Source organism: Onychostoma macrolepis, chromosome 03 (genome assembly GCF_012432095.1).
Source record: "Onychostoma macrolepis isolate SWU-2019 chromosome 03, ASM1243209v1, whole genome shotgun sequence".
Lineage (NCBI taxonomy): Eukaryota > Metazoa > Chordata > Actinopteri > Cypriniformes > Cyprinidae > Onychostoma > Onychostoma macrolepis.
In genome coordinates, this window is record NC_081157.1 from 8,432,409 (window position 1) to 8,504,497 (window position 72,089).

At 38.2% G+C, this 72,089-nt stretch overlaps 2 protein-coding genes across 3 annotated transcripts; one reads left to right on the forward strand and one right to left on the reverse strand.

Moving 5' to 3' along the window:
• Window positions 1-1,628: 1,628 nt before the first annotated feature.
• LOC131537573 (uncharacterized) lies at window positions 1,629-26,092 on the reverse strand. Of its 2 annotated transcripts, XM_058771133.1 has the most exons (10): window positions 25,413-26,092; window positions 21,135-21,240; window positions 8,929-9,103; window positions 8,182-8,217; window positions 7,746-8,016; window positions 6,061-6,206; window positions 3,427-3,706; window positions 3,185-3,324; window positions 2,731-2,804; window positions 1,629-2,655 (listed from the first exon to the last, which is right to left on the reverse strand). In XM_058771133.1, the coding sequence occupies exons 3-9, from the start codon at window positions 8,969-8,971 to the stop codon at window positions 2,767-2,769; spliced, it is 954 nt and encodes a 317-aa protein (XP_058627116.1). In that variant the 5' UTR covers window positions 8,972-9,103; window positions 21,135-21,240; window positions 25,413-26,092; the 3' UTR covers window positions 1,629-2,655; window positions 2,731-2,766. The 2 variants fall into 2 exon arrangements, with proteins under 2 accessions (XP_058627116.1, XP_058627117.1); XM_058771134.1 differs by lacking the exon at window positions 25,413-26,092 and having other exon boundaries at window positions 21,135-21,624.
• A 1,786-nt stretch (window positions 26,093-27,878) lies between these two features.
• Window positions 27,879-28,982, forward strand: LOC131537603 (uncharacterized). The gene is made up of 3 exons (XM_058771178.1): window positions 27,879-28,116; window positions 28,212-28,380; window positions 28,456-28,982. Exons 2-3 carry the CDS (start codon window positions 28,273-28,275, stop codon window positions 28,957-28,959), a joined length of 612 nt encoding a protein of 203 aa, XP_058627161.1. The 5' UTR covers window positions 27,879-28,116; window positions 28,212-28,272; the 3' UTR covers window positions 28,960-28,982.
• Window positions 28,983-72,089: the final 43,107 nt, after the last annotated feature.

Consider the following 72,089-nt stretch of genomic DNA (forward strand, 5'->3'; position numbering starts at 1 on the left):
TATGTTTAACTTTATATATTTATTTTGAACTTTACCGTAGAACAGCGCTGACTTTGTAGCATAAGTTTGACTGAATTGTTTGCTTTTGTCTTTATTTCCTCTTATATAAGCCTCTTATACTTTGTACTTATACTTTTATAATGGTTATGTTGTTCATTAAAACTGACATTTAACAAAAAGAGGCAGAGTTGTGCTTATTGGCGCGCTTTATCTTCGATCGCTACTTTCCGGCATACACCACACCTATCAAGTAAGGGTACTATTGGCAGTGGAAACACAAGCCTGATCAGGGTTACCCGTACCGGATCATACTGTACTGAACTGTACTGTACCGTACCGCTCAGTGGAAATGAGCCATATGATACACTGTTTTACGTTTTGGTATTTACTTACTTGTTTCTGAAGTGTTCAAATTTAGCAAGGTTTTGAATTCTCATCTCATGTGTTGATTTGAGGTTAAAAGTTAGGAAAACAAGATTAAGAAGCTTAGTACCAGAGACAAAGAACAATTCTGAGACTCAGAAGGTGGTATAAATCTATAAATCGTTTCTACAGAGGGGATTTCAAATATCTATTTGTATCACTTCATATATCAGAAAATACTGTCAACAGGTGTTACGACCTGAGTTTCTTGTATTTGTGGTGTGTGTGTTTTTGTCTCCTCCTCCTTTTGCTCTGTCTGATTTCTAATAGGATGTCCACTGATCGGGTGTACGATCGCCATTGGTCGTTTGGACGAGGCGTGGTTTTTTAAAGGACGCCGCCGGCATTCAATGGGGAGCTCATTGTTGGTTCGGTCGTGTGTGGGTTGAGAGCTCCTGGACCCCTCCTCCGGCCGATGTTCTTCAAGTGTAGATCAAATTCGTTCATTCTTAACATTGTATTCTAAGAACGTGGAGCAAAAGGGGTGTCCTGCCGTTTTGGTTTTGGCTATTTGGTTTGGGTCCTGTTTTGTGTTAGGTAGTTAGGGAAGTAAGATGTATTTTACTTTCCATATTTGAGGTTATTTAGTTTATTATCTTTTCTTTCTAGATTGGTTTTGTTTGTTATTTTGGCCTTTGGGACACCTTGAAGAGATGCTCTAAATTCCACTTGATTGTATTAAATAAATCTAATTATTTTCTTTGACCTAACATCGTGTATTTGTCTGATTATCGACCGGAGGATATCGTGCTTGGGGATTCCATAACCACAACCCTGTTTTATTATGCCCTGCTTAGAGTTTATCTTTACTACCCCTAGACGCGGGGCGTAACAACAGGAAAGAAAAAAAAATTCACCTTGTTTTTAGAAATAAAATCTGTGTGAATGACATGAACAAACTCCTCTGTAAAACCCTTCAGAAAACAGATGAAAATAAAGCTGTAAAGTGTAAGCGCTGTTGAAGTAGAGAAACAAACTCACAGCCTTTAAAGATGTGTACTGAATAGAAATTTACAGACACAGTGCAGTAAAATAAAAAGTTAAATGCACTGTAAAAAAAGAAAAGAAAAAAAAAGCAAATAAATTAATAATAATAATAATAATAATATGGTAGCAACATTTTAGGTTCTACAGATTTAACTTCAATTTACATAACCCCCATTTCATTAACTGATATAATGTTAATATACCAACCTCCTGAAGTTCTGAAATCTGTTTTGTACCTTTGTAATACACTGATAACCACCAAAAAGAAAGTGACATGATGAACAAAAGCTCATCACAAGCAGCTCTTCCATAAGCTGAGAAAGAAAATATTAGTATATAAGGTGCACAATGTCATTCGCACAAATATTAAAGCTGGTTTTAATAGTAAAACAAACTGTTCAACCACCCAAACCGGAATGCATGCAGATAATTATACTTGTAAATGTTAAAACACTTATTTTTTTCAATCTTGTCTAGTTGAATCTCATATCACTTAAAATTTTGTGAAATTGGTAAATTATGAGTTAAAGTAATGGATAAAACCTGTTGACTGATCATATATTTTACAGTGTACCATGTAATATTTTATCATTAATATTAAAACTGTTCTTAAACTTGCTTGTTTGTCATAGCATCAGTAAAGATGCTGCTGATGACATCTAGTGGTCAGAAATATTATCATTCCAAACAACGTTATATGTGACCCTGGACCACAAAACCAGTCTTAAGTGTCAATTTTTCGAAATGAAGATTTATGCTGAATAAATAAACTTTCCATTGATGTATGGTTTGTTAGAATAGGACAATATTTAGCTGAGATACAACTATTTGAAAATCTGGAATCTGAGTGTGCAAAAAAATCTAAATGCTGAGAAAAATCGCCTTTAAAGTTGTCCAAATGAAGGTCTTAGCAATGCATATTACTAATCAAACATTAAGTTTTGATACATTTACTGTAAGAAATTTACAAAATATCTTCATGGAACTTGATCTTTACTTAATATCCTAAATAACATTGCCCCCACATTGTCAAGTACTTGCACTTTATACAATACAAATGGCTTCAAAGCAGCAATCAGGAATCAGTAGTTTCAATTTTCACATACAACTTTGTGATCAAGATTGAGGAATGGAGAAAATTCCAGCATGTAAATAAAGAACATCAAAGCTGATCTGAAGAGACTTTATCATCATCATCATCATCATCTCTTTCTTCATGTCAGAAATCACTCGTTCCGCCAGAAGCTGAAATGAGCAGATATCTCAAAACTGCTATCAATGTGATTTGATTTCAGATTTCTGTGTGTTTCCTTCTCTCACCTGTGACAGGAGCTGGAGGTTCAGACAGACTCAAACTTAAGGTTCATCTTCACAAGAGTCTTGGAATAAAGGACCTAAAAGGGCACATGAGTGTGAACATACAGAGAAGAGAAAAGCAAATACTAAATGCAAATAATAAAACAAAATGCATCGAGTCTACAATATCTGCAGCAGTTTGTTGCAAATTCTTGTCACTTAAGATTAAACAGATGCAGTGAGAGGTTGTGTAGTGATCCTCAAAAACAATGAACAAAGCTACACAAAGTAACACAAACAAAAATACCTAGATGACATTAAATACAGGTTCACCTGCAATAGTGAAACACAAATGTATTTTATGCAGTAAATTATTGAAAGCTGAGCGCATGCAACTGTTGAAGTTTCACATGTTCAAAAACCATAAACATCCAAATTTCAACTATTGTGAAGGCGTTAATAGTTTCCCAAAACACACCTTCTCCATAGACCTCCACCTCACACAGAGTGAGATCCTTTGAATCTCCAGGAATGATCAGATTCACGTATTGTCCCTCCATATCGTTACATGTGTAGGTGGAGGAAACACCAGCTGGAATGCTAGAAACCACAGTGCAGCTAAAGAGAGACGGAGAAAACCTCATTTAGACTTCTAGCCTTTCTTCATATGTGATTTCAGGGTTTATTTATGGATTTTAAGCCACTGAAAGAGGATCTCACATGGGATTGTTGTTGCCGTCGTTCTCCAAAGAGTTTCCGATGCGAATCTCCACTCCGTTTATATTCTCTGCACAGCAGTCTAGTCTGTTTGTGATGACGACTCTACTTACGCTGTAAATATAACGCAGATCCACCCTCCACCATGGGTTAGTCTGCATATCGGTTGAAGAACATGCTGACCGTGAATTTGTGACACCAGGATTGAAATCAATGGCCTGTTGAGCAGACCAGCTGTCATAGGTTGACGACTGTGTGACGGTTCTTCCTGTTGCCAAATTACCTGCAAGATAGTGTCAAGAAATGGTTTTAGTCAGCTTATTTTATTCACTTTAAATATTTTTGAGGAAGTTTTCTTAGGAATGCATTTCTATCAGATCTGTAAGAACTGGTTGAGTCCTGACAAAGTCGTTTTTAAGGAATATTTTGGCGGCTGTATCTGTAGCGCCTCCGAGCAGATATTCCCCACCAGGGGTGTCATGCACTCATTATTTTTTGAGGGGGCCATGAGTGAAGGGGGAGGCCTTGTCATGTGACACACAACAGCATAACGATGTATAACTAATGTAGGCTTATTGGTTTTATTTATTTATTTTATTGTATTCAAAATATTTCCAAATGTGTAAACTTATATCATGAAATTCTCAAATATGCGTAAGTTAATGCATTTTGCCCATTTATACATCATGTTAGCTGATCTACCTGTATAAAGGGCAAAGTAGCCTAATGTTAGTGTAATCTATTAACTACGCATAAAACCCATCTTTTTAAAGGTGCACTAAGTAATAATTGAAAAACGCTTTTGACCACAGTGTCAGACCGAGTCCCAAAACACACTTGTAGCCAATCAGCAGTAAGGGGGGGCGTGTCTTGTAATGACAGAGATAAGAGAGTGCACAGCATGGATATTAGCAAATCGACAATAGATAGAGAGAGATGGCAGATAAAAAAAAAGGAAAATATCAGAGGAATAAAACATTAAAAAGAAGGGTTATGATCAGGCAAGAGGAAAGACCCGCATAAATATCGGAGCAGAACTCAAGGAGCGGGAAGGGCTCGAATCGGACGCAGAGGTTGCGTTGTTTTTTCTTCTTAAAAGATGAGTAACATTGATTTTGCTTCGTTTTACATAACTTATCCTTGTTGGTTTTTGTTTGAATATGACTATAATGTATGGTGGAAGAGCACGTCGACCTCGGCGCAGTAATATCATCACTGCAAAGTGCTCTTCCGCCATACATTAGTCATAATTTTTATCCGCTTAGAAAATCGCCACGTTTTATTTTGTGTCACCGTACTTACTCGTGTAACTACTCATGTAACCGTCTTTAAATAGGGAAAACATGGAAGTGATTCATCCCTGTTTGGATCCCAAGGAATTAATGGTGCTAAGCTAAACGCTAGCATACTGGCGCCGTGCTACAGCAATTAAGTGCACGCACTGAGACGGGAGCGGTACGTATCAACTCGTCTAAATTGAGGGAAGAAAATATTGGAATATTGAAAAACGGTGGCATTTTCCTTTAAGGGTGAGGTGCTGTTGGGGTATGGGTGTGTTTGTTTGGTGCTTTCAAATATTAACATTGTTTAGCAAAAATCGCTAAGTGCACCTTTAAGTACCAGATAGGGGTGTCATGTCATAAAATATGTTTAATACGACTTACTGTGCAATTAACATGAATTTAATTTTTTAAAAACATTGTAAGTTACTAATAATAACAATTTCATTTTACAGAAAAAGAGCAAAGAACATTATCATTGATTCAGTCTAGCCAGAGCACTCTCAAAAACTCCCAATATAATCACTGCAACGGTCTACACTGAAATTAATGTCTTTTTTACATCTGCACTTTGTTGTTTCTGATGAGAGAATTCACCAGAGAGCAGAATTCAGTCAGCGAGCCCACACACTGAACAAAAGCGATGGCTCATCTGGACACCTCTGATTGGTCCTTGCATTCATAAGCTCAAAAGAAACTTGTGATTGGTTATAATGCACAGCGCTGTAAAAACGCATCTGTCTCTGACACAGCGCCTGCCAAAGCACGAAAGCAGATTAGAATTTAGCAGCTGGCGATGTGACATATTCACGCTGTTGTGATTGTATCAAATATATTAAAAAAAATGATTCTGCTATTTTTGACTTTTGGAAGCTGCATTCAAAATCGATTTTCTAAGCGGATAAAAATGATGACTATAATGTATGGCGGAAGAGCACTTCGACCTCGGCGCAGTTACTGCTGCGACGTGCTCTTCAAACTTGTGATTGATTATAATGCACAATGCTGTAAAAATGCATCTGTCTCTGACTCAGTGCCTGCCAAAGCGCGAATCCAGATTTGAATTTAGCAGCTGGCGATGTGACATGTTCTATTCACGCTGTTGTGATTTTTGGAAGCTGCATTCAAAATCCTCTTGGCTCAAAATCCAGTTGGAATAGGCATGAAGCCTCTGTCCCGCACAATTAAAATCGTGTTCCAGGAGGACCGATACTACACTGTGATGTTGTGCCCTGGAACGTTAATCCGTCCCTAGTCTTCTGTTCAAATAGCCTTATAAAAGCTTTTATTTCAGGCCGGTCCAGTCAGATTCGCCTGGAAAGGGATTAGACCAGGTTGTTAAGTAGCACTGAATTACCTGGAAAAATCACATAGACTGCCACTTCACAGAAAGTAAGAGTCTTTGAAGTTCCACGAATATTCAGAGTCACATAGCGTCCCTCCATCCCACGACACGAGTAGCTTTCGGTTGCTCCTGCTGCAATAGAAGAAACTACAGCACATCTGGAGAAAAATGAAAAAGTGAGTTCCTGTGATTTTGTTGTTCATTATTAGTATGACTTGTATTTTCTTCTCTTATTGCTGAATGTATTTAAGATGATTAACTCTTTCTTTTATAACACAATGTATATTTTATAATTGGATACTTCCTCCAACTTACAGTGCCGTGAAAAGGTTTTTGCCCCCTTCCTGTTTTTTTGCATATTTGTCACACTTAAAAGACTCAGATCATCAAACATATTTTAATATTACACAAAGATAAAGCAAGTAAATACAAAATGAAGTTTTTAAATGATGATTTCATTTATTAAGGGAAAAAAAGCTTTGCGTTCTCCCGCAAAACGTTTGAATTCTTTCGCAAAACCAGTTGAGTCCGGACAAACTCTTCCTGTTTACTTTGCAGCTTGCAGTGGTTCATACAGCTCCGTATGTTCCCAATGAAGCGGTTCATAGAGTTTTTGGAATTTGGACTCAAGTATAAAGAAAACTAGTTATTGCTTAGTTCAAGGTACGGTTTTGGGACATTTCTAAAATGCTTAATGTTTTAAAAAAGTGATATTGGAGGACTAAATTCGATAATAATAAATGATAAAATTATTAGGCTTCTATTAACCTTATTAAAAATATTAGGATACTGTTAATAAAACTTTTCTATGGGGAGAAAACGCTTATTGTGCACAGGCTACATATTTTTAATACACGATAGCATATTTGGTCTTTTTTAAAATCATCTTCATTAAGCCACGTTAAGCGTTTTATGAATCACTGCGTTCAAATTCTGGGCTATTCTGCCTTTTTAAATAGTAATATTATTAATAAGGTTATTAATATTAGCCTAATAATTTTATCAGTATTTATTATTAGAGTTTGGTCCTCCAATGTCACTCTTTTAAAACATTAAGCCCACACCTTGGACTAAGCACTGACTGTATTTCTTTATACTCGAGTCCAAGTTCAAAATAAAACTATGAACTGCTTCATTGTGAACATACGGAGCTGTGTGAACCAAACAGATAGAGTTTGTCTGAACTGAGGGAACGCAAATATCTTTGCGTGAGAATGCAAAGTTTCTCGAGGGAATGCAAAAGTTTTGTGAGAGAACGCAAAACATTCAAAAAAAAAAAGTTTCCTATTCCTCCCACCCCAAATGTTTTCCACTCACCCTGAATCTTTTCCACCGCCATGTCCCTTTAAGGGCTCCATACAAATGCGCACTTTACCAAATCTGTTTGGCCAATATTCTATTATTACAGTTTTAAATGAAATTGCTTTTGAGAAAATGGATGTGTGGCTTGAGAGGGTGAGAAAAGTGTCAATTGCGTGAGTTGGCGAGAGTGAGCAGTTGGAATCAGTAAGACAAATCCTTCACTGAACTGAATCGACATCCCATTCACTTACCACTGCAAATCCCACTATTAACAGTCTAAACACCTGTGAATAGTCAGTATATGAAGCACACACACACACACACACATACATATGTATGTATGACAATACCAACTCCCCAAAATCTGCATATAAGAATATATCAGAGAGACTCACACTGGGTTACTGAAAACATCTGAAGAATCGTTTCCAATCCGAATCTCTGCTCCGTCTATCCAGTTTTCACAACAGATGAGTCTGTTAGTGATGCTCACTCTGTTCACACTGTACGTCTTCTTCAGATCCAGCTTCCACCACGGGTTACTTTGTTCGTCTGTACAAGTACAGCCATACCTCGACCCATCCAGAGCGTTTTGGGCACGCCAGTCACGATCAAAGCCGTAAAATGTTGTCGATTGATCGGCTGTTCCCCAACTTGCTACGTTCACTGGAATACATTCAAGAGAAAACCTTACAATTCTTTATTACAATTATGTATAGCCCTTCTTGACTATTTAAGTTCATTGGTTTTCGTCATGTGTCTGAAAATCTTTCACAGCAGCACAAACTCCCTAACAAAAGATGTAGTAGTGTTTAATTCACAAAATCTCACCTTCTCTTTCTGCTTTCGTCTGAACTGAGAAAAAGCCTTGAAATGAGAAACACAGAACAATGCTCATTATTTAGCAACTCAAATGGATTGTTCTTATGAGCATAAGCCTATACACCTATAAAAAAAATGTTTTTCTTACTTAGATTTTTAGTCGTTTCCAGCCAAAATATCTAAAAATTCTTAAATCAAGAAGAATTTTCTAGACAAGTAAAAATTATAGTCTCGTTTTCAGAAAAAACATGTCAAAATTAAGTGAGTTTTTGCTTGAAACAAGCAAAATAATCTGCCAATGGAGTAAGAAAAATAATCTTATGTCAAACAGAAAACAAGATTATTTTTCTTGATTATATCACTTAATTTTGACATGTTTTTTCTGAAAACGAGACTATAATTTTTACTTGTCAGAAAATCCTTCTTGATTTAAGAATTTTTTTATATTTTGGCTGGAAATAAAACAAAAAATCTAAGTAAGAAAAGCATTTTTTGCAGTGTATTTTGTTGGATTTTTTTTTATTATTATTTTTTAATATATTTTCTATTTGGGTAAAATTGAGTATAATCTCTAAAATCATGTATTAGAGTCTTATATAATTTAGCTTCTCAGGTAAAATTATTTTGTTTAAGGGTGTTTAGATAACATGAACCAACAACAACACATTCAATTATAATTTAGGATCTTCTGAAAGATGAAGCTGAAAACAGACTGTAGGTCATTAAGATACGAGACAGATTGTATGTTTTACTTACCCAGTAAAGACAACAGACTCTTGTAGAAAACTCTCATGTTCATTTCAGGCGATTCGTGATTCTTTCTGCTTTTGTTTGAGGAGGTTTGAATGAGCGTTGTTCCTGGGAGAAATATATTAGTTCAAGTTACGTCAGAATCACATGATCCTAGTTTTCCTCCCACTTTCCTTTCGGTCTGGAGTTTACACACACACACACACACACACACACACACACACACACAAATAAATAAAAATAATTATTATTTTCTTAAACATTTTAGCAACAAAACGAGTGAACACCTTTTCACTGAAAATACTGATAATTTGTAACTTCAGTTTAGTGATTTATGATATCAAAATGTCAATGCTATTAAAATTGTACATTCTCTTTGGCGGACACTTTTATGTAATGCAAGTCAAAGAATGAATTTCATGTTGACCCTTCTAAAAAAAAAAAAACAATAGAAGCCCAATAGAAACCATCACAGAAATTCCAATGGTTTCCATTAAAATACCATTATAAACCATTAGCTTTTTCCAGTAAAACCATTACAAAATTCCTCTTTGTAGTGTGATTTGGGCATTTTTCCAACAGGATTTAACATCCCACCAATAGAGTCCATCACATACCAGTAGACACCATTATAGTTTCCATTAAAACCAATACAATTCCCATTAAAACCATTACATTTTCTATTGTGTTTTGGGCAGGGTTCTATTGCTTTTGTTTCAGCAGGACATGCTTACATTGAATATTAGGTGTTAACAACAATAGCAAAATCCACCAAACTGGATTAGTTTGTCTCCTCTCCTGAAAGAAAATTGAGGGACAATCTTCCTGAACTACATTAAGATTTGCATTCACTTTTGTATTCAAATTCAGTGGCAGCTAATTTGACTTAAACTCTCATTATTCCATGTCGTTCCAATGTATGACCTGTATGAAGCACCTAGGATGAGTTTTTGAGGTGAATGGGAACTGAAGCTGTCAAGCTCCAAAAAAAATAAATAAATAAATAAAATCATAAGGGTGCCACAGAAGTGGTTTATGAGAGTTTTCCTAATCTTTATCTGGAATAGGCCTATTGCATGTTGTTTCCATTTTGTGTGTTGCACCAGCCATTTTTAAATGTGTCTTTTCTTACAGACTTCTCAAGATCAACAGACATTTGCATTTTGTTGTTTTGTGCATGGAGGCTGCCTGTCAGAGCTACCTGAAAACACACAATCACCGTCCTCCATCTGGTCCGACATCAGGAGATGATGTGTTTCTAGATGATGCAAAACTATCTTTAAAATGTGAATATTCACATTAGGAGTTCATATAGCAATGCAGTAAATTTTTGCCACTCTTTGTGAAATGTTTTGCCACCAAGACTTGGAGAAACTTGTTCATGCCTTTATCACCAGCAGGGTGGATTATTGTAATGGTCTCCAAAGAAGACCATTAGACAGCTGCAGCTCATCCAGAACGCTGCTGCCAGGATTCTGACTAGAACCAGAAAATCTGAGCATATCACACCAGTCCTCAGGTCCTTACACTGGCTTCCAGTTACATTTAGGATTGATTTTAAAGTACTTTTACTCGTTTATAAATCACTCAGTGGCCTAGGACCTAAATACATTGCAGATATGCTCACTGAATATAAACCTAACAGACCACTCAGATCATTAGGATCGAGTCAGTTAGAAATACCAAGGGTTCACACAAAACAAGGAGAGTCCGCTTTTAGCTATTATGCCGCCCGCAGCTGGAACCAGCTTCCAGAAGAGGCCCGTATTCACAAAACATCTTAAGGCTAAAAGTAGCTCATAACTTGCCGATTTAGGAGAAAATCTTAAAAATAATGGGCGTGTCAATCCTGAATGTAGGACTCCTAAATTTTTGCTCTAAGAGTATTTCACAATGCATTTTAGCGCTAAAACTAGCTCCTAAATCTGTGCAACGTTAGGAGTAGTGAAGAGGACTCCTAAGTCACTAAGACCAACTCACAACTATCCTAAAATGGCTGTTGCCGGCAATCTGCCTCAGAATATAAACATTTGAGAAACGTTTGACAATAATGAGCTTTTAAAAAGGTATCAGCTTTAGGGTTTGGAGGTTATCCTAACTCCAAATTTTCCTTTGATTATATCCTTTTCATTAACCAGTTGGGCAAAAATAAACAGCTGTTCTTGCGTCCAGTTTGGTTTTCTATTACGTTTGCATGTCTTACTATCAGCCATGATTACTACTACTCTACTCTGTTAATTAAAAAGCTGTTTATATGCATATCCGCTATGAGAAGCATACATGCAAGAGGCTGACATTTAGCTGAACATATACTTGTTTAATTAGTGCACTTAGCCTGCGTTTTTTTCATCTTTATTTGAATGTGGCAATTAACTTTTTTTTAAACCTTTATTTGAATATGGCAACATAATATTGCGCTCTACAATATTTCTAGGAATCAATCTCTGACAGTGTATTTTATGTATAATCATTTTCTATTCTTAACTGTTCTAAATTCATTTTAAATCAATTTTTATACAATTTCCTTGTTTTTATTGTGATTATTATTTTTTTAATGACTATTTCACTTCCTTTTATGTAAAGCACTTTTGTGTATGAAATGTGCTATTTAAATAAACTTGCCTTGTCTTGCCTTTGCCATTTGCATCTGCATCTACTGCTGTTCACTTCTTAGAATGTCACTTGTTTTTCTTATTCACAGAAAGTTTTCTTTGAGTCATTTGCTTAAAGCATGTTCCAAAAACCATGAATGTAAATGTAAATGTTCCCAAAGTGCTTATTCAGGAGAGCACGAACATATTCATGACAAATCTTAGTGTTAAGAGTTGCTCCTAGTAACAAAATTCTAAAAAAATTCTTCTAAAAAAAAAGTTTCCTCTTAAAATTAAAGAAAAGATCCTAGTAAAGAAAAAAGTGATTCAGAAAGCATCTTAACCCTTAAAAGATGTCTTAAGGTCCAAAAGTAGTACGGACGAGGACTTTTAAGAGGCTTAAGAGTTTCTTTAGCTGTGGAGAAAATGGACGAAACATGAAGAGGGAGAAGAAATGTGTTGCACACAATGCATGACAGACGCTAGACATTAGATCGTACAGGGATCATGTTTGTGACCGATCTTATTAGAGACACGCTAACATCTCCGACACCGCACAGAAATGCCATAGTGCCAGAAATGGAAGTAAATCACTACATTAACATATTTAGCAACTGGAAAAATGCAACCATGCAGCAGTGATGATTTGGGTCTTTCACAACCTTCTATAAGCAAAGTGATCACACAAACAATTACAGCACTTTCAGAACCTTGTGTTGCTGTTCATTTCAAATACGTTAAGTATGACAGCATGGTAAATAAAAAAATAAAGACTAATATATATATATATATATATATATATATATATATATATATATATACATACACACACACATATACAATGTGTGTGTGTGTGTGTGAGAGAGAGAGAGAGAGAGAGAGAGTACGGTAAAACAGGAAAAATTACACCTGTAATTTCAAAGTGAAGGATTATAATAGAACATACTCTTAAAAGTGCTCTTTTATTTCCTTCTTGGACAACCAACCAATCACAGCCTTCAAAAGACTGTGTCATAGCTAGCAATGGAGTCAGCTCCGCCTCCTCACTAAGATAAAAGTTTTTGTTTTTTCCACACTCAGAGTTGCTCTCAGATTGGTCCTGAATCACTTTTAAGCAAAGACACTTAGTTAGATTTTTTTAAGCTAAATTAGGATTCTTAGAATCTTTAAGAATACGGGCCCAGTTCTTTTTCTCCACAGCCCAGGTAAGATGCTTCTGACGTTGTCTCTGGTTCAGAAGTGGCTTGGAAGCCCTTTTCCTGAAGATGTCTGAGCGTGGTGACTCTTGATGCACTGACTCCAGCTTCAGTTCTCTCCTTGTGAATCTAAAATATATGAAAGTTGCACTTTTTGAAATAAGTTGATGTGTAATAATGAACTTTTTCACAACATTCTAATTTATTGAGATGCACCTGCAATTTTCCTGTGACTCCCAAGGTATTCTCTCTTGTTCTCTCTGTAATTAATTTGGGTATTGTTTAGAGATGTGATATTGGTTGATATGCCCATAATCAAACTGATACAATATGTGGTAAAATTAGTTTTTCACAGACTAAAAATAACAAATCTATTTGCGCTCTATTTTTAAAGGAGGTTACTACTAAGCCTTGCTCTTTTGCTTATTGGTCTAAATTTGTTAGAAATCCTGAGTGGGAAAGTGTTTGGTTAATACCTCGTAAGTGTTTTGTTACAAACAAGGTAAAAAAAAAAAAACCTTGAATTGAATTGAATTAAAATACATTTCTTTCAAAATTATTCAAAGAGCTCGATGGCTGAGTCTGGAACCATTGCAGACATCCAGGTTTCTGTGAGACAAATAACGCAGCAATCCCTTGTTTCTCGTTGGTATGAGATGCGTGCACGCAGTTCACAGAGTTTGTTATCCAGTGACTGAACGTTAGCCAGCAAAATGGTTGGGAGAGGAGGTCGAAAGGCAAGGCTTCTCAGTCTGACGAGAACGCCAGCTCTTTTCCCTCTTTTTCGGCTACGTTTCTTTCGTCGTGGTCGTGCGTTCCAGACAAAGGGCTCTGATGCGGTGTCTGTGAACAATCCGTTCAGTGCATTGCGCGACGGAAGAACCGATGTTTAAAAGCGTGTCTCTATCATAGACAGTTATACTAACGACATCTAACACGTAAAAACAACAACAACAAAAAAACAAACATACGAAAACAAGTTTTCTCGGAGCTCGCAACACGGCTGCCATCCCCGGCGCCATCTTGTCACCATCTTGTCACAGTAGTATTGTTGCTGCCGCCGGCGCCATGTCCTGGAGAAGCTGTGTTTCATTGTTAAAGCGAAACTACTTTGTTTGGGCTTCCAAAAGAGGACACAACTGGAAATCAGTGGTTAAGTTTTATTTACAACACTGTTCCAGAACAGTTCAACCCATATATTAGAGTGTGTGCAGCGCATTTTACGGAGGACTGTTTCCTGAACCTGGGAGTAGCCTGCCAGCTGCTCAAAGACTGTTTCTATAAAGTGGGGCAATTCCACCTTTGCAAGGACAGTCTGGACAGTTAGAGTAGTGCTTGTTGTTTGTCATTTCTCCGATCACAAATGCAGACATGGTGTAGGAGCCATTTATATTCACCTTTTAGATAGATTAATTTAGCTATTACTTATTTTAGCCACTTGGGGGAGTATTGCACTGGGGTGGCACGTCACTGGGAGTTAGGTATATTTACAGGTGTGGCAATTAGTTAGGGAAAGGTGTGGATGGTGGGGAACACACGGTTCTTACCATAGCTGTGAGCATCCACTCCACCGACAGCACAACAGCACTTTATTAATTAGCACTGGGTGAAGTACCATTTTATGTAAAATACCTTTTCTACCTTTATAATAAACGGGAACACCACCCAAAGAGAGCTAATGCCTGGACTTAGGATCTTTTTGCTATGCGTTGAGAACACCATGCCGAGGCTTATAGGATAGCCTCCACACATGGTAATGTTTAAAAAGACAGTAAAAGTCATTATAATCAGTAATTGTGTCCCCACTGGATGCAACAAATGCCTTGTTTATAATGGGTTTCATTGTTTTTGTGTCGTCGCACCAGGACACGGCATCACAATACGGTGAGGGTCGTAACATTTCCATCACACGCTTGAGGTATTCGGCCAATCACAATGCACTGGATTGCTGGCCAATCAGAGCACACCGCGCTTCTCAGAACGATGAGCTTTGTAAAAATCGACATGTTTCAGAAAGGCGGAGCATAGAGGAGCAACAATAATGTACAGTATGTGGAAAATGTTTTTTTTAACCTTAAACCACATAAACACATTACATTACACCAAATAAACTAAATAATGTTCTTTTTAACAACATCACATGACCCCTTTAATATACAGTAAATAAATCAGTAAATCCACTGCTCTTTTGTCTCCTCTGAGGCTGGGACTCTAAATAGTGTTCTGTGCTCATCTGTGGAACCAACAGAACAATTAGCATGCTTTGCTCAAACCCTAACCCTAACCCAAATTAGTCAGTTAATAATCAAGACTGAGTCATAAGCTATGTACAGTATGTGCCTTTCAGCAAAGAAAGCTCCAGGGTTACATTTTCTGTAAATCTGATTTGATTAAGGCATCTGGTACATTACTATTTCCAACAATAAATGATGTGCCTAAATACATAAACATTGTCCTATAAAAAGTAACATTATCCTTATTGCTGCATAATTTCTCTCTTAATATAGGCTTAAACTCTGAATTTATGATTTTCCCCTTTTTATTTTGTGCCTTTCAAGTACTTGACTTGATGCACACTTTGTTGAGATCTCTAAACTAGATTTTAGAGGAGACACAGTCTTTAGACTTGGAGAAATATCTGAGCACAGTGTGATGTTGTTGAGATCTCTTCTAAAGCTTTAAAGGAGACCATTGTGAGCGTGTTATAGTTTTTGTCTCAGGAGACAAGTTTGAGAAGCAGGAGACTCGAGCAAAAATCTCCATTTGATCTCAAAGTAACCTCATTTCTGTCTAGGAGAAATATTTGAAATGTTAAAGAGATCTCACTTTTGATTGTTCTTTCCTATGGTTATGTACAACAGACCTGCACTAAATTCCCTGTGGAAATCATAATCAGCTGAAGATTGTACACGCATGCATCACCACCCACCCAAGATACAGACTGTAAAGGCATTTATGCCGTCACGTTACATTTTTACAACCGTTCAGGATCCTTGTGTGTTTTAAAATAAAAGTACCCAAATATCTATCAAACAGGATATATTTGTAAAGCTGTATAAAATACTTTTCAGAGAAGTATTATTCTGATTCAAACCAAAATATATGTAGTTTTGCCTATGAAGTAAACCTATTTTTGCAGTGTAAACACAATTGTTTGATATCAGCACATCACTGACAGAACATTTAAAAAATGCAAATCTTACTTTTTCCTTCAAATAAAATGGTTATGAATGGTCAGTAACACTTTATTTTAAGGTACAGTTCTCACTATTAACTAGTTGTTTATTAGCATGCATATTGGCTGTGTGTGTATTACTTATAAATCACATATTAATGCCTTATTCTTTATACTATATTTTAGATGCCTTTTAGTCATTATACCATCTATATTGATAAGTCATAAAAGAGCTAAGTGCACATCATTGGTAACTGTAAGTGTGAAAACATTTTGTGAGAACATGAATTTTTGCGGTTTAGACCACAATTTAAAGTGGAATTATCATGCACCAAGAAATCCTCGCTGTCGTTAAAACATTAAAACGTAGTATGCTACGTTTACCACAATGATATACATGTGTAATGACATGGCATTCTCACAGTGAAAGCTTAGCACATGCACACATCAGGACACATGTGTAGGATTTCCAATATGCTTCATTTGATTGTGGGCTTGAACACAAGTACTAAAAAGCTTCATGTTTGTCCTGCACAGTAAATTTGGTCATAAATGTGACTTTGTAGAGCAGGGGTTCCATCTTTGGTTGCCAACTTCAGAAAAGGAAAATGTCACGGGGTACACAGACCAGAGAGAGATGAATAACGTTCCAAACAGGCTTTATTTAATACAACAGCATCGGTCAGGCAACAGGTGATCAGATAAACATAGCAGATGGAGCAGGAGGAAGATCAGACAGGTGAAGAGCCACACACACACACCCGTTTACAGGACTGAGATAAGGAACCGGATGCTGGAGATCGGAGATAGGAGACTTGGGAGTGCAAACAAACAACGGGTAAGTAGACTTCAGGTGAGTAACAATCCAATTTATATCTTAATTTATATTAATCTCTCTCAAATGGACCATTGACACTCCTAATTGAGATTGTAGATAGAGTGTCAATGGTCCATTTGAGAGATAGGTGGCGAGTCTGCGATCCAACCTTTTTTTTTTTTTAAGTCTAAGCTTTGCATGTGTGGTAAACATCAGTTGAGATGGCATTCCAAGGACCAGTTTATGGCAGGGCCCCTCTCTAACTACTGTGTGGAGGGAGACGAGCCCCACTGTGATTGGATCTTGGCGGAGGAACATGAACAAATGTTCAGAAACATCAGATGCATGTGATTGTCATGCGCATCTCGTCAGTAAGGATCTCCATCACGTGCTTTCAGGTGGAGCGGCATTTAATACACAGGGCCGTAGATCACTGACAAGCTGCACAATATCACGTTAATAATTGCAGATGAATCGCATTCGATTATAAACGCGATATCGCGTAGCTTGTCAGTGTAAGTGTTTTTATTAATGCTATTAATGTTTTTGTTAATACAGCGTATAGCACTAGTCAACTAAATTAATGTAACATGGCAAAGATGAATGCACTGGAAGTTGAATGTTCCCCAAAGACACTCCTTGCTCTGAGCTGACACAGAACAGCATACGTTGTTTAAGGTGACGCGGAGGAGACAAATTTAAGCCAACTGCAGCTATTGCCTTGGAAAGATTCTTTTTGAGGAGGTCAAGGTGTGACCATCGGCTATTTTTTTGTGCTTAAATGCATTGAAAATGGAGTTCATTTTTTTGGTCCCTCTGAACTTGGTGACAGCTGGGTACATGGAACCCTTTTGGCTAACATCAGGTAAAGAACTTGAGTGTGTTTTGTGAAAGTGCATAAAAATTTGACACACAGATAAATGAAGTTTGATTGTCAAAATGAGCTTTTTTCAATTGAGAATGATTTCTTTTGCCTTTTTTACCTTGGAAAGATTTGGAAAAGGTTATTAAACCATTTACAGATGGTTGAAAATTCTGCTGTAAGACTGTTAATAGGCACTCGAAAATATGATCGTATTACCCTGGTATTAAGATGGTCACCAGTTTCTTTTAGGATTAATTTTAAGATTTTATTATTTGTTTTTAAGTCTTTACATGGTACAGCCTCTCTGTGTATTCCAGGCCTGATTCAGAAGCAGAAGAGATTGTGATGATCTCAGTCACAGAATTTCTTGTTCTGAGGACGAATCTGAAATCTAGAGGTGACGGTGCTTTTGGATCACTGTACCACAACATATTAGACAGTCATCAACTTGCAGTGAATTTAAAAACGTATTTTTAACGTTAGTGTTTGATCATTCGTGAGTGTTGAGGTATTGTTGACAGGTGTTGGTGTGTAGAGTTCGAAGATGTTTTAAGATTTTTATTACTCTTCACAGTTTTAAGGGTTAAGTATCTGAGAGATGATGTCTTGTATATCTTTTAACTGTAGTTATTTGTGTTTGTTATATTTTTAACTGTTTTATAGTTTGAACAGCACTACAGTTGAATCAACAACAGTTCATCATCAACAATTATTTGTCAAATAAGTAAAGGCAGAAACCGATACTGGAGAACAGTAAGCTCTTTAATGTACAAAAAAGAGAGAATGCAAGACAGTCTCTGACTCTAACAGTGAAGAAGAAACTGTCATGAATCCGGTCCATGGACTTCCATTCACTCGCCACCAGAGGTCACTCCTCCATCATATTGACTCACACATTGCACAGACTGTCACATTACCCCGGACTACATTTCCCAGCAGCCATTTCACTAATCGCACGCTCACACCTGAGACTGATCACAGCTGATTCCCATTACACGCCTTACTTAAGCCATGGACTTCCTCAATCAGAGTGCCGAGTATTGTTTTGCGTTTAGCAACCCCCTGGTGTTAGCTGCCTTACCGAGCCATTCTGTGTTTCTGTTCAGTTCCTGTATTGTTCTGCGTTCATTATTCTCCTAGTTTTAGTTGCGATATGGAACCCGTTTCTTGTTTTCTAGTCTGTGTTTTTACCCTTGTCTCGTCGTTCGGACTCTGTTTGTACCTTATCTGGGCTATCGCTCATGTTCCTGGATTTTTGAATCCATTCAGCCGATCTCCGGATCTGGCGATAGCACTTTTAGCATAGCTTAGCATAGATCATTGAATCCTATTAGACCAGTAGCATCGTGTTCAAAAATTACCAAAGAGTTTCGATAGTTTTCCTATTTAAAACTTGACTCTTCTGTAGTTATATCGTGTACTAAGACCGGCAGAAAATGAAAAGTTGCGATTTTTCTAGTCCGATTTTGCTAGGAACTATACTCCCAGTCCGGCGTAATAATCAAGGAACTTTGCTGCCGTCACATGGACTACTTTCAGGCGCTGCGTAATATCACTGCGCCTGCTGCCGCAGCAAAGTTCCTTGATTATTACGCCGGAATGAGAGTATAGTTCCTAATCATATCGGCCTAGAAAATCACAACTTTTCATTTTCGCCGGTCTTAGTACACGATATAACTACAGAAGAGTCAAGTTTTAAATAGGAAAACTATCGAGACTCTTTGGTCATTTTTGAACGCGATGCTACGGGTCTAATAGGATTCAATGATCTATGCTAAGCTATGCTAAAAGTGCTATCGCCAGATCCGGAGATCGGCTGAATGGATTCAAAAACGGTAAAACTCAACTTATTAACTCTGGGGGAGTTGGAGAATGAGCCTATTTCCAAAAAAAGTGGAGTGTTCCTTTAATAAAGCTTGCAAATGGATCCTCATGTTCGGCCCGTTACAGAAACAATACAGTAATCTATACGACACACTTCAACAAAAACACAATATTCCAGCTATATTTTATATATAAAGTTCACTTAGTGCACCTCTAATATACTCTGATCATGCACTTAACATCAGATCTTTTTAGGGATAGTTTACCAAAAAAAAAAAAAAAAAAAGTCTGATCATCAGACATCATACATGTTTGGATCTGCATGTGGGTGTGTAAATGATGACAAAATTATCCCTTTGATAATACAATTATTATTTTTTTATATGTATGGGAAATGTATATGCATAGGGAAAATCTGCTAACAAGCATAAATATCATTACAGCATTAAACTACTTAACATTATACATGTATTAGTCTATGGGGTCAATATATAAACGATGTCATGCAGCACTGATCCATGACTGCAGTAATGCAAACCTTAGCTCCACTAGATTATGACCAGTCATAACCCTCCTCTCCATCATATGATAAATTACTGCTACTACACAAAGTCAGCAGGAGAAACACAAAAATACCTCTTTTTTTTTTTTTTTGCTAATAAAATTCTTTTTGCTAATTGTTTTTACAAATAAATAAATCTAAATTTTCTAGAAAGTAAGTGTACTTGCAATGAAAAAAATTGACATTGACACATTATAGTGCAGTGTTTTTCAGCTCATTTATCAGCAGGTTAAACTGTGCTGCAGGTGTTCAGTGAATGAGATGCAGGCTCTTGAGCTGAAATACAGCACACTACAGTACAGCAGCTGTTCTGTGGATTCACTACAGAGTGTTCGTCCTGGTTGTGATTCAATCTCTGACGTCTACGACAGCAGCGAACCGACTTCATTAAATCACCAACATCAGGCCTCATGAACAAGTACAGCACACAGTGGATTCACAAACACAATCAATTGTGCAAAATAGTAAGATTTTATAAATATTAAATTGTTAGGAAAACGATTGTAATGTTACAGGGATAGTTCACCCAATAATGAAAATTGTGTCATCATTTACACACCCTCATGTCGTTTCAAACCTGAATTTTTTTCATCTTCAGAACACAAATTATATTAACACAAGATATTAAAATATTAATGAAATCTGAGGGATTTCTGTCCCTCCACTGACAGTCAATGCAACTAGCACTTAGATAACTAGATCAGGCACAACTACCCGAGTACACTAAAAATGTTTTCTAGTTTATTTTTCACAGTGTTTTTCACTTCCTCGGTCAAATAGGAAACCTGCAAACACTAAGAGAAGCACAAATGCTCTGACTTTCCTAATTCTCTTGCTGCTTTGCGAACTCAGATGTTTTCCTTAGGAAACAAATCTGTGACGTTATTCCATTCAGTGCTGATAATAAAACTGAAATTGTGCACACTTTTAATTAATTAGTTTGATTAACCACAAACAATCAGTGATACCAGAGGCTGAAATACAAATATAGTTAACACCACATGAACTCATACATGAGATAACATGATCTGCAGTCATAATGACAATTACAAGACAGATGATGATTTTTATGAGCTGATAAACTTACTATTGAACACAACCCCTTAAATGAGAAGTGGCTCAGACAAGGACCTGAAGGAAAACCCCCAAAAATGACATTAAACAATATACACATGATCTTACCTGTGTCTTGAAGATGTTCATCAGTAGATGATGGTGTCTGTGAGCTGATGGTTGTTCTTTTATAGTCTGAATTCACTCCGGAAACAGCGGAGAATGGAGAGTGATTCTGTCAGATAATGAGCAAATGAACAAAGATTCATTAACATAATGAATGCTTAATGCACATGCATCCGCAACTTTAAAATGTAAAACCATTAAATGACATTGTAGGACCTCATTGAACGGACACACACATAAACTATTGAATCAACTCATTCGAAGAAGAATCTAAAGGGTCTGCCTTCAGCCATCTGCAGTCGTAAACTTAATTAATGATCAACATAGCGCCCAAGGGTCTCGGTCTTTCCTGTCCTGCACTGCTATCTTCTCACGAGATCCATAAAAACAATGATAGATTTGAGGAGAAAGGACCGCTCCTTGTCTGGAATGACTTAAGCTACAAAGGATGATTTACAGGAATGATCTCCAGGCATGAAAAACATCTAAGACGGTGATAACTTTAACTGCAGCAACAGATGGCTTGTGATACCCACGACCATTTACACATAAACTAATAGATAGATTAGTAGATAAGTGTATTGAATATACTCATGGTTACAATAATTGCAGAACATTGGTGTGAATGAAAAAGTGGTATTCGGTATCATACTCGGGTGATAACACTTTATAGAAGATATTAGCAGAACTTGCAGAGATATTCCCCACGTGGAAGATTAAGTAGTATGTTCATTTATGCACAAAGAGGAACTGTACGGGGCGTGGACCTGCCCTGCAGGGACAATTTGATTGGAAGATCACATCGAGGGATGGACCAAATAAGCCCGCTTAAAAACTGGTGACACAAAGAATTCGGCGCTTGCTCTTTGGCTCTTTTGCCTAGTTGACCGCACTACAACTTGCGCTCACACACTGTACCATCAAGCAAGCGAGACTCCAGAACTCAAACACCTTGTCAGACTTTGTGACTCTGTCTTTGCACAAGGAAACTCTCAGAGGAATGTCAAGAAAGCAACATCCACGGTCAAGGCAACCAACCAATCACCGCAGGGGGTTTTCCTGAAAGGACGTCATCCAACGACCAATCAGCAACCAATTGCAGCACCGGGATTCCCTGAGACAAGCCATCAAGAAATCCCTCTGTCGGCTCAGCTGTCATCCAAAACGCAATGTAGCAAATTTGCTCTAAGTGAGATGAACATAATTAATCATAACGGGTTGATATCAATTATATATCCATCTTCAGGAATTAGCTGTAGTATTAATAGTACAATAAAATGATTAGTTCGTCCGCAGTACGGACCGTCTATTGACTCTAAGGAAAATTATTTCTCTGGCCACGACAAATAATTTCCTTACTAAAACATTGCTCCCCGACCATGTAACAAGACCGGACGTTAAAGTGACTTCGTTCTGAGAGCAGCAGACACAGACAACCAAGTGTGAATACATATGGATGTTTATTAAACTACACTACAGGGGAACATGTATGTCTGTGTCATCGAACTAGACATACACACATTAAACATGGATGCCAACGCAAGGAAGGCATGGAGAGAGAGAGAAAGCGCTCGCGCGCAAGAGAGTAGAGTGTAATGGCAGGATTTTAACATCAGCTAACTACAACCTGTTAAGAACCATCAGATAATCACATCACCTTAATTAAAAGGGGTCGAAGCCTAGAAGCGCATCTAAATAGTTAACAAGCGGTTACTTGCTTGGGTTTTGTGGGTGCATGACAGTGAGTTAATAAAGACGCTACACATTAGATCGTGCAGGGATCATGTTTGTGACCAATCTTATTAGAGACACGCTAACATCTCCGACACCGCACAGAAATGCCATAGTGCCAGAAATGGAAGTAAATCACTACATTAACATATTTAGCAACTGGAAAAATGCAACCATGCAGCAGTGATGATTTGGGTCTTTCACAACCTTCTATAAGCAAAGTGATCACACAATTACAGCACTTTCAGAACCTTGTGTTGCTGTTCATTTCAAATACGTTAAGTATGACAGCATGGTAAATAAAAAAATAAAGACTAATATATATATATATACTAGTGGTGGGCCGTTATCGGCGTTAACGTGCTGCGTTAACGTGCTGCGTTAACGTGAGACTCTTATCGGGCGATAAAAAAAATATCGCCATTAATCTATTCTCAAAGTTGGGTTGGGAGCTGGGTCTATACTACGCAAGCTATGATGACTTTCACCTTGATATTTTAGCGCGGATGTATACCTAGCCGAATTGCACTGTAGTGGGCGAGAACGAGTCTTCGAACCTGTGTGTATGCGTGCTAACATGGATGCAGCTATGAAGCCGCCGGGTTTGCTTCAGGAAAAATTTATTTTTAAGAAGCTTCCCAATGAAGATCGGCAAGTCATTTCTGTTTCTACGTTACATGGTCGCGCTCTCTGTATCGCGCACAGCGGAGTTCCGCCCCGGTTCGCACACACACACACACACAAACGTAAGCGCACACACAAGTGAGCACACTCCCACTCCTATTTGTAAATATTAAGCCGCAAAACGTCTATTTAAATATGACTTCTGTGTGTCTCTGTGTTAATGTATGGCGCAGACGCACGGGTTTGTTCACTACTCATACAGAAGACCGCTGCATCGCTTGCGGCGATATTAACATCTGTCGTCTCACTAAGGACATAAATACTTCATGAGCATTCGAGTTTCATTTGAGAAAAACTATCCTCACGGCAACCCGTCAAAATAAAAGTTCGGTTTCACTTGAAGATATTGGGCAGAACCTAATAGGCTACTACTACTAAAACTATTAAAACCTTATCTTTAAGGAATAATCATACAATGTCTTCGATGTTATTATCAATATTAAATTCTTGATGACTGCTAGTTGTTTACTACTAGTAGTAAACTTATTCTGATCTACTTGGCAGAATTCAAATGAGCCATTTTAATCTAGATTAATCTAGATTAATTCCAAGATTACAGTGAGATTAATCTAGATTAAAAAAATTAATCTATGCCCACCACTAATATATACACACACACATGCATATATAATGTGTGTGTGTGTGTGTGTGTGTGTGAGAGAGAGAGAACGGTAAAACAGGAAAAATTACGCCTGTAATTTCAAAGTGAAGGATTATAATAGAACATACTCTTAAAAGTGCTTTTATTTCCTTCTTGGACAACCAACCAATCACAGCCTTCAAAAGACTGTGTCAAAGCTAGCAACGGGGTCAGCCCCGCCTCCTCACTAAGATAAAAGTTTTTGTCTTTTGTCTTCAGCAGTTGTCTAATACTCAAAACCTGTTAATAGCAAGTCTTGTCTAGAACCCAAAAATACCCAAAACTCTTATTAACGGCCTTCTATCAGCCAAGAAGTTGACTGAGGAAAAAGCCAGTAAAGAGCAGAAGCAGGAGACAAAGTGATGATAAAAAGGAGCAGAGTTTATTAAATAGTCTTAGTTGCATATGTTTCAATGCTCAGACTTCGTCTGACCAGCACAAATTCAACAAGTACTGTTACAACAAACTGTGTAACGGTGGCAGGCCCCCAAATTCTTATTTTGTGTTGGTAAAATTTAAATCCCTTTAAAATTTCTTTTTTCGGGCGCCAGACAAGACAAAATTTGTCAAGTCAAAATATTTATATATTTTAGTTTTTTTTTTTTTGTTCCCAGATAGACTCACGAATGAGCACAAACAAAGCCCCCGATACACAACAGCACAACCAAAACTTTGGATTTAAATAACACGCTTACAAAATAGAGCTTGCTTTTCTCAAATCAAAAGAATGTGTTGTATTTTGTTAAATAACAAATTACAATATTTAATTTCCCAGCATTTAAACACTTTGGGGAAAAAGAAGAAGAAGAAAAGAAAAACAATAAATGGAAATGAGTAAATAACAGTATTGCTCTTTGTACAGTTCAAGCTTTAAATAAAAAAAAACTCAATCCCAAAAGAGGGAGAAAAAATAAATAAATAAAGAGCAAAAAAACCTCAGAATTGATAAGAGTCTAGAGTCTCAGTCCATACAAGTTCACCATAAACAATAAACCAGCATTAAGCCCGCTGGATGAGTGCATGAAGGTGTGTGAGTCGGGTGAACTTGAATGCGTGTGTGTGTGTATGTGTGCGCGTGTGGTCGGTGGTGTTCAGGTGAATCAGCTTGCGTTAGGGGCGACCAGCCAGCTGCTGCATAAACAACGCCGTGAAAAAAAAAAAAAGTGTTAGAATTTGAAAGTTCGATGTGACTCCACGGAAGGAAGAAGTTTAAAATCTTAAAGTACCTGCAGCAGGCAAACTTGTCTCGTCCAGAAATATGTTGCGACCGGTGTTACGAGATTTTTGGTTTCTGAGATATTCGGTTTCCGTGGGTGGAGCATACATGAATATTAATGAGATATTACCAGACATGCGCGGCTGATTGTGAAACTGAGAATCTCAGTTCCGCTCTATCTCAGAATGTTTGAGGATTATTTCATAAAGTTAACCTTAACAGACCGATGTCTAAACTATGAAATTATGTCTAAAATAAATTTGTTTAACTTCTTATTGCACTTTTAAAAGTTTTTATTGGTATGATCGTTTTTCTTGTGCAGTCATCCATGACTAAATTACAATTACTTCATGTGGATACGTGGATATTTTTTTTCACAATCGATCAAAATGGGCAAGTATTGTTTTAATGTCATACTTACTTGCGAATGTCCGCTGAATGTCCAATGTAGTGTGGTTAGCAAAGTAACTGAATGCAGAAGTCCGAATGTGCCCATATAAAACCAACCTTACCCAAATGTTTAACTGTGTCAAAGAGTAGGCTATGAGGATCCCAAAGTTATGCAGGTTGGGACTATTCCACATTGTCCAACATTCACCATCTCTTGTTGTGTTTGTCATACACTGTAGAAAAATGCAATTAATGTTTGTAATTTTTTTTTGTTTGTTTGTTTTTTTCCATGTTACCAGATAAATTATAAGTGAAACCAACAATTCCACATCATCTGAATGATGTGAGCTAATCTTCAGTTACTTCTTATAGAAGGTTTAAAACTGGTCCCTTTGGCAATGACTGATATGATGTCTTTAAAAATATCAGTGGCCTAATAAATTTGTTGTAACCTACACTTGTGTTATTCTGTGTCATCTGTTCTTTGACCATGTGTTGCACTGTGTATACAAAATTTTTCTAGATCATAAACTTTGTATGTGTCAATAAGGTGTCAATTATGGTCACTTTTAACTACTTAAAATCTTGAAAATGGGAATTTAAAACTGGGTCTGTTAAACATTTACCACATGCACTTATTGGATTGGATCATGACCTTTATTACCCTTTAGGGGATATTGGTATAAAGTGTGATCACTTTAATATCATTATTCAGCTCAGGTTGCGTTTCCCAAAAGCATCGTAGCTTAAGTACATCGTACACCCATTGAAACCAATGGAGCTACGATCAACTTAGGCTTACAGTGCTTTTGGGAAACGCAGCCCAGTTCAGTTCAAGTTTTGTCTTCTCATCTGATATTTTCTGTACACTTTGGTCATATTTTCTGATTACTACTTGTCTTTTTGCTGAGCAAGCAAAAGGGAACAAGGGCTGGAACACCAACCTCATCAGATAACAGATTTCCACACCCACTAGTTAATCAATTTGCTATTCTTAAATTATTAGGATGTGAAGTTTGTCAAAATCACATGATCACATAAATAACAATTTTGTTACCTCACTCTGAAATGCAAATAGGCTATTCATCATTAGAAGCCAAAAACAGTAGTGGACAATTATCTAATAAACTACTGTCAGAAGTGAAATCATCCAGTATCCAATGGGCTGAGGAGATCTATTAAATACCTGTTAGGATTGTCACAACAAATTGTATATAAGTACCCAATTCAATAGCTTTGTAAGGGTGAGGTTAGAGATGGATGCGACTGCTTACAAAGAACTTTTTGATTTCAAAAACTCTGGAAAATTACCAGAGGGCATTTCTAGGAATGCCAAAATAGTTTTCCGCAGGAAAGCTAAAAACTTCATAATACAAAGTGAGTATGCATATTTTACATCTCAATTAATTGGTGTTTATAGTGTAATGACCAACCTGCCTTTTTAGATGAAGTTTTACATTATGTAAGGCGGAAAGAGGGAGGTTCTCTGGCCAAAGTAATCCACACTAAAGAGAAGGCCAAAGAAATCTTTATGGAACTGCACAATAGTGCAATAGGGGCTCACTGTGGCATCCATAAAACCTTGGATGCTGTGAGCAAAAGGTTTTATTGGCCAGGCATGTCTGTGGACATTAAAAAATGGGTGAGTGCAATATCATGTGTATGTACACTTCTACTTGTGTAGTAGCCTACAAATCAAGTGAAGTTTGAAGATACTTTTCAGATAACACACTGTGCAGCTTGCCAGCAAAAACAACGTTCCCTAAAGAACCAAACTCAATATACCCCTATTGAGGTAAGTTATGTTTGTGTGATAACAGTTTGGTTTGTTGCAATGGACTTGAACATGTGAATGTTTTTCAGGTGGCAGATCCATGGGAGATTGTGGGTATGGACTTGGTGGGAAAGCTCACACCAACAAAAGATGGCTACCAGTACATTTGCGTTATGGTAGACTATTTTACCAAGTGGTGTGAGGCTTTCCCACTAAAGTCTAAAAGGGCAGAGGAGGTCACAGAGTGTGTAATTAAACTTTTCTATACATTTGGTGCCCCTAAAAGGATACTAACAGATCAAGGCACTGAATTTGTAAACCAGGTTAGTTTTTTTTATTTTTTATTCTATTTTAGTTCTTATGATTTTCTTGAAAGTTCCTTTTTAAAAAAATATTAAATTCCTGCTCACTAAAAATAAAACTTCTGTCTGGTGTATGTACAGATCAATCTAGAGGTGTGTCAAACACTGGGCATCAGCAGGAGCTTATGTGCACCATACCATCCGCAAACGAATGGTCTGGTAGAGAGGCTTAATGGCACAATTCAGAGGTTAGATTTTGTTTTTTGTTTTCAGTTATAACACACTTGGAAATTGATTTACAGGACCCTAATGTTTCTCTTCTCGTTTTATTCTCCCTCTACAGAACTTTGAGCAAGCTGGTGGAAAGGAAGCCAAGCTTGTGGGCAGATTATTTGGAGGCCACGATGTTTGGCTTGCGAACCAAAAAACAGCTGACCACCAAATTTTCGCCATATTTTTTACTTTTTGGACGCGAGGCTAGGTATCTATGCGAGGTACCAGACAAATTTGAGGTCAGTACATTATTTAACCTTGTTTGTTTTCTGCAATTACTTTGTAAATGTAATATGTTCAATTTTTATTCATAGATCAATGACAGTGTTGAGGAACTGATAGCAGAGGAGTGCATTTCAGAAAGTGTAAAACGACAGGACCGAATATACCAGGTTGTCAAGGACAATATGGCGCAGGTTCATGCTAAAGTTAAAAGAAAGCTACAAGGAAAGTCCAGGGTCCTGCAGGTTGGAGACAGAGTGTTGCGGCAAAACATAAGGAGTCAGCAACGAAAGGGAGGCAAGCTTGACCCGGATTATGTTGGCCCATACACGGTTCTAAATGTGGATGACAAAAGCATTGATCTCACTGATGACAATGGAAAAATCTATCCCAAAGTGAACCTTGACCACTTGGTGCACTTCAAAGAAGAACCGCCAGCAAAAATTCCCAAAGTCACACGTCACAACATCCTTACCTGCCACTATGCCTTCAGTTCCTGTTCTAACGCCAGTCACTGTCAAGTGCCCACCTTTTCAAACCCATCTTGTATTCACCCATCCTGTTACTTTGCCAGTTACACAATTTACCCTGCATAATTTGCCCATCACACTACCTATTGTCACATCACGGTCTCATACCATTTCCCAGCCTGCCTCCTCCCTGCCTGGTGCCTCAAAGCCTGCTGCCTCCTCCCTGCCTGCAGCCTCCTCCCTGCCTGGTGCCTCCTCCCTGCCTGGTGCCTCAAAGCCTGCTGCCTGCTGCCTCCTCCCTGCCTGGTGCCTCAAAGCCTGCTGCCTCCTCCCTGCCTGCAGCCTCCTCCCTGCCTGGTGCCTCAAAGCCTGCTGCCTCCTCCCTGCCTGGTGCCTCAAAGCCTGCTGCCTCCTCCCTGCCTGGTGCCTCCCTGCCTGGTGCCTCAAAGCCTGCTGCCTCCTGCCTGGTGCCTCAAAGCCTGCTGCCTCCTCCCTGCCTGGTGCCTCAAAGCCTGCTGCCTCCTCCCTGCCTGCAGCCTCCTCCCTGCCTGGTGCCTCAAAGCCTGCTGCCTCCTCCCTGCCTGGTGCCTCAAAGCCTGCTGCATCCCAACTTACTTGTATGTAGCCTCCTTTTAATTTTCAAAATTAATTTAAATTAAAAATGAAGCATTGCCTCTTTGTGTTTGGTTAGTGTTAGAAGACATCTGGGCAGGTAAAATTGGAGGACGAATCTGGAGCAAAATAGGTCCATACAAACTCTTTTCTATGGATCTCGAGCGCCTCAGGCCAGGAGAGGAGCTTGAAAGTGAGGTTGGTTGCTTCCATTTGAGCATCATAATACTGACATTAACACAAAATGTGATAAAATGTGGATCTTTACCTATTTTTCTGTTGCAGGTTATCAATGCATACCTTGCTTGTCTTGCAAAAAGATATACAGGGCATGCATTTGTCATTGATTCCTTTGAAATGACAAAAATGTGGAATGGCAAGGCCTGTTTAATGAAAAGGGTAAAACTGTATACAAATCGTGAGAAAATTAATACCATAAGTATATCATGTTCCTTGGTGTATTGATCTTGTATTCACTTGTATTCCCATATAGACGGATCTGAAAAATATGACTTGCTGCTGGGGTCTGTAAATGAAGCTCACCACTGGACACTCCTGGTTTGCTTCATTCCTAACTTCTATCCAATTTTTTTCCCTTGCACCTTGTAAACTTTTAAGTCTCTTTGTAGTTGATATATCCTCACCAAGGAAGGATTGTTTATATGAACTCCCTTGGTGAAGGCAGCAAGAAACTGGTTCACTGCTGTAAGGCTGTGAGGTGGGAGTAAATAAAAATGTGTGAACCTGACAAGGTGTTGGTGGTTTTTTTTTTTATTCTCTCTTCTCTCTCTGAAAGGGATTTCATGGACCACAAGGGATTTCGGGCACTACATGGAAATGTCTGAAATTACCACACAGTTTACAGACAGACGGCAATTCATGTGGAGTGTTTGTGTGCAAAGTATGTAGCTGTTATAAACTAAGCATTTTTCCCCCCCCTTTTTTTGCCTTAATTTCATTGTTGTTGTTTTTTCTTCTCTATCCTTTAAGTTTGCAGAAGCCATTTTAACAGGGGGAAACCTGAATTTCCCATGTGGTCCTGACAACATTGCGGTCATGCGTAAGGACATTGGCCAGCGCCTCCTAAATGAATCGGGTAAATTCTTTAAATTGTATTTAATGATGCATGTCATGACTATGTACCTTGAAGGTTTTTTATTTTGTTTTGTTTTTCCCCATAGAAGACCTAAGTGACTTATGCTTGGCCTGTGGTAATGAATATCCTTATACAGAAGACAAATTGGACACTTGGGTATGTTTAGCTGAGGACGTGATTTAATTTCTGTATATAAAAGTTAATTTTTTTATTTTTTGTTTGGAAATTTAAGGTTCTATTCATCCATGATCTCAATCTCTTTCTCAGATTGAATGTGACAGCTGCAGTGGTTGGTATCACTGGGACTGCATGAGCAGGCCAAGTATAGAGGCAGTCTTCATTTGTCCAGGGTGCCAAGGACCTCTCTAGTGCATAATGTGCATTCCTTTTCTGTCCCCCCCCCAGCTTTGTCCAAGATTTTACTGTAAATAATAATAAAAAAAAATCGACACCACCAAACTGCTTGTTGAATTGATTTCACAAAAGGCTGATTTTCTTTTTCTCCTTTACAGCAGATGTACCAAAAATCTATTTTTTTTAAACTTTCGATTTCAATACTTTTTCTAGACTAACTACTGCAACATCTTTGCACAATAATTTGGTTTATTCAAATGCTTTTCATTCAACACAACAGTGAAAGGCGTGATAAAAGAACAGAAATCTATTTCAATCTTGTGTGCTGTCTGGCTAATTATTAGTCTAAGATTATTAAAAAAAAATTGTGGTTTGATCAAGTTAACAAAAAAAAAAAAAAAAAACAATCACATCAGGATAGTTTACAAACAAACGTATTCATTCAGATACATTTCTACAAGTTTATGTTAGATGTTACAGGCAGTGATGTATTCAATAACAGACAATAACCAATAAAGTCCCAGTTTAAAGCATCGCAAGGCAGAAAGCTACCGCAACGAACTGAAATCAATATAGACGCATTCTAGATGAGGGTTGCTTATCCACATGAAGTAATTGTAATTTAGTCATGGATGACTGCACAAGAAAAACGATCATACCAATAAAAACTTTTAAAAGTGCAATAATAAGTTAAACAAATTTAGTTTAGACATAATTTCATAGTTTAGACATCGGTCTGTTAAGGTTAACTTTATGAAATAATCCTCAAACATTCTGAGATAGAGCGGAACTGAGATTCTCAGTTTCACAATCGGCCGCGCATGTCTGGTAATATCTCATTAATATTCATGTATGCTCCGCCCACGGAAACCGAATATCTCAGAAACCAAAAATCTCGTAACACCGGCAACCATGCGGCATCAATTTTCTTTTGATTTCTTTGATCGCACCCGGTCTATGCATTTACAATCCAGTACACGCCGCAGCAGCCACATGCATCAGCTGTCAGGTAACACAGTTTTTATTTTCCCACACCCCCGTCACATCCGTTTTTCTCCTTATATACAGGTTTCCATTTTCCCAAACTTCCGCTTAATTGTGGGTAAGATTCAAGAACTGGCACGGACTTTTTACCGTTTTGCCACAACTGATTCACAACAACATCCCATAAACCTTGAGTTTCCATAAACGTCTCTTATTCACGAAGACAAACAGCCCTTGAAACCACAGTCACAAGACTAAGCAACAATGGAAAAATATAAAAAACAAAAATATAATATAAATGACTAATCACACTGCAAAAAATGCTTTTCTCACTTAAATTTTTAGTCTTGTTTCCAGCCAAAATATCTAAAAATTCTTAAATCAAGAAGAATTTTCTAGACAAGTAAAACTTATTGTCTTGTTTTCAGCAAAAACGAGTGAAAATTAAGTGAGTTTTTGCTTGAAACAAGCAAAATAATCTGCCAATGGGGTAAGAACAATAATCTTATGTCAAACAGAAAACTCAAGTTTAGACTTACTCAAGTTGTCTGACAGGTTTATCAATTTGAAACTAGAATTGTCAATTGGAGTGCACTGCCCAAAATCAGATAGTAGTAATAAATGAGTATACAAATTCCATTATGAACTGATCTGAGGAAAAATTCCCTTAAGGTTTGACCAAAATTTCATCACTGTGTCATTCTAGTTATGGATAAATCATTGAATACACGTCACATGATCTGACTATACCTTTGAGCATGACATTTTTTTTAAAAACTAACCATGAATTGGCTTGATTGACTTTCTATGACAAATAAATGACATAAAAGTACCCCTGTATTTTAAAAAGTAAAGCACAAAATTCAAAACAGTGAATTTACAGGTGCTGGTCATATAATTAGAATATCGTCAAAAAGTTGATTTATTTCACTAATTCCGTTCAAAAAGTGAAACTTGTATATTATATTCATTCATTACACACAGACTTATATATTTCAAATGTTTATTTCTTTTAATTTTGATGATTATAACTGACAACTAAGGAAAATCCCAAATTCAGTATCTCAGAAAATTTGAATATTACTTAAGACCAATACAAAGAAAGGATTTTTAGAAATCTTGGCCAACTGAAAAGTATGAACATGAAAAGTATGAGCATGTACAGCACTCAATACTTAGTTGAGGCTCCTTTTGCCTGAATTACTGCAGCAATGCGGCGTGGCATGGAGTCGATCAGTCTGTGGCACTGCTCAGGTGTTATGAGAGCCCAGGTTGCTCTGATAGTGGCCTTCAGCTCTTCTGCATTGTTGGGTCTGGCATATCGCATCTTCCTCTTCACAATACCCCATAGATTTTCTATGGGGTTAAGGTCAGGCGAGTTTGCTGGCCAATTAAGAACAGGGATACCATGGTCTTTAACCAACATGATCTCACAGAATTCCGTGTAATGTTCACGGACTTAATTAACCTCCGAATCTGTGGTGGCATCACGGAATCGACGAAAATTCCGTGATAGGCTCACAGAAGTGATACCAATGTAAGTCAGTGACAGGCATCAGCCGTGCTCCACGCACGGAAACCCTTAGCATTAATATGCCGACGCGATACTGGGAAATTTATCGTCATCATTATTGTTCAGAAGTGGGTAGGTTTAGGGTAGGGGTGGGGTCAGGTACTCCAGTGAAAGTATAACTGCATTGGAGTCACTCTTTTTACGTGGTCCGATGCAGCGCTGGTGTTGAACCAGTGAATCCGTGCATGGACCACCGCTGATGCCTTCTGTGAGCCCATCACGGAATTTTCGGCGATTCCGTGATGCCACCACAGATTCGGGGGTTAATTAAGTCCGTGAACATTACACGGAATTCTGTGAGATCAGGTTGCCTTAACGCAGATACTGGTTGCTTTGGCACTGTGTGCAGGTGTCAAGCCAAAAAAACGAAAAAAAAAAAACATAACTATTAGGCTACTAACTAATAAATAATGAATCCTTAATTTACTTACAATTTTCATCGGAGATGCCTTGCTTGGTCGATACCTTACAACATTAAATACAGGAGATAAGATAATTCTAGAGCAGGAACATAGAGATGAAAGCGCGTTTTATGCGAGAGTGAAGGAAATCCACCTGCGTGCATTCATATATTCACTCTCATGTTACAATAATAAGTTTTTGGCTTGACAGCTGTTGTTAAAATAACGCGATAGAAGCTGTCTCAAACTCATAAATATAAAGAAATTAAGAATATTGTGTCTGAAAGCTGTGCGCGCCGTCCCCCCCTCCCGCACCCTGCCCGGCGGTAATGGTACTGTCCAACCGCGAGCGCAAAACACAGAAATGGAGAATAATTAGTCATTTGTATGTTTGTTCAAAAATCATATTCGGACACAGCATTGATCTAGTTCATTTTGATAGTGCAAATTGAACAAAGCACTGCAAAGCATTACACTGAGAGTGGTTTCCTGGTGCGAGAAAGTCAGAGTTGTGAGATATAAACTCGCAATTGCGAGAAAAAAAAAAGTCCGAATTGCGAGTTTATATCTTGCAATTGCGAGAAAAAAAGTCAGAATTGTGAGATAAAAAGTCGCAATTACCTTGTTTTATTTTTTATTCAGTGGTGGAAACGGGCTTCCATACAAAAGAGAGTGTTGCAGTAGGTCAATCATTTGTTTAAGTTCTGCTATGTCGTGGTCAGTGAATGGAATGTCTAGCTCTGGAACATCGATTCCCTGGTTTGGCTCTTCTGGTAGTGTGAAGTATGGCGTAGTGAATCTTCAATAATTATCTTGCTGGATCTGTCCGCTGCTTTTGACACGGTTAACCACCAGATCCTCCTGTCAACCTTATTAGTGAAGGGCATCTCAGGAACCACACTCCAGTGGTTTGAGTCTTACCTCTCAGATAGGTCCTTCAAGGTATCTTGGAGAGGTAAGGTATCTAAGTCGCAACATCTAACTACTGGGGTGCCTCAGGGCTCAGTTCTCTTCTCTGTCTACATAGCATCACTAGTGTAGGGAGTTAAATTATTTCCTTTATGAAAATAACTCCTCGTGAAGCCAAAACTTAGGAACTCTTACAATGCAAATGTCAGGCCACAAAACAAACTCTTCAATCAGGCTTTGATCTCTTTGTGAAGCCAAAACTTAGGAACCCTTACAATGCAAATGTCATGCCGCAAGACAATAAACTCTCTAATCAGACAAGAAGATCTGAGAGAAAGACCATTTGGTCCACTCACCCATCCTTCCACCCTGGGCTCATGGTACTGGTCACTGAAAGAACTCAAGTTGCTACTCTTACATAAATATTCACTATATCTTAAGAATTAATGATCTTAACCCTTTCATGTTTGGTATCATTTTAAAGGTCTCGGTGCGATGGGTAAACTGGTCTCAATTTCACAGTGGTCACTTATATTATGGGAAATATTGGAAACTTAAGTGAATTCTGTACCTCTGTTGTGGGCGGTCTCCTTTCAAAACCTGATAAACATTGCTCTACAGGTGTGACCATTTGGGGCACGAGAACATCTCCTACTGAGGCTTCTCATCCCCCATAGATCTAATCTGTTTTGGGGCAGAGAATAAATGTTTATGGGCCTTTTGTTCTGGTGGTATTTAAGGGAAAGTTGCAAATCAGTCGGTGCGATTTGTCGCCAGATCAGCCCGTAGTGTGGAGGGTATTTAATATGTTCCATACTATGTATTTTCTTCTTGAATTCAGGTAAACATTTTACTCTTAGATTCATCTTTGAACAACTGATGTTATGTATTCTCTTATTTTTTAATTGGCTTATTGTTTTATGTAATTGGCACGACATGTTTACCTGACTAATAATAAATTGTTCTATTTGATTTATTCTGAACTGTCCTGAAATCATTATGACTATTAGACTGTGAGGAGGCATTTGTTACCGCAAATCTACGGCCAGGATAGATCAAACTGAAGGCTCATGCATGAACGGAGCAGTAGGCACGTCATCGGAGACCTCAGATTTCTGTCTATCACTGGTGCTAGCAAGTTGTACGGGAAAAGACTAAGTAAACTACACTTTTTGTCATAAGCAAGCAGTTGGCGGCAGACAACTAGGTATTAGTCTACCTACATCCTCTGACTAACATCGGACTGGCGAGTTTGTGATCGTGAGACCGGCGCTTCGGCCGACGCTATAGGCTCAAAAGAGACATTAGGTCCCCAGTGAACGGATAATTGAAAATATGGTATGTCGAGAATAATCAAATATCTAAATTAATATATAAGCGATATTTGTGATCAATTTTTAATTAGTCTAAATTTAATGATCACTTGGAATTGGAGTCAGATCAGAATTGGAGCTAGGTCAAAATTGAAACTAAATCCTGATAAATTCAGAAGTTCAAGTAAAAGTCCGAACATGCATTAAACCTTCGTCCAGGGCGCTGGATTCCGTTGTTTGGACCAGCAGGTGGATCCTTACAGTTGGTGACTGTCCCTTCCGTGATCTCATGTCAGCGAGGGTCTTTTCAGCACAATGTCTAAAAAGCTCCGGAAAGAGGTTTGAGCTTCTCCTTGCTTTTCTCCAGCTGCTGCGGTAAGTCACTTCTTATTTACCTTTTTAGAATTATTGAGGGAAAGTTTAAACGCACCCCATATAGACACATTTGTAGAATGAGTCGGAATACTCATCATTAGACTGGAGACCGTAGAAATCCGGTGGGGCTTATAAGAATTAGATAAAACCACATGATTCGACAGGGACATGATAGCAGCAGAGTAGATGAGGAACGAAGTCTATTGGAATAACATCATACAAATTTTATTCTGGTGCTCAACAGAGGGCTGTAAATTGCAACCTAAATTCTGAGATGAATAATTTCCTGTCACTATTGTCTACATTTGAAAAGCAAACATTTATGTGCAAAGAATTTAAGAGAAATTGTGATTAGATTAACTAAAAAGATAATTAATTTATCACTGGAATCTTTTGTATGTGAAAGTGAAGTCGGGCAAGACAAAGCAATGAAATTAAAAATTTTAGAACTTTAAAAGAAACCCTAATCTGGCAAACAATATGTCTCAGTCCGAGAGAACTGCTGCTTCCATGCAGAAGTCTCGGTCACTGTAAAATGAAGAGACATTAGAAATTCAAAATCTAATGTAATGCACATAATGACAATTTTGATGAGGCTTGTAGCCAGGCCTGAGGGTTAAACCCATTCAGAAGACATGCACAACTTCTCCTGTGGGAGAATTAGTCAAACAGTCAAATTAATCAAATTAAATATTTACATTTACATTTACATTTAGTCATTTTGCAGACGCTTTTATCCAAAGCGACTTACAATTTGGATTGAAATATATAAATATTGAAAATATCTGAGATCACAATATTTGGCTCAACAACACTGTTCAAAGCTCAGTCTTAACAAATACAGCCTATAGCTTGGTTTTATTTTAGATTTGACAAAAATCACTACACATTTGTTTGATTCTTAGTCTTTGTCTTTAAGCAGACAGACAAACATGAAGAGGCCATAAATCTAAAGCAACATGTGTACTCTGCATTTGCATTTGCTCTGGGTTTGCCCAACCCCCAAACTTTCTTATACTCAAAGAGATTCTTAAGATAATCAAGTTAGTGACGTCTTAGCTCATAATCATAAGAAAATTGTGTCCAATCCCATGATTGTAGTCACAAAAATCTTCAGATTGAGCAATGATTTGGCCTGTGCCCTCAGTATGTGCTTGCAGTTCATTGAAAGTTTACAGCAGCACAATCCATAACTGGCTGCTGTGCACACGATGCACATGCTAGGACTGCTGTAGGCACAGAGACAAATCTTCAAAAAGATCAGTGAGATGATAACCAGTCATTCTAAACAAGTTGCTCAGGAGGCCCTCCAGAGACCAGTAATAAAAGTATTTTAATTCATACTATTTTTAATGTAATATAATTCATATTATAACAACCTTATAATATATTATATTACAATGGCCAGGAATGGCCTTAATCTCATGATGATTCGACATTAATTTAGAAGTAGAAAGAAAGTTGTAGAAGAATAAGAGGAATGATCAGAATGCAGAAAGAGGGAATGTGTACGAAGAAAGAAGTTGGGAGCACTGTTAGTGTTGGAAGATTGGAAAGAGAAACACAGAAGGTGGTGAGAAGCAAGAATTGTTAGAAAGGAAAATGAAAGGAATAATGATCAAACTAATGAGAAAGAGCTTCTTTATCTTCTATTTGTGTAAGAATCTTCAAGGAGAAAAAATAACAATGTCCAGAATTTGCTAATCTGATTACAATATCTTGAATAGGCCAAATCCATCCAAGGCCATAAGATGTTTTAAATTTGATTTCATTGATTTGCAACCCAGTAACAAGGGAAGGTATAAGTTTTGTCTTTTCCCTTGCAACAAAACCACAAACACAGTGGTGCAAGTGTTAGCAAACTAAACCATTCCTCTCTGGGAAGGACAACGCATATATGGAATCTGATCAGAGAACTCATTTTTACTGGACATGTGATTAAAGTTGTGTGTAATGTTAAAATCAGGCAGAAATTCACAAGTCTTTACAGACTGCAGAGATGGAAATGGTCAAATTTATGAAGAGAATAGGAAAATATTAATTGCTAAGCTAACATTGCAGCACCAAACCTGGCAAGCTAATGCCCTGAAAACAGATCTGACTAATGTAAACAGTAGCATTTAGAAGTTAAATTTCCCAGCAGATCTGGGTGTCATGATGCCTGTAACACAGCAGACTGTGTAAACTCAGCTGTAGCAGCCGCTTAAGGTGCAACATGCTTATACTGTGCTGAAACACTAGCTTCCAGATCTGACCATTAACACTGTTTATTTTGGTCTTTTATTTGCAAAACATGATCATGATAATGATATATGCCTTTGTAAACTAAAACAAATTTGCTCCTGATGATATGCAATCTTGGATCACAACCATCTGCATTAACTGTATGGCTGTGGCCATTACAGGAAAATTAAGACCCACCAGTCTTCAAGCAAATTGTGAAAAGGCTCAATATTAGGCTGTTTTTCTCTCTGTCTGTTTCCCTTTCAGACTGACTGCTGCCATCTCTGAGGGACAAATTCCACAAGGGTGCCTGGTCCCACCTACAACAACTTGCACGCACACAACAAGGAGACGGGGGTGTAGATACTTCAAGGGGTCATCCACATCTCATAGCAATATACAAATAGTTACATGACCTCCCGGTGTAGTGCCGGAACAAAAATTATACAACACAGATTATGGTAGGCTAGACATCACCCATCTCCTACACACAAACATACACACCAGCATACAGAACACATTTTCATTATTGCAACTGCACAATATACTTACCTGGTATTGAACATAAGGACATCCAGGTCTAAATTACTCACATCATTCAAACCTATCAATCATTATTGACTTCATACATACAGGTCAAAGGAAATTATTTCATTTCAATGATGGCAAACATTTTCACAATTTTAAAACCTTGTGCAAATTGTATGGTCTTATGAACGTACTGTATGTAAACACTGTAATGTGCATAGGACTTGCATGGCTACAGTCACACATCAATTAATTTAAATTATATTTACAAATTCTAAAAGACCGAACATGCATTAAACCTTCGACCAGGCCGCTGGATTCCGTTGTTTGGACTAGCGGGTGGATCCTTACACTAGGTTCTGTTATTCAGAAACATGGCTTTTCATATCACTGCTATGCTGATGACACTAAACTCAACTCTCAATCCATCCTGATGATCCAACGATAGCTGCTTGCATCTCAGCTTGTCTAAAAGACATTTCTTGCTGGATGAAGGACCATTACCAACTCAACCCTGCCAAGACAGAACTGCTTGTGGTTCAAGCAAACACTTTGTTTCATCACAATTTCACCATCCAGTTAGGCACATCAACCATAACTCCTTCAAAAACAGCCAGAAACCTTGAAGTTATGATTGATGATTAGCCGACTTTCTTGGACCACATTGCTAATATGGCCCGGTCCTGCAGATTTGCTTTATTCAACATCAAGAAGATCAGACCCTTTCTTTCAGAACATGCTTCACAACTCCTTGTTCAAGTTCTTGTTCTGTCCAGGCTGGACTGGACAGAACAATGCTCTCTTGGCAGGTCTTCCACCCAGTTCTATCAAACCTTTACAATTAATCCAGAACGCGGCAGCAAGATTAATTTTTAATGAGCCAAAAATAATGCACGTCACACCTCTGTTCATCAATGTGCACTGGCTACCATAGCTGCTTGCATAAAAGTCAAGGCATTAATGTTTGCCTACATAACCAGCACTGGCTCTGCACCCCTTTACCTAAATTCAGTACTTCAGACGTATGTGCCTCTAGAAGCTTACGTTCTGCAAGTGAACGTTGCTTTATTGTTCTTCCCAAAGAGGCACAAAATCACTTTCACTGACTTTTAAATGAAATGTTCCCTCCTGGTGGAATGACCTGCCCAACTCAATCCCAGCAGCTGAGTCCTTAGCCATTTTCAAGAATCGGCTAAAAACACATCTCTTCCATCTTTATTTGACCATTTAACTCTAGCTCTCTCTGTTCTAATTATATTAAAAAAAAAAAAAAAAACTAACACTAGCTGTTCTAATCTTTTTGTTTTCTATCTATTTGTTTTCTTTTTATTTATTATACAATTAACAAAGCAAAAACGGCCTCTAACGCTAGCTTGCTCTATTCTTTTTCTATTCTATAGTTTTTTTATTTATTTATTATATAATAAAAAAACAAACAAACCTTGCTACGTGTACTGCGTTAAGCTAACTGAGACTTTTTGTTGATTTTGATTGCTTCCATTGTCCTCATTTGTAAGTCGCTTTGGATAAAAGCATCTGCTAAATGACTAAATGTAAATGCTTCATTTCTCCACAGGTCATGTCCTGTTCTTGGTGGCCGCCCATGAGTTTGGTCACTCTTTGGGTCTATCTCATTCCAGAGTTCGTGGGGCTCTGATGTTTCCCAGATTAGGACGTAGCGTGCTAACCTTTCGAGCCAATAAGAATGGTTAAGTTTGGGGTTGGCCGGTTTCTCTTTTCCGTGAGTGTTTACAGTTGATTGTTTGGCAGCGTATGTGTATTTACGAGGAGTATGATTGCAGAGTCTGTGGATTTGGTGTTCGTGGATGTCGGCACACCAGTGTGTTCATTACGTAAGGAAATTGTCTGTCCCATGGTGGGTATGGGTAGCTCTTTTTTTGTCACGTTATGAGGTAACAACTTTTTTTTATATTTGAAATAACATGCAGTTGTCTCCCTTGATCCAGCGAAGCATGCAGTGTATTGTGAATCTAATGTGACCGCCTGTGTCCGCAGTGGTCGGGGCAGCGCTGTTGTTTCGCACTGCTGCTTTCATCTTTAATATGCTTGGCTGCTTTTGATAATCTTGAGTGACTGTTTCGTCCTGTTGCTTCTATAACCACGGAGTTTGGCTTATCCTGCAAAGCCTAAACAATTTTTGTGTCCTACTGTTTTATTGCCAATGTGTTTGGTTTGAACAACGTTTTCTTTTTTGTTTTTTCATTTTCATCAACAACTATTTTCATTGTAGAGGTATCTGTTTTGATTTAATCATCCTGAAACTAAATGTTGGTTTATTTTTTATCTTTAACTGTTTGTTTACTTCATGTCTGACATGGAGGAGAAAGCATTTTCTCAGAGAAGTATTTTTCCAGGAAATGCATTTCAAACATATACGGTGTGTGTCTGTGTATATGTATATATATTCTGCCAGATATTACCTGTAAAGAATAATAAAGTACATTTAATTATTGATTTGTTATGTTATTTTATTTTTTTTGAAATGTATTTATTGATTGTTTTGCAATAATTATGCCAAATTGTCAATGTCCTTATGCTGCAATTTATTGTCTGACATGGAGGTGAATGGTTACTAGGGCTGAACGATTTTGGAAAATAATCTAATTGCTTGTAAGAAAGGGAAAGCCAAGGCACTCTTCTTCAAAATTATTTAAAAAGCCTTTATTTTACTGGCTATTTCATATTAGAAAATATAAAATACATGGGGGAAAAAGCAACCCACGCGTAGCAGCACAAATAGCCTTCTTCAGGGTGTGCTTCCCAGACAAACAATTTCCCCTTTTATATGTATACTAATTAGAAACACCTGAGTGACATGGTAAATTACCACATGAAGTATGCCAAAACAATCCACTAGGTGGCTAGCTGTGAATATTCACATACATATGTACATGTCTATATATACACACATACATACAGTCCACTAGATGGCATACATCATAAATATCTACAAACAAGGAAAGTCCACTAAGTGACTACCTTACAAATGAATCCCAAACAAATATATACATGCATACATACACACACATATATACATACACATATACATATAGAGAGCAAGAAAGAGAGCGAATGGTTACAAGAAAGGACTGAAATCTATTTCTTCATTCAACCCAGGGTACACTGTGGCCTGTAAATTGTATATTTAAAATGTTTCTCTCTGTAAAAGTAATTTTAAATCGGTCACCATCCCGGAATGTTCTTTTTGATCGTTTCTAAACCCTCAACCATTAGGCCTTCTGGATTACTATTGTGCACATTTTGGAAATGTTTAGCCATAGGATAATCCAAATTGGCTTTCCTAATGGCATTTTTGTGCTCCGATACTCTGGTCTCTTGGTCCGGCCTACATAAAAACATCCACATTTGCATGATAATCTAATCAGTATACCACAAAAGTAGTGTTACAATTAATGAATGCTTTTATGTTATCTTATTAGTCTTAAAGTCACAGAATTGTTTGCATTCTTTAATGTTAGAACAATGATTACATAACCCACATTTGTAAGTACCTTCTAACTGTCTATGAAACCAAGTAATCAGTTTTTGGCAGGAAGAAAAACTAATTTTTGGAGGTACAGGAAACACTTCTCTAAGCACAGAGTCACTCTTAATAAGATTCCAATTTGAATATATTATCCTTTTTATGGGATTGGCCAAAGAGCTATATTTTGTAACAAAAAAAGCCTGGTTTTGTTTGGAGGATCGTTTTTTCTTTTTCTGGAGTAGCTCTGATCTAGGAATGGACTGGGCTTTCCTATTAGCATCATGTATAATTTCTATGGGATAGCCTCTTTGTGAAAATCGGTTGGACATGACTTTAGCTTGCACTTCATATTCATTGTCGGTATCACAAATACGTCTAAGACGTTGAAACTGGGCAAAAGGTATATTATTTTTTTTAGCCAATTTGGATGGAAACTATCTGCTTTCAACGTAGTGTTTCTATCTGTTGTTTTGCGATACACAGTAGTATGGAGCTTCCCATCTTTACCATTAGAAATAGTTAAATCTAAAAAGTTAATGGTCGTTTTAGAATATTCCATGCATAGTTTTACATTTCTGTCATTATTGTTCAAGTGATCATAAAACTGTAACAGTTCTTCATAAGAACCACTCCATAGCAAGAAAATATCATCAATATACCTCCCCCACCATTTTATCTTGTCACTATAGCTGTTAGAATAGACAAAATCCTTCTACCACAAGCCTAAAAAAAGGTTATCATTCCAACCATTAGTAAGAATTCCCGACCCCAAAGAGCACCTTCAGATATATTTTTTATTGAACTCTGAGCACCCTGGACTTTTTGTCTAATCTAATTGCTTTTTTTATTTAATTTTTTAACCAATATTGCGATTGCGATTTAATATGCAATTATTTTTAAAGCCATTTAAACCATTATATTAGATAGATTAAACAAATGTACTTTTCTGTAGGCCAGGCCTATATGTTACGATGAAATTAGGTGATGCATGAATTGATATGAATGACATTATTTAACAAGTACAATCACAGTAGTATATTGACTGATTTGTTGCACTTCCAGCCTTGTAAGCATGTAATAATTATGACAACATAAAGCACTGACAAATAAGCCTGGTGTAAAAATAACAATGCGCTAGTTTTGCGGCTAAAGTAAACAGTACTGCTTGTCACCCCACGGAAGAGAGGGGCGGGGTGAGCAGAGTCATGGCAACATGGACTAAAAAACAGCTTGCTGAAAACAGAGCTGATTTTGACAGGGTAAAGAAGGCGTTTTTCACTCCACCATTGAGAAATTTTAACCAAAGTATGTACTAGACTTTTCACTAAGACCCTAAAGAATCATATTGTGTAAAATGGGCATCCGATGAACCCTTTAACCCCGCATTGCGGTGCTAAGTTTGTTCAGTGTGAAACAGAGAAACAGTTTGCTTGTTGCTGCTTGACAACAGACAGCCAATCAGAAATTGAGCAGCGAGGCTCATGTCACGTCAGTAACAAGAAACGCACCTTGTGTAAACAGTAGCCGCTGAGAGAAAAGTAAGAAATGTCAAAAGACGGAAAGCGTGTCAATTGGAGTGATGAGGAGATGGTATTATTCACTTAAAAGAAATATTCACATACTTTGCTCCTTGTTTTCTTTCTTTTGTACTTTTGTCTTTGTGTGTCTCATGAGGCTTAAAACGGCTAAAGACCTACACGGTGAGTTTGTGCAGGGTTGCCTGAAGTAGCTGTCCCTCAGCCCTGCATCATTGTGTTACTGTCTGCCGAGTATTGTACTGAATTATCTTTTTGTTTTTTGTAATTGTTTTGGTTTCCTTTGTATTCCAATTTACCTTGTGCCTTTTCTTTTCTCTGTCCATTCTTTTGATAGAAGCTTTTGTATACAATTTGCAGTGGTATAAGTGCGTGGAGTAGGATGCTTTATTGAATAAACAGATGTTTTTCTAGAGTGTCTTCTGGTTTTATTTGATTGAATAAAAGTGCTTTTGTGGGGAACTTATGTCTCTGACCATTTCCTTGTCCAATAACAAACCTGTGTGACCTTTAGAGAATTTCATCTGATAAGTTCCTGGGGTAACAGGCCCTAGTAGTCAACATATAAACAATTTCAGATTGTTTGTTTGACTTTGTAGTTCATCAGTTCCTTGGGCCACACACGGTTTTCCCATTCAATGTCTGGAATGACATCAATCGGAAAAACAAAAACATTTCACATAAACATAGGTACAACAAATGACCAAATGATGTACTAAACTTGATGACAGCATTGATGCCGCATCAAACAAAGGCCTCCATGATCACCTCTCATCGCATTAAACATTGAAGCATTACTTAACCACAACTATTTAAAACACTCTTACCTCTGTGGAAAGCCATGTTCATTTACAGCCTCACTGAAGATGAGACGGAGACAGGCTGTCTCTCAGGACATGTTGCACATGGTCTTAAAGTCACTGGAGAATGTAATTCAATTACAAAAAGTAAAACAATGCAGTTGTATTTTGAAATATTTTAACTAATCTAGGACTGTAACTAATGCAACTAATTAATAATAATTTTGGTAATCAAGTAATCTACTGGTTATTTTGACAATTGAGTAATCTGATATTTTTAGTTACACAAATAGACCTAAGTGAAAACCAGGCTTTAGTATGACTATTTATATATAAACTAACGATGAGGCAATAATAATTGGCTCAAATAAAATATCAAAACCAAGTAATTACATGGTTTTATTGAACAACACTGTTAAAATAGGCTACATAATGTAATATACCTGTACATAATATGAACATAACCAACTTAAGTACATTATGTATTATAACAACTACCTGCAGAGGGCACCAACAATGTTTAAATCCATTAAATTTTTATATTTAGCCACATGCAAACTTTAGGCATGGCATATTTAGACATAGGCTGATGTATTCTCCTGTGTTGGAAAAGGTTTATAAATGATTTACGTTACAAATCTAGTGAGATAATTGCACACGGTTTTCCCAGATGAATGTTAAGCAATTCATATTCACAGCATATGCAGAGGAAGAGTTTAGCCCCTTTCACACATACAGTCTTTACAGGTAAATTACTGGTAAGTTACCATTAAGAGATCATGTGTGAACAGGACCTTTTCAAAAATCCCAGTAAATTTGTTCTGGCAATCATATTGTTCTTATGGAGATGACATGATTACTCTGAGCGGTTTACAAAGAAAAACTAATTAAAAAGCAGCGGAGCTATGTAAATATGCGTTAGATGGATAGCTTTGACAATTGCGCCTCGCAGCCTTTTCAACGTGTCGTGCTTCTCCATTCATCAGGGCTGCAATTCTGATTCTGATCTATTATGCACGTCTCCTGTTTATAAGAGCAAAAAATTGGCTAGTAATGTTAGTTTGGTTGAGAGTGAAAGCTGTGTTCCTCTCATACTATTAGTAGACGAACTCATGGACTCGAAAGTGATAAACAAGTTTTTTTTTTTTTTTTTAAATGTAGGATTATTTTTTTCCGCAGCGAAATGCTGCACGCCGGGGGTCCGGCCCAAAAAACCGCAACCAGGGATTTTTTTCCTGCAACTTCACAAAAAAAGAAGCCCAAAGTCATGTATAATACGCAGACTTGGCAACTGTGTTCAAAACCTCCCTTAGGTGGTGGTAGCTGTTTTTAATGCCTGATCAAAAGTTACTTCGAACCTGATAGTGATACTACCACTACTAATAACAACAACAGAACACATTACATAATTGTTGTTATTAAAATGAAATATCTGGACATTTAACACTTATTTAAATAACATTACAGACTGATCTGAATAAACAGGGTATGTGCAACTTTGGAGTATAAGACAGCAGGCTAACCGGGTAGCTGTATTTTGTGCAAACAATGTAAATCATAATGTGATTTTGTAGAAATCGTAATCAGGTGCTAAAATAGTACCCACTAAAATGTCTTTACATAGAGGTCCCGATCATGGACCAATGCACAGTACAATTGCAGCATTGAGCTTCTTGAGTGTGTTCAGTAAGGAGCGTTTTGATTGGTGGATTAAAAGCTCACCGTGATTGACTAAACAGAACATCCTCCAAAAAAAAAAAAAAAAAAATGTATGAATCTTAACCTGTCAGGAAGGTCTCAAAAATACCACACACAAATTCAAAGCAGTCCACCTACGTGTGACGATTTGCAAATGCAGATTCAACGATCCATAAATACATGTAACATCATTCATAAATGAGTGATGGAAATTAATATATACATATTTGTGTAAACATTTTAAATCTATTTAGGTAAGATGCATTTGTGTGAGCATTTGTGGAAGTATTTGTTTTTACTTGTGAATTTATGAATTTACGAATCAGATTTTGTAAATGTGAATTGTGCTGTGCATTTATGAGTTTTGTTTTGTAAATGTATTATTTTTGAGGCTGATCTGGCTCCATAGCAAATACAAAAAACGCACTGCAAATATTCACAACACAACCAAATACAGAAATGTGCTGCGAAAACAGAAATGTGTTGCAAATACGCACAGACATCGGAAATGTTTAAAGGATCCGCAACAACTTAAGTGATAAACCCTGGGTGGGACATGCTTATCAATGACATGTTTAATAATCATGCTTGAAGAAATCCTTGTTTGCACTTTGAGTATTGAGAGATTACTTTGTTTATGGCTGCTCCTAAAAACATGGTTATTTATTTTACCTCGTCATTCTCACTCTTAATTAGGGTGAGGAAACAATTAAAAAAACAATAACAAAACAATTTTTTTTTTATATTGCACAGCTCAAAAAAAAAAAAAAAAAAAACAAGGAAAGAAAACTATCTGTGCTGTCAAGAGCCAAGTTTTGCTGATGTTCTTGTCCTTAGAAGATTGGTGACTGCACTTGGGTTTCCATGAGTAATTTTAAAAACTCCCTCCTTGGGCCTCCTAGGTCAACAGCCTCCTCATCATGTCCCATGTCATCTGAAATCTTAACTGAAATGCTGTGATTTGGGTTGTAGGACAGCCTTTTGAATCCATGCATGGCTCCATCTAATACTGAGGCTCTGTTTATGTTAAACCTGCATTGTTGGTTATGGTCAATCTTTGAGCAAAGATCCTGTAGAACAGGGCTCCTCAAATCTGGACCTCGAGATCCACTTTCCTGCAGAGTTTAGCTGTAACCCTAATCAAACACACCTGAACATGCTAATCAATGTCTTCAGGATCATTAGAAAATCACAGACAGGTGAGTTTGATCAGGTTTGGAGCTAAACTCTGCAGTGGATTGGACTTCCAGGGTAAGATTTGAGGAACCCTGCTGTAGAATAACTTTTGCAGGTGGTCCATCTGTATGATCCATGCTGTTATAAGAGTTGTTAAAGAGAAACAAGGTTAGGTTTCTTCTGGATTTAGTCTGTCTCAGTTTGTTCTGTTTCTTCGTGTCATTCCAGACAGACTACAGCAAAAGCTTGAAGTATTGACTAGGAGAGGAGGGAAGACTTGGAGTAAAAATGGTTGAGAACCACTGATCTAAACCAGCAATATATGTATGTTAGGATATGTCCCCAAAACCTTCAAATTGGCTGTTATTAAGACACTCATTAAAAAAAAACACAACTTGACCCCAAAGATCTAGTTAATTACAGACTGATCTCAAATGTACCTTTCCCAAAGGTAGTTGTGTTATATGCAATTGTGATGTGAATTTGTGCACAGAAAATCTGACTTTTGTTATTGTTATTAAACCATAAAGTTGGAGAAGGCAGAGGGTTTTACTGCATGATTGCAGTGAAAGTAACACACTTTGGAGTTTTCTAGTATTTTTGATGTTAGAGAGTGTAGTATGATAAATTGTGTTGTTAACTCCTGATTTATGTGCATTTCAGTGAGGAGCGAGCCTTTTAATGTGGCATGCGAGCAGAACACCAGTGGTCGCCAAGGTTTGAAGCTTTCTTGCGGGACGTTGCTATCCATATACCCTTGTTCACTTCGGTTTTAGATAGTGCCAGAGAGGAGGTCAAGTATAGCTTTGATTTGGATGGTGTCGTGGTTTTGGTTTGTGATGTGTCATACATCAAACCTGAAGTCCATTACTCGTTCATGGGGAAAGTGGACGGATCCAAGATGTCAACTCATTGGCACCTTTTGAAGAAACACCTAGATCTTCGGCAAGTACACAGCTGATGGGGTCAATACGCGCTGTAAATTGATGGGCATGGTTTTGGCATTTGTAGATGGTGGGTATTTTTAAACATCAGTTGCATTCCCGCAAACCCAGACCGTGCCCATCCGATGTTTAGGAGCAAGATGATGGTGAAAGCACATGCCATTGGGATTGATAAATGCCGTCTACAAGAATTTCGGTAACTGGCTGAAGACCCGGTCTCGAAAAGATTTGGAGAAGCCTACCATCCAAAAAAAAAAGAGATCTGAATAACCTGGGGAGGATGAACATTCTCCGAAATGATTAAAAGTCCATCCTGGAGGTCTTCAACCAGGCTGTCTTGGCTGTAAACGGCGATCTTGACATAGCCATCCTTCTGACCATAAGCAAGTTTGGTCAGAAGGATGACCGCAAGTTTAATTTGTAAGGGATAATCAACGGCTAGCTGTGCATTAAACGATTTGAATGCACGACGTGGAGGTGAAGAACCGCCCGACGCGCAGCGGAGTGCATTCAAATCGTTTAATGCACAGCTAGCCGTTGATTATCCCGTTTATGCCATGGTCATTTCCCAGCATTCACATATTAAAGATGTTAATAATATTTGCGCTGCAATATTTGACCGGAACGATAAAAATGACGGTTATTTTCGTCTGTATTACTATTTAACCGTAACTGTATGTTACTATGGTTACCAATGTTTATAGGAAGCGCATTAATATAGAACGTGATTAAACTGACCTGGAACTACCTGTGCAGTTAAACGAATTTAATCAACACCTGCCAGCCAATCAGAATCCAGTATTCAGACAGACCATGGCATAAGGGCTGATTAATCGACATAGAGGGGGTGTCTAATGTGTCCTACCATGCAGCATGCACTGTCTCCAGTGGACCCATCTGACGATTTATTGTGTTTTCGATGTGGCTTGCAAGAGGTGGTGGCTACACGGGGCACATTATTCCCTGTGTATTCAATGACAGAGATGGCAAATTTTCAGAGAAACATTGACCACAAGGAAATGGACATTGATTTGCTGTTGAGGCAGGTGTTCAGAGATGTTAGAGGCACTCTCATCTTTGTACAGCTGTACGCAACAACACCACATTGCCATAACTCCCCTGCTGTCAAATATCAGGTCAGTTGGGTCATAAGTATGTGTGGCCTACACATCGTAAAACACAGGAAGATGCTAGCTAGCAATGCATCCAGGTATGTCGAACATATGCAGGATCTCTCCCGGAAGACGTGTCAAGGGTCTGTTTGAGGCTAGAGGCAGTTTTCTTGGTCTCACCTGATTACCCGAAGGTATTCAATCCCGGCAATTTTTTCATTACATCAATGGTGGATAACCTTCTGCAGAGTGTGATACAGGCAGGGTCAAAACATCAGTAAACGGATATGTTGAGGGCAAGACAAAGAATAATCCTAGAGCAAGCGTGGATCTTTGATTGGCGAACAATATCCAAACAGTCAGAGTCAGAACGGCGAGACAAGGGTTAATCCAAGATACACAGGCAGGAATCAGGAAACAAGGCAACACGAAATGACAAGACTAACTAGAACTGGAAACTAGACTTAGTAAAGCAGCTATCACTAGGTGAGTGAAAAACACCGAACAATGCTAGAGACTAAACAGAAACACAGAATGGCTCAGTAAGGCAGTTAACACTAGGAGAGTGATAAACACTAGAACAATACTCAGCAATCTGACTGAGGAAGTCCATGGCTTAAGTAAGGCGTGTAATGGGAATCAGCTGTGTGATCAGTGCAATCAGCTGTGTGTGTGTGTGTGTGTGTCATCAGTGCAATGGATGGTGGGAATTGTAGTCCAGGGTGATGTGCAACAGTTAGTGTAGTGCAAGAGTCAATGTGGTGAGCGAGTGACCTCTGGTGGTGAGTGAACGGAAGTTCATAGACCAGATTTGTGACAGCGAGTATACTTAAGTGCACTCGTCTACTAATTTTCCGCCTACTCTTTTATGAGCACTTATGATTCTCTGACACACCAGTCTCAGGTCTTGGAGTCTGTACTAATAGCTGATGACCTGAATCAGGTGTGTTTGATTAAGGAGACATGCAAAACGTGCAGTGCTGGGGTGCCTCCAAGGACCAGGGTTTGGGAACTACTGATCTAACCTGTCAGTTGTGCAGAAACTTTCATTTGCATATGATGAATTTATGCATGAGCAGGATGATAAGAAGACATTGGAAGAGGTTTATAAAGCAGTGAAGAAGTATCAGAGAGTAAGTGAAAAAAGATTGTTTTGTAACAATCACCAGCCAAAAAAACACCCAAAATATCTTCGTCCAGAAGAAACAATATGTCATAGATGCCCAGGTGTTGCTCCACTCAGTGACCCTATTCTGACTACTGTACAAAAAGGACTAAAATACTCTCCAACTGGTGCATTGTTGAAGGTAAGATGGTGTTATCAGTACACATGTGTGCTATGCCAAGTACACTGTCCTCTGATGTCACACTTGTTTTAAACGATAGATGTATCAACCTACTTTGAGGAGTGGCCATCGTGTGGAATGTTTTATCACTACCAAGATTGGAAAGACCCACAACTTTGATAACTAAATCATCCTTAACATACTCTTGTGCATTAAAAAACTTAAGTAAGTAGCAGTAGAGCTTCTTAAAATATGGCAGGTGTGACACATGCATTCTTGCACTTTGAGGCCCTCACAGATCATGAGTGAAGTATGGAACAAAGTATTCATTCATTACTTGTGTTGATCAGCCCCCCAGTGGTGACCATTGATTTACACAAAAAAGGTGTTTTTCATTTATCAGGTTTGACTACTGTGATACTCCCTGCTGGCCAATTGCATTTACATTAACATTTATGTATTCGGCAGAAACTATTATCCAAAGCAACTCTACATTGTGTTCATGTAAATGTAGCTAATGTAAGTACAACACTATATTTTGTTTTTAGGTGGTAGACAATCCATTTGTGCTATCATCAAAATGTCATTTCTGTGCTCCTTTTGATAAGCAAAGACATACGGCAAAAACATTCACGTTTCAAAGGCTGTATCTGAAATCTCAGAAATTATGGTTACAGAGGAGAGACTCCGAGAGAAAAACTATTCCAAAAGAAGTTAGGGTTTGTTAGTCAAAAACACCAAACTGTGTTGTGTGTGTTTTTTTTTTTTTAATCTTGTTAACAAGACTACATACATATGTAACTGTTGTAGGCCAGTAAGAGCTGTTAATCGCCCAGCCCTAGCTCAAAGCATATCCGCTCCCACAGACTCCAGGTTGGGAACCACTGCTTTAGAGCATGAGACAATCATTGGGGCTTTTAAATGCATCTACTATTTAGCAAAAAGAGAACAAGCACACAAATTACCCAGCTCTTCTTGATTTAGCCAAGTTGCTGGGGTGTTCCTACTTCGAAAAGCTGAAGGTGAGTTCTACTGTGTTCATATTTCGTCGCCTTGGAATTATAAGGTTCTATCTGACATTTTTGTCAAAATTGAGTTATTCACATATTCTTATTCTGTAACAACTTATTTACATTATGTGAGGTTTCTTTTGTAAACTCTGTACATTTTGAGCCTTTTTTTAGAAAAACAAAATGGGTTCTATCTACAGAAGTGTATGGAATGCAAAAACTTTAAAGCTCAATATTTCAAAACTGCTCAGAATGCAGATAGAACCTTATAATTCTAAGGCGGCAATTTGTTTGTGTGACGGTCTTGCCTGGGCGGCCTCTTTACTGAGTGGAGCTGCATACTGCACAATGGAGATTCAACACGTGGAAATAAGGATTTTGAAGGGAATGCGCCGATCACCAATCTGCCTAAATGCATCTATGTTTGCGCGAATCATTCGTGATCCAGCTTCATCTACAGAAGAATTCAATCAATCAATCAAACTTTTATTACAGACTCAAGGTCCAGATTTAAAAAAAAAAAAAAAAAAGACAATAGACAACATATACAACCCATAGCATCTATCTCAAACATAAAGAGTTACAGAATACAACAATACCAGTGTCTCCACAACTTTGACTGATACCGTGTAGTACTAACCCCTATATTTGATAAACCCACAATAATCTCATTTTTAGAAGCATTAAGCCTGCAGATAAATCTATACATAAGATTTCGTAACAGTGCTTTAAAAGTGATCACTCTTACACTCACAAACATTTCACTTGCACTATGCCATCTAGGTCTCCGTAATAAGATTCTCATTGCATCATTATAAGCTACTTGCAACTTCTGTAGACTAGATGCTCTGTAGTTACACCACAAATGAGCAGTATAAAGTGTTGTACAGTATGCTTTAAAAAGTGACACCTTCACCTCATCTGAACAAAAACTAAATTTACGTAAAAGTATATTCGCCTGCATATACATCATACGACGTTGTCTTTCAATATCCTCATCATCTGTCATACGTTCAGTGATGAAATGCCCAAGGTATTTTACTTTCTCACACACAGTGAGACTCTTGTTAGACAACTTAAAAACTGGAAAATGTATACTTTTATCCTCCTTAGTTCTACAAATCATAACCACACTCTTAGCAGGATTATATAAAATATCATGTTCAAGACCATAATCAGAACACATAGTTAAAAGCTGCTGAAGACCAGCACTGCTAGGACTAAACACCACAAGATCATCTGCATACATAATATGATTCACTAAAATATTCCCAATCATACAACCAGTTTTACAGACACTCAAACATTCAGATAGCTCATCCATGTAAAGATTAAACAGAATTGGGGACAAGATCCCTCCTTGTCTCACACCATTACTAACCCCAAAAGGGGCAGAGACCTTATTGCCCCATTTTACTCGCATCATCTGGTGGCCATACCAATAAGCCAGGATTCTCACAATGTATTCTGGCACCCCTCTTTGTCTCATTTTAAAAAATAACTTAGCATGGTTAACCCGATCAAAAGCTTTAGATGCATCAATGAAACACATAAAAACTGATGAATTTTTATCTCTATACTTGTTTACTATTTCCTTTATTGCATAAATGCAAAGATCAGTACCATGTTTAGCCTTAAATCCAAACTGGTTGTCTGTAGACTTAATAAACACATTTAACCTATCCAACAAAATGTTTTCCAGCACTTTAGACAGGATACTAGCCAAGGCTATAGGTCTATAATTATCTAGGTTACCTACCATTCCAGCTTTGTTCTTAATAACTGGAACTAAAAGAACAGACAACATTGAATCTGGTAACACACTATGAATCAAACAGCCAGTAAAACAAACAGCTAATAGAGGGGCTATCCTCTTACTTCCATACTTAAGATGTTCAGCAGAAATATTATCTAGACCACTAGCTTTATTTTGAGATAATTTGCTTATAACTTGATCCACTTCATGTGACATAATCACTATCGGATCATTAACTTGAATATTGTCCACATTAAACAATTCATTTTGAATACAATTAAAAAGACTACAATAATGTTGTCTCCATAATTCCGCAATATTCTCTGCCCCAGAAACTCCATCTAACGTACAAGGAAGAGATACTCTGCAACTATTAAAAGTTCTAACTTCTTTCCAAAAATCAGTAATATTATGATTTAGCAGCTTCATAGCCATAGAATCATCCCTTAAGGTTTGCTCATTATTACAGATAAAACGAATGGCATACTTATATCTTAAATTTGTAGATTTCTTATATTCAAGCTCAGGCCCTTGCCTAGGTCTACCTGCCATAACCCATAGCTTATGAGCTTCCTGGGCTTCAGCCTGATATTCAGTTACATATTTACTCCATCCAGGCCTAGTCTTATTCATTATACCCTTCGGTTTAATAAATGGCTTACTACAACCATGCAAGGCATTAACTATATCATTATACATTAAACAGATATCCTTTTGATGATTTACATCTTTACAGTTAACATTACTACACATCATTGCATCCCTAGGTAAACGAATATTACTCAGGCATTTATCTGTACTTACATAATAGGATAAAAGGTCCTCCATTGTAAGTGCTGACCAATCCATTTTTACTTCACTAATATTACTTTCATCATTAGACATTGCTATGAAATAATCAGCATTTATCACCATAGACACAGGTATATGATCAGTTGTTACTGTATCATATAAGATACTCATATCCCTCAGCGAGGCGTGTGCATCTGCTGTACTAATACAATGGTCCAACCATGATGTAGTATTCCAAGCCTCACTAACATAAGTATAGCTATCTACAGATAAACACACTTCACTTGACAAAATGAGATTATTCTCTTGACAAAACTGCACAATATGTCTAGAAAATAATGAATTACTATCTGAAATATCCGCATTCATGTCCCCAATGACATACACACTGGAAATAGTAGAACTTTCAATAAAAGAACTAATAAAAGCTAGTCTATTTAAATATTCATCTTCATTATGATGACATTCGTAAGGTGTATACACATTCAGAATAATACATTTCTTATCTTGATAAGTAATCTGTATTGCAATACACCAATTAAGATCCAGTCTAACCACCTTAACCAGCGAGTCTAACTTTTTTTTCCACAGTATGGCTACACCCCCAGATATCCTACCTTTAATTAAATCCATACTAAGATCTGTTGTGGATTCACCAGCACCATTAAAATCATCATTAATAGAATTCAATTTATCCAAATCTTGCATTGCTAAAAATGTCTCTTGTAAGCATAGAATGTCACAGTTCTCCAAAAGACTGTCCACAACCATACGGCGAGCTTTATCCCCTTCACTCTGGCCCACACGCAGACCACGACAGTTATATGACACAACTCGAATGTCCATGGGGGGCACCAATACTTAATTATTCTACCCGAGGGTGCACACTTTCCCCAGCGACTGGTGCAGAATTAGACCCGATGACTCCCCCCCTACGCGGCTCATAATAGCGTCTAACAAAAGCCCCTTCGGGCCAGAGCTGCGGGTCATACATTTCACTGACTTCATTACATTCAGCAGATACTTTAAATGAACTGTATCTGCTTTGAACAGTTTCAATCTTCTGACAAGCAACATCGCGACCAAGTTTTTCTTGCAAATACTCAGCCAGAGTCAAGGCATCCAAGTCAGGTGTAAACTTGGAGGCAAAAACACTCACCAGTTTGGTCTTGACCATTCTGATGTTGCCCCCAGCTCCAGTACCAACAACAGACATGACATTACCTGACTTCTTTTTCTGCCTGAGAATGACAGGAAGCGATCTTGATTTAGTTACAGCAGCATTCTCAAAACCTTGTCGACGGCCCTTTTTCACCACACGACTCCACTTCGGAGAATCTGAGGAAGATGTTAATCCTGTAGCTCCCTCCATTGTCACAGTACTCTCTACTCTCGCCACCGCGGCTCCTTCGCCAACTCCCGTCTCCAAAGTTTCCGCCGATGTGGCCCTGGGTGCCGTACCCTCGGTCCGTGTAGCTCTGACCATTGCTGCCGACACCTCCGAGCCACCGCCTTGGGTCGGATCCGTCGATTGCTCCAGAGCACACACTCTTCGATTAATATCCACTGTAATGGCTCATAGATCTTCACCAACATTAGCATGAAGTTGCAGTGCGTGTTTCATAATACAGAGCTCAGCACTCAGCTGCTCCATTCTTCCAAGCAAACTTGAAACATCGATGCTATCAAAGGACACTGGCGGCAACTCATCCAGATAATATGAAACAAATCTGGGGATATCTTCACCACATTCGTTCATCACTTTAAGACAGCTTTTTATGTTATTAACGTCTTTCTGTGGCCCTTTGTGAGCAACATTCCGTTGTGTTGTAGGACATAATTCAAACAATACCTTCTTTGAGGCCTCAATCCAATCAGAATCAAACGTTTTTGCAGCCAACAGGACAATTTCGTCCTGACTGAGAGTCTTAATTTTAACAGCAAAAATAATGTAGGAATTCATCCTCAACAATTACTTTGCCGTCAACAGTGTTATATAGCTCAGGTTTCAGACGAGATCGTTTAAACACAGACGCAGCCAACCCACGCGTCACCACGTCCGCCATTGCCTAATTGCCTTACAATATATTAAACACAACAAAATTACAAAAACTTTCAAATAAAAATAAAAACTAATTCAAAATAATAAAACTCATATGGACCTATTTTAACGATCTAAGCGCATGGTCTAAAGCGCACGGCGCAAGTGCACTCAGGGCCATTTACTCAATTGAGTATAACGTTTTTTTATGAATCTTTGCAAATCGCCTTTCCTAATAATGTACTAGTTAGCCAGTTTCGTGGCTAAAGTAAACAGTACTGCTCATCACCCCATGGAATAGAGGGGCGGGGTCAGCAGAGCTCATTAGCATTTAAAGCAACATGGACTAAAATGGCTTGCTAAAAACAGAGCAGTATATCAAATAAATAAGACTACTCGACTCTGTCAAAGGCCTTTCTGCATCTCACGTTAAAATAGATGTATCTTTAGAGCCATCCATCTCATGAACGATATTCAGTACTCGCCTGATGTTATGGAAGGCCTGTCTATTTCAGCCATTTTAGTCCATTCCTATTACTTTACTTTACTTTTACTTTTAGTCATTTAGCAGACGCTTTTATCCAAAGCGACTTACAAATAAGAAAAAGTAACTAAAAGTTAAAACTCTATAAATACTATACATTTAAGAAAATAAAGAAATTAAATAAAAATGACAAATGCATACAACATTTCAAAACTAAACATTTAAATGAAAACGGAAAATAAAGCTAAAAACAATTCAAAATATTAAAAGAAAAGGTATGATTATAATAATGATTCTAACATAACACTAAGCCAAACAACTACATGTGTGTATGTACAGCCACACATATATAAAAATAAATTCAATATTATTTCATTTCCATGTAGTATGAAGTACTAAAATAACTCAAATTAAATGAAACTAAAACTTAATAAAAAACCTATACAGACATAATAAAAAAACTAATAAAATGACAACATTACTACAACTGTAACTAAAATACAAATCAAACAACATTAGTTTATCAGTAATCCTAAAAAAATAACACTGAGCCACACACATGCTAAAAAAACAACAACAAGTTACTTACACATAGTATGAAATAGTGTAATAACTTTTATTAGCTTTTATTTTTGAATTTTAGCTTTAGGAAATCGAATCATAGAGATTCGCTATTGATCTGATTAATTGATATTAATCAAAACTTATAATTTATACTTTATTAACGACTCGTCCAGCGAGCATTAAACCAGTATATCTTAGCAATTCTGTTTATTTCTTGGCCACGATAATAATACAGAATTGGTTGGGAAATTTTAAGCGACAGGTAGCACGATCTTTGGCAAATAGTTTCAAACTTGAAAATCACAACACCAGCCCATTCTTTATAAATGAAACGAGAGTTTATTTGCTATTCTGATACAATACTAACAAAACACATATACACACGTTCTGGCAAGAGGATTGCAATTTGAAGAAAGTTTAAGGTTCTAATACTCTTTTCCAAGAGTAAAGACGACCTGAGGAAATCACAAATAGAGAACCTTGCAATCTTTACCTTTTAAAGATTAATTCAAATCAGCTCAGCAAGACATGGAGATTGTTTGTTTGTTTACTTGCTTTAAGTTGAGTCGAAGGCTGGCTCGTTCCCTGGATGGTTGCTTGAGGGAATCCCGAAGGCTGATTGGCTGCTGATGCGTTCTGGGGGAACCCCTCCTGCGATTGGTTGGCTTCCTGGTGATAATCTCTAATCCACTTGCTCTAATAGCAATGGAAATAAATGATTGTCTTCAGAGATCATTTATGTAAGTTACTGTTTCTTTTGTTGTAAGAGAAAAGTTGAAGAGGAGCACGCAGGAGTCATCAGACGGTCATGTTACAGATCTCGTGGGTTTGTGGGCAGTCAGTTCTTTAATGGTCCTTTTTCTGTTGGATGTATGGATCCATACATTTGCCTGATCACGAGGTGTTTCTTCATACAAAGGGATCTTTGACGTTTTCTGATTGAGTTAATTATTATCTCTCTTCTGAGTGGATAAGAAAAACGCTGACAGGAAACCACTCAGGATATTGTCATCGCATGACTCTGATGATTAGTTTAATTTAGTTCTCCAGGCCTATGTTCAATGTCTCACGTGGTGGCCTGCTTGAACAACGGAGATCCTACAATAGTTATAAAAAAACTGAAACGGAAGTGAAACAAGTAGTAGGAAAGAGGATAAATAGAAAGTGATACTTATATCCTGTCCGGGGGAGTCGCACAGTAGAGTCGATGGTCTTTACACGAGGAGGCCTTCATGCGACGGCTGCCGCGGTAAACTAAGCTTTTTTTATACCCATCTAACAAAATACTAATCCAATTCAGCAGAACACACTTTCCTGTTAATCACAACAAATGGCCAAGCAAGCGCCCGATACTGACAAGGGACGCGATACAGTACGAGACCAAACACAATATTAGAGAAGGTAAATGAGCCTCCAATCGAAGGGCTAAAACCTTGGCTATAATTTTGGAATCGGAATTCATTTAAGAAATCCATCTATATGATTCCCATCTGTCCTGGGGCTTATGAGGTTTGGGAATGAGTTTTATTAACGCAGCTCTAAGAGAAGGGGAAGACAGCCCTCTAGCAGAGATTCTTCATACATTTCTAATAGAGGAACTGATAACTTATCTTTTAAAAGCTTTGTATGTATCAATTGGTATTCCATCTGTTCTAACTTATTTACTAGGTAGAGGTTCCTCCAGTTGTCTTTTGGCTTCACTGCTTATAGAAGGGATCCTAAGATTATCTAAAAATATTGTTTGCTCCATACTGTAACGATTGGAAGTATTTAGAGAAAAAAAAAAGTTTCATTAATCTCCATTGGATCTGATGTCAGTTTACTAGATGTATAAATATTATCCTTTGGTTTATTTGATCATATTTCATCTTTTGTTCTTTTCAAGGATGCCTCGGAAAGGTAGGAGATCTCAGACTCAAAAGCTTCGTTGGATGAAGGTAGACCTGACAGGACAGGTGAGCATCTGTAAATGTATTGCTCAGTTTTCTGATAGACAGCAGTATGAAGATGGCGACAACACATCTAGAATTCTATCCGTACAGGCGTCTCATTGCCAGAGTGATGCAAGGTATGTTTTCTCACGAAATCATGAATGCACATGTGTAGTTTTTTTTTTTATTCACATTGCAGAACTGCTGAAGTTTTGCCACATCCTACTGGTGATGGAACTACAGTTATGTTAACTTTTACCAACCTGAAAGACATGAACCAACACTTGAGCTTTTTCAGAGCCATGCTGATATATGCTGATCCTGAAATCACAGCTTCTTTGCAAACCATGAGAATAGCAACAGTTGAAGAAATCATGCCACTTCTGCAGCATGTAAAGGAGACTAGGCAGGAACAATACACTTACCATTGTTAATCACAACACGGAAGAACTGGCATCCCACATCGAGGATATCAGATGATATCATGAGTTGCAACTTGCAGATATTCTTTGTCTAAACACACCTGACCAGACTGCGTCAGATCTCCAATTGGAAGGATACAACTTTTTTACACGCAACAGACATGTCTCCTACTCAACGCATCAAGAAACTGGAAAGAAAAACGGAGGTGGACTTGCAATATATTAAGTCTGGTTCCTCTCAAGGTTTTTTTCTGCCTAACTTTTTGGAGTTTTTTCCTTGCCACCGTCACTGTTGGCTTGCTCACTGGAGGTGTTGTGCCAAGTCCTGTCTGTACCTCGGGTCCTTTCCAACCAGGGTTTCCAAAACAAAGGTTTGAGTTGATGAAAATCTTGTAATTAAATCATAAAATAGTAAATTAATAGGGCTAGAATTATTTTAAATCAAATTAAATTATGTTATGGCTTAGTCACGTAAAATAAGGCAGTACTCCCTAAGAAGCCATGGTTTACAGTGACTTCAGACTACCTAAGAAGTGTTGTTAAAAGCCTCTCAGCTTTTCTGAAATCAGTGTATATTATGGCTTTACATGGCTTATTCCTTTTAGAAATACATATGTATACTGATATGACATCAGTATTCTGCCAAAAAACCCTTGAGGGTAACATTAGGTAACATAAAATAATCATATATGTAATAATCAAGGCTTGACATTAACTTTTTTGCTCACCGGCCACTGTGGCTAGTGGTTTTCTAAATTTACTAGCCACTCAGCATTTTCACTGGCCACAATTTTGTTGTTGGGAAATTACGTTTTATATGACTTAATACTGCGAAAATGTATTTAAATTGATTTCCAGCTCATTTTTGACCTATTTAAAGGGCATTTTCCCCTAACCGTATTAAATTCATGCATCATCTTTCATATCAAATTCTTAAGTTTTATTAATAATTTCACTTAATATAATAAAATAATATAGGGCTGTTACCAATCATATGAAATCAGTATCTACAAAATCGATCTTTCCACTGCAGAAGAAACATTAGTGACTGGAGCGGCATTTACCCAGACAGTTCAGTGTAGCTGAAATATAGCACGAATGCATTTACACTGTAAAATGATAACAGCATAAATAATATTGTGAGGTTGGTATTTTAAAATATGTATTTTTTTCATATCCAAAATGACATGTTGGAAAAAAATGCAAAGATAAACTACTATGAAAAACTGCCAGTAGGTGGCAGCAGTGACTATCTTAATTAATGAGTCATTGAAGCATGCCTTCAAATGATTCATTCAGACGGCTGATTCATTCAAGAATGAAGCAAATGCCTGTCCTTATGAATGGACCACTAAATCATTGACTCAAATGATTAAAAATTCAAAAACGCGAATCATTCATTAACAAAAAAACACCGCTGTGTGCTGCTCAGAGATGCGTTGACCGTTCTGCTGTGATATTTGTTTGGATATTTTCATTAGCCAAATGTAGCAAAAACAGTCAACGTTGAAAATATATCCTTTTAATAAATTCAAATATTGAACTAAAATGTATATTAACTTCTCGTTTTAACTCTTTAAAGTTATAATTTAATATAGTCTAATAAAATGTCAAATTTGCAATCGTGGTTTTCAGGGAACTTCACTCTCTTAGTTACATTTTTATGTTTCTTTGTGCAGTTGCGTTCATTTTTTTTAATTTCTTCGCGAGATTCTCTCACATAGACAGCTGCGTGAGCTTCAACTGTCGCGACCTTATCGTTATTGTCCATTATCAATCGCCGTTTACACCGAATGTAATAAAATCAGAACCATTCTCGCCGAAATTTCGGTGTTTTAATCAGATTAGTTTTCCAGTCGGGCAAGTAAAATTTCTCTTTTCACTTGCCCCTTGTCCAAAATCCACTTGTCCCAGACAAGCATTAATTTCGAGCTCTGTTACTGTATATACAGTTCAACCCGCCAGAGTGGCTAGTGGGAGTGACTGTGTTACCCGCCACAGCTGAAATCCACCTGCATTTGGCGGGTGTTAATGTTAAGCCCTGGTAATAATGTACAAATTATTTATATAGTTCACTTTACAGCAAAATTATGGCATCAATAATGCATACTTTTTTATCGATTTGTATAAGCTTGTATAATCATTAATAGATTGATCATGAATCATCACTAATTGTTTAATTCATGTTTTGATGTTACAGGGACTGATGAACACACATGTGTTCTGATCCAGTGGAGAGTGGTTAATTAAGCCTTCTTTTTTGATGCAAAGTGTATTGCTGGCATCAAATGTTTGGAGTCAATATATAAAATAAAATTTAACTTAATTTAAGTGCTGTAGAAAATGGTAGTAAATACTAACATTTTAACCAGAGCTCTTACTGCATTTTTTAAATGCTTGATTTCTGTGCATTTATTGCAAGTTTTGTGGCAGAACAGAATTAAGAGGGTAGAATTTCTGCTGCTCATATCAATAAAAAAAAAAAAAAAAAAAGTAAATGCCTCAGACAAAAATACAAAGAAAGAGATTCTTAAAAGGGTAGTTCAGCCCAAAATTAAAATTCTGTCATGATTTAATCATTGTAAGATTTGTCCCCTTAATGATTCTGCAAGCTTGGTATTCTGCTTTTCAATTTTTGTAGGATCTCAAATGTCCAGAGACTGGGGTGAGCACTGAGGATGGTGGTCCTGGAAATGGTATGCTGCCATGGATGAGGTTATGGCAACACCCGGGCCGGATGAGGCAATCACACCACCCGTATTGCCTCATCCAGTCTGGACGCTGCTGTAACCTCACCACCCTCAGTGAGGTCAGCTCCTGAAAGGGTAGGAAGGAAAGGGAAAGATTTTGAGAGATGGAGGAGAGGGAAGCCGAATAATAAAGGGAGGGGAGGCGATGGAGAGAGATGGTGAAAAGGGAAGAAAGAAGAGAACGAGAGACAAGAGCAGATGAGTGTATGTATATACCGTATACATTCTGTTCTAAATGACCTTTCAGCAGTTTAAATGAAAAAAAAAGTACTACGTACTTTCCTGTTCATCTTCTTTAAACAATATTAACATTAATCTGTCTACAATATCATGCTCTTTAACTCAACCCGTGGTAATTATCAATAACTGCTGCTTTCTACTGGGGAATAAGTTAACTGATGCTGTAAATTCTGCAGAAAATTACAGCAGAACACCACTTCCTAAAAATTACTAATTTATTTTGTTACTTACAGAACAGGACTATGGGAAGTGGACTTCACTCTCTACCTCAGCTTTACTGTACTGTACTAGACAAGTGTGAACTGAAAGTAGATGATTACTCAGATGAGGTGGATATCCATCATGGTTCAGAGAATGATGAGGAGGACGAAGAGTCATTTTTTAAAGTGTAATGAACCATCACTTGGACCTTTTGTAAATGAAGAGTCTTCAGACATACAGGTGACAGCAGAATGCAGGACAATGTTTGTGTTTGTCTTTTTAGAATAGCAAAAACATCTGTCTTCTAATAGTTAGAGTTCATCATACACTACACAGTTTTCTGTGGAATCTGTCAACTTAAATCTGCAGACTGACTCGGACTTTCAGCAACTAGCATCAACGTCTTTAGAATAAATCAGAGCAAACATCTGGGCAAAATTTGTATAGTGTATTCCAGGCTTTACATATTAATGGGATTTAGTTGTGGGTGCCACTTTAGGACTTTTGCATAGCCTCTCCTTGGTGATCGCTTAGATGTCACACACAAATAGCACACCTCACCATAGACGAAAAGCAATGCTATTAAGAGAAAATAAATCCTTTAGGTTTTGATCCTTATTACTGTCAAGCAAACTGCTGACTCCACTAAAGTCTAGTAAAATCTTGCCAAATTTGATGTTTGCTAATATTTACATCTAGCTCATACACAATCCCTCTCCATACGCCGGTGAAGCTCTCAAGGCATTTCAAAGTGCTGAAGCCTACTGTTACTTTACCTCAGGATGGGTTAATGATCCCACAATTTATCATCTGGAGATAAAGACAATTTTCTTGATCACAGGAAGGGTAAGTGGCATTCTGGTATTACATACCTTTTTCACATTTCCGGGTTTCTCAGCAGCGGAAGTCGTCATAGTTTTGTAAACTTCGAGTGCAGTGAATGGGAGAGTACCACAAGTATTATTTTTTGCATACTCATTTGCTCAAATAGCAAAAGAAAAACTCCACAATAATGATTTCACAACTTTCAATCAAAAATTAAGAGAGACTGATAATTGCAGTCTGAAGAGAGAACGTCGTCAAATTTATCGCCCCTTTTATAGATGCTGCATTAGAAGCACCCTCGCATTAGCATTAATTTGTGGGGTTTTTTTTGTAATTTGATGCAAAGGTGATTTAATACAAATTATAAAATGGTTAGTTTCAGTCCTCGATTCTCATTGGTCAGCAGCTGTGTTTTATTCATGCTGGAGTCAGCAGAGCTCATTAGCGTCAGTCTGGATTCAAGCCTTAAATGATCTGAGATGACCAAACACCTGAGAAGAGATGATGCCAACCCTCAGACAACATACAGAATTACCAAATTTTGCCATAAGTTAAATATATTAAGTAATTTCCTGTAAAGCTGCTTTGCAACCAAGAGGAAGGGAAAAAAATACATCATAACATGCAACAAAAACATAGGATAAGGATTAAGAGTGAGTCAACCAGAATTAAAGTGACAACCATGCCTTTACATCCGTCAAACAGACCAGAAGAGCATCCAGTCCATCCGAATTCTGTTTTATAGGCAGATAAACTTGTGTATCGTCAGCATAACAATGGAATGACAGCCCATATTTTCTAAAAATGGAACCAAGTGGAAGCATATATAAAGAAAAGAGGATGGGAGCCAAAATGGATCCTTGGGGAACCCCACAGGCTAACACAGCATTACTAGAAGTAAGCTCTCCTATCTTAACTGAAAAAGTTATATTGGTAAGATAAGATTTAAACCACTCCAATGCACTGCCTGTAATACCTGCACAATGTTCCAGTCGATGAATAAGGACAGCATGATCAACAGTATCAAATGCGGCAGTACGATCTAAAAGCACAAGAACAGCGTTGTTGCCTGAGTCACACGTTTTTAAAAACCAACAGTGTAGTCTCAGTAGAGTAATATTTTCTGAAACCAGACTGAAAAACCTCAAAGTTCACATTTTTGCAATTTTTCAAGAACCATTTTCTCCCAAATGTTTGTAATTAACGACAAATTGCAAATAGGCCTAAAATTTGCTAAAAAGGTGGGATCCATGCCCTGTTTTTTAAGCAGGTAACACTGGAGCATTCTCTTTGTGTTTACTGTTTCTGTCAGGAACTATTTTTAGCAGGACAGCATTTAACGAACTTGCTTCAAAAAAGTAACATATAAATACATAAATGTTTGGTTTAATTTTCTTTTTAATTACACAGTTACCGCATCTACACTTGCCAAAGGGCACCTTATTTAAACAATGAGAAGTAGGGGTTAGATCTGCTCAAACCAGAATATTGCGAAGATTAGGTGGGCACTTATAAACCACATGCAGTGGTTTATCAAAACAATTTTAATATTAAGGTCACTGTCCACAATATGCCAATGTTTCAGTAAAACACCTTGTTAAGAAGTTTTTGTGTCTCTAATCTGCACCCTCAATGCAGTGTCACACCCCTCTTAGCCTGTTCAGTTCCCTGTTAGCTCCAAGCTCCACCCACCCGAACTCAAGCCAATTAGAGCTATCTCTCAGACTTTATTAGCTGCACCTGTGTCCACAGCTTGCCTTTTTTTGTTGCATGTGTTTACACAGTGCAGAGGACTGAGTTTTACTCCTTTCTGTGTTTTTCCTGCGTGTGTAATTGACCATGTAAGTGCCTTTGTTTGATGCTTGAATATTTTGTATAACTTAAGTTTGGCTTAATGTTTATTTTCATGATTGCTCTAGTTTCTGTTTAGGCATGTACTTTATTTATCTAAAGAGCAGTTAATGTAACATTGTGGTTGCCTTGTACCTGATTTGGCACACTTTATTGGTAAACTAAAATGTATCTATTCCCTTTATAGAAACCACACGCACACCCACACATCTAGATGCACAAAACCTCCTTGGATGTACAATAAACTTTCCTATACCTGGTTTGACTAGACTGGACCTGTTCTTACCGACAGCCCCACTGGCTTCAAGCTAGCTACCTGACACCTGATAGCTTCTTTTCACACCTTATATATCCTTTGCTACCAGAGTACTGAATATACCAGTTCACTCGATTTTTCAATGGACTGAATACATTTTTCCATATATGCTCTTGCTCTAAACATGATAAAAATGCTGCTTGATGTTGAAAATTTGCATCTCTGCAACAAATACGATGTTCCAGACTAAATTGAGAGATGGTTAAAGAGCATTTTAATAACTTACGATAAGATTTACCATGTAAAAAACTATTATGATCAGTAGGTTTTCGGTATGAACTGGTGCAGACCTAATAACGAGCACATCTAAAAAAATAATTAATTAACCAGTCAATGAAACTCTTAACAACTGAGATTCAGTACCATTCTATAACAAAAGCACATCATCATCAATATACCATTTCCATAGTACAATAAGTTTTAAACAAGGATTACAATCGGGATGATATATGAATTGTTGTTCAAACATACCGCAAAACTAGGGGCCATTTTCAAACCCACCAGAGATCTGTAAATAAAAATCAGATACAAATACAAAATAACTGTATGACAGTTTAGTCAATTCCAACAAACATACAGTACTAGGAACTTTATCAGGACGTTGGTCAAGAAAAAATTCAATGGCTTCTAGTCCACCTTGGAATGGAACATTCTTATACAGAGATCCATGGTCACTAAAAAAATGTCTCTGATACATGAAGGCAATAACGAGACTAGAGGTGATTTAGCAGATATTTTAAATTGGGAAACAGAATTACTTCATTGTCTCCACTGAAGTCTTCAACTTCTCATAAAACATTGTGTTAGAAAGTTGTCTCAGAATTTCAGACTCATAATCACGATGATCTAATATAGAGTGCTTTAATTTAACAGTAAAATTGTATTTTATTTAAGTTATCATTATTTACTGATATGCATTTCATGTTACAGGTGATAGTGTTGTTTTACTAACTGAAGTGCTAAAATAAACATGCACATTTGTTAAGAAAAGGAGGTTTGAGCCTAATTTGTTTTTTATACTTAAAAATGTATATATTTAATATAAAAATAAATGTAACAGGTGTCACATTAATTTATTAATTTAAACTGTCGTTTATTTTTTAATATATGTTACTACTTAGGAATGTTTGGGGAGTGAGTGTGTGCAGTTTACGTTGTACAACAAAATGTCAAAGTATAGTTATGTTTAACACAGGCCAGAATATGACAAGCCCCCCCCCCCAAAAAAAAATTTCTATTAATCCAAATTAATCATTATTATAGCATAAAGAGCAATAATAAACAATGATTTTGTCATGATATTGCAGCTTCACTCACTAAGGAGTTCCTGTGTTTCTCATTTCTAGGCTATTTACATTATGCAGTTTTTGTGTAAATGCACATAGAGTACATGATCAGCATTAAACAGCCTGTGTAAATCATTTTAAATGCAGTCTATAGTATTGTGATTGACTGAAGAAACTGGTTATTTTAAAATATTTTTTAAAAAACGACAGAAATATTTAATAAGGAAATTATATTGTTATAAAAATAACCCTTACAAAAGTTTAAAAATGCTCCTGGAAGTCTGTTCCGGTCAGAGAGAGTGGTTTGAATATGATCAGGGTCATCCTGGCCATTCATTCAGGGCTATTCTGGGTTTTAACGAGTACAAATACAACATTAGGCTGTGGAGGTATAGCCTATCTCTTGGAAATGCAGGGAACATGCTTTCCTTAAAGCTTGCGTTGTCCTGTTTGCAGTTGGCTAAAAAAGAAAAAATATATATACAGTATATAAATAATCAGTCCACAGTTTTATGATAAGCTATGAACTTACTCTTTGTAAATGAGTAGTGAAATTAAAGAGAGATGCTTTAGCTCCATCCCTATCCTGACAGTCTGACACTGTCTTGTCAAAGTGCTCACTGTACATATTGTGCTCATAACACAATTTAGTTTATGATATAAACTAGAATATAAGTTAAAACTTTATAAGAATTCATTTAAACCTTGATTTCTTATAAAGTCTCAGCTTTCACGGCTAATTAAGCTGTCAACATTATGCTAAAAATGACCAAATAACATCCAGAAACAACTGTTCGGTCTTACCTGTGAAAGATAATACCCCGAGATCTGTTTTTATTAATGTGCGACGGTCTGTAGATGCCCAAGCTGCCGACGAGTCAGGTATGTTTTCTTCTGTCCCGATATGAGATTTATGGAGAGTTGCCCGCACCAATATGACGGTGCCGTTGACATGCGGTCGAGCGGCCAATGAGGCATCTAGGTTTACCTAGACAGGATTACCTGCCGAAATATCCACACGTAATATCACGAGGCACGAGATCTCGTCAAGACCTGGCGGAAACCCTGAATTTACCTTTTTTATTAATTGAAAATGAACAGTACTAAAGTGTTAAAGGAACAGGGATCTTTGTTGTTCCAAACATGTTTTTTATTCTTTAGAACATAAAAATGTACGGAGACGCAAAACTTTTCCATGTCCCTCAAAAATTTGACTTTTGGCCTGTAGGATAAACACAATGGATTACTTCACTAAAATTTTGAAAACTTCTGAAACCATTAACATTTAGAATACAGCTCATATTTTTACACTTTATTGTGTCTCTTTTCCAGTGCAATTGTTTATTTATTTTTAGTCTTGTTGCCTATTTTTGTAATTGTCATCATTTCAAGCCACTGTTTGTACTGATTGCTCGTTTTTAGGAATAAAGTACATTAGTAATGATAAATTGGCATTGCTTTGTGTTATTGTATGTTGTGAGAAGTTGTCTATAATATTTTAAAGCGGTCGCATATGTAGGAGCCCTAGACTGCACACTGTCGAGGCAGCAGCCATCTGGCCGAGCGTCTTCTGAAAGCATTTCAGCGGGGGAGAACTCCCTAATTTGAAGACTGCGAGAGAACTGATCAGTTTTTGTGAGCGCTCCTCCGACAGACGCGCTCGTATTTTGATTGAGTTCAGCTCCACTCCTTAAAAGGAGATGTTCTGGCTCGGTACCAGCATGCTCTTTTGCATATTTACAGTCAGCCCTAAGCCCTGAATATGAGCGAGGAGTCTGAACTTGTCGCTGAGCAGCGCGCTCTCTGATTGGGCTAACACTAGCCAGTCGTCGAGATAGTTCAGGATGTGCATTCCGCTCTGCTTCAGAGGAGAGAGAGCAGCATCCATGCATTTCGTAAACGTACGAGGGGCCAGGGATAAGCTGAAGGGCAGGACCGTGAATTGGTACGCTATCTCCTCGAATGCAAATCTCAGGAAGCGCCTGTGGCGAGGGGCTACCTGAATGTGAAAATAAGAATCCTTTAAATCCACGGAGATAAACCAATCTCCCGTTCTGATATGTGAGAGCATTTGTCTCAATGTAATCATTTTGAATGAGCGCTTTGAAAGCACGCGATTCAGAGGCCTCAGGTCCAAGATTGGGCAGAGTCCGCCGTCTTTCTTTGGCACCAGAAAATAATGACTATAGAAGCCGTTCTCGCGGTCTGTGAGGGGCACTGCCTCTCGCAGAACTGAGGCATTCCGCTCCCGTACAGTAGACATTAACACACTGTTGAAACGGGGCGGTCTGCGGAAGAACTGAAGCGTGTAGCCGTTCTTTATTGATTTCACAACCCACTCTGATACCCCTGGCAGTGCCTGCCACGCTTTCATGAACTGTGACAGCGGGCGAGGCGGACTGCACACCGTGAGGGATAACTCGCCGTTGGGGGACGGGGAGTTTAATACCACACGAGTGTGAGAGTGAGTGATGTGGGAGAGGGGAGTGAGAGGAGGAAAATTGGCCTGATATTGAGGTGAGTTTTTTGTGTTTTTCAACTTTATTGCACTGCATAGTGGAACAGTTAAAACACAAACATGACAATTGCTATCGTCACCCGCAACAGGCAGGGGGGCGTGGTGAGCACACACAGCGGAGCAAGCGGACTTTCTCAGTGGCTTGTCTTCAGCGCTGAGTGCAGCTTTTCTCCTCCGAGAGACAGCATCAGGAACGCGGCTTTGATTCCGGTGCCGGTGGCCTGCCGTTTCTGTCAGGGCGGGGTCTCTGGCCCTGATGGCGCTTCGGCCACGGCTGTCTTGATCTCACCGCCGGCTCATGTTCGCGCTGAACAGCAGCAGAGGAGGCTTGTGGTCTTCCCGTGCACCGCGCTGAAAAGGAGCGGGAACGCGCAGGAGATTTCGCGCCGGCGCGCTTTGGCAGGAAGTGACTAATGGCCTTCGACTGCTTCTGCGCTTCAACAAAGCGCTCCGTGAACGTTTCCACCGCCGCTCCGAAGAGACCTGAGGGATTCACGGGAGCGTCCAGAAGGGCCATCTTCTCCGAGTCCTTCAACCCGGTTAGAGTCAGCCACAGGTGACGATCCAGCACCACAAGATTACCCATATTGCGGCCAATCGCTTGAGCTGTCACCTTCGTCGCTCTGAGGGCCAGATCTGTGGCACGTCGGAGCTCTTTGAACACTTCAGGGTCCGGGCCACCTTCATCCAGGGACTGAAGAAGCTTGGCTTGATACACCTGAAGTATCACCATCACATGCAGTGTTGAAGCTGCCTGGCCCGCTGCTGAGAAAGCCTTGCCAGCGAAGTTTGTGGTGGCGTGGCAAGGTTTAGATGGGAGAGACACATTGTTTCTCACCCTCCAGTTCGCCACGGCTGCAGGACAGAGGTGGGCAGCGACGGCTTCCTCCACGGAGTGGGGGGGGTTTAACATACCCCGCCCGGTCAGCACCGTCCACAGACGACAGAAGGGAGGATGCCGGATTGTGCACCCGACTGGTGAGCGGCACATTCTACGACTTCGCTATCTCATTGTGCAGCTCCGGGAAAAAGGGGCTGGGCCTCCGCGCGGTGTCCTTTCGGCCGCGATCCAACTGGAGGAACCACTCGTCTAGACGGCTTCTGGCCGGCTCGGTAGGAGGCGCCCACTCTAGACCGAGCTCATCAACCGCCTTGGTCAGGACGCATGGGAGCTCAACATTACTGTGATGGAGGTCCCCCGCGTCACTGATGGGTGCAGTGTAATCCAGTGGGCTGTTGGACCACTCCTCTCTCGCAGACGCTGCCACCGAGATGGCATCATCCTCATCCTCCTCCATGGCTCCGAAAGACACCACATCTTGCACGCTGGGGGAGGGGCGGAGATTAGCGGCCATGAAGCGCACTGGAAGGGGACCTGCAGCAGGGGGGTGAGGAGCGTGTGGGCACTGAGCCGGCACGGTCTCGTCACCCGACCCGGACAGATCTGCATCAGAAGTTCGCGGCACTTTACTCCTTGGCTCAAAAAAGGCTGCAGAGGAAGAGCGCGGCAGAGCTAGTCGCGCGAGTTCATCGCCTTGGACGATGGCCACACGGAGCCTGAGAGTCCGAAGGCTCATATCTCCGCAGTGGGGGCGGTCCCGTCCCCCCAAGCGCCGCCTCTGCGTGGGTGCGAAAGCACAAGAACAAGTTAAAAAAACAACAACAACATCATCATGAAGAACCCATCAGGCTAGCCCAAAATGTGGGGACTGCACAAGCTGTCATACAAGGCATGTATTGGGAGCCTCTGGATAAATTCTCTTCACTCCATTTACTGGGTCGTGTAGAAATGCCAGTGTAGGCACTGAGTCAAACCCAAGTGGAGGAATTCTCTCTGTGCCT

What these genes read in the sequence shown, in the direction of transcription:
- LOC131537573 (XM_058771133.1), bottom strand. Translation starts at nt 8,971, where the DNA reads ATGAACATGAGAGTTTTCTACAAGAGTCTGTTGTCTTTACTGG. An exon ending in GACGGCAACAACAATCCCAT is followed by an intron (nt 3,325 to 3,426) that starts GTGAGATCCTCT and finishes GTCTCTCTTTAG; the next exon opens with CTGCACTGTGGTTTCTAGCA. An exon ending in GGTGGAGGTCTATGGAGAAG is followed by an intron (nt 2,805 to 3,184) that starts GTGTGTTTTGGG and finishes GTGCCCTTTTAG; the next exon opens with GTCCTTTATTCCAAGACTCT.
- LOC131537603 (XM_058771178.1), top strand. Translation starts at nt 28,273, where the DNA reads ATGTTTGGCTTGCGAACCAAAAAACAGCTGACCACCAAATTTTCGCCA. An exon ending in AGGTACCAGACAAATTTGAG is followed by an intron (nt 28,381 to 28,455) that starts GTCAGTACATTA and finishes TTTTATTCATAG; the next exon opens with ATCAATGACAGTGTTGAGGA.